The 72,089-nt window shown below is 37.4% G+C and overlaps 2 protein-coding genes, 1 long non-coding RNA gene and 1 other non-coding gene across 4 annotated transcripts in view; 3 read left to right on the top strand and 1 right to left on the bottom strand.

The window, feature by feature from the left end:
• The window catches only part of LOC110890100 (pectin acetylesterase 12), a 5,234-nt gene extending 3,020 nt beyond the window's left edge, over positions 1–2,214 (top strand). Inside the window, exons 10-12 of the mRNA XM_022137666.2 lie at positions 359–464; positions 917–1,062; positions 1,933–2,214. Of these exons, the coding sequence (XP_021993358.1) occupies positions 359–464; positions 917–1,062; positions 1,933–2,043 (363 nt within the window). The 3' untranslated portion in view covers positions 2,044–2,214. The remainder of the gene's footprint in view (positions 1–358; positions 465–916; positions 1,063–1,932) is intronic.
• Positions 2,215–34,156: 31,942 nt separating this feature from the next.
• LOC110891961 lies at positions 34,157–35,921 on the top strand. Its single transcript, XR_002565713.2, has 2 exons — positions 34,157–34,482; positions 35,680–35,921. It is a non-coding gene; the product is annotated as an uncharacterized LOC110891961 (long non-coding RNA).
• Positions 35,922–36,173: 252 nt separating this feature from the next.
• Positions 36,174–36,280, top strand: LOC118484493. The gene has a single exon (XR_004873604.1). It is a non-coding gene; the product is annotated as a small nucleolar RNA R71 (small nucleolar RNA).
• Positions 36,281–56,035: 19,755 nt separating this feature from the next.
• Positions 56,036–58,345, bottom strand: LOC110904474 (transcription factor MYB61). Its single transcript, XM_022150317.2, has 2 exons — positions 57,958–58,345; positions 56,036–57,304 (listed from the first exon to the last, which is right to left on the bottom strand). The coding sequence occupies exons 1-2, from the start codon at positions 58,218–58,220 to the stop codon at positions 56,593–56,595; spliced, it is 975 nt and encodes a 324-aa protein (XP_022006009.1). The 5' UTR covers positions 58,221–58,345; the 3' UTR covers positions 56,036–56,592.
• Between the last annotated feature and the right edge of the window lie 13,744 nt (positions 58,346–72,089).

The following is a 72,089-nucleotide window of genomic DNA, read 5'->3' as shown; positions in this document are numbered from 1 at the left end:
CTACAAAGGCTCCTAAAAATAAGAAGTATACAAAGACACAATGTCGAGCAAAATATAACACAATGCCGGAAAATATAACACAATGTCGAGGAAAAAAGACACAATGAGTCGCAAAAAAGACACAATGACACAAATATAAAAAAGACACAACGATAATAAATAAAAATTCTAAAATCTACAACCTACAAATCCAAAAGTGAAAACCTAAAATCTCCCATCTTAGAGTTCGATGAGACGGTTCCAATGACGCTTGAATGAGGTCAATCAGAGACCGTTTGACACCCTTTGTATGACTTCTTATTTTTAGGAGCCTTTGTATTTGATCCTAAACCTTTAGTTAACATCGTTTCTTTTTCAGGTTGTTTCCAGTTTATGCACTCCACCCGCGGATCCTACTGGTGCTTGGAAGGCATGCAAGCACAACACTGACAGTTGTTCACCATCTCAGATGAACTTCTTTCAAGGTATCAACATTTCAATCTTGCCATAATAAAGATAAATGAAAAGAAACTACGAGTGTACGGGTACTCATGTTCCAGTTCGGCTGGTTTTGACAAATTCTGGGCCGAACCAAATTGGCTGGGTTCGGTTTCTTGGGCGATTTGGCGGCTGGAACCAATTTTTTTCAGTTTTTTCAATTTATTAAAAATTTTAAGATGATAAAGATGGTTCATGAATACACACTAATTTTACCTAAGCGCATATTTCAAAATGAAAAATAAATAAATGGAAAGGGTTAATCGGCTGGTTCCGAGTTCCACTGTCAGTTGGACCATTAAACCACCAAAACCGAACTCTGAACCAGAATGTATATATCTCAAATCGGCTGAACCGGTTCCAAGTTCCAAAGCCGTTTTGTTTACATGGCCGGTAGTAGGATGTGATATGTTGGCTAATTAATGTATCTTATGATCAGATTTCAGAAACCAGATGCTGAATGCACTTAAAGGATTCTCTACGTCCAAACAAAACGGGCTGTTTATAAATTCTTGTTTCGCGCATTGCCAAACAGAGAGGCAGGATACATGGTTTGCAGATGATTCTCCGATTATTAACAACAAGGTATTTGCATGTCAATTCGGGTTACTTTATATCTCTATATGGTCAAATTCGTAAAAATTAAAGGAAACAGTTCAAGTGTTGTCCAAAGTTTTATTTGAACGTATGATTGTATAAAAACTCTAAATCATTAGTAAATACTGAACTATATTACTTTTATAATAACACCTTTTTTTCAAAAAATTTTTTGAATAAAATTTGTCTGCTTCTACCAACCATTTCATGACCCATAATTTTTATTGGGTGGATCACTGAGTGTACCATGGCCCAATAGTTATTGACCCATATAGTTACAACAAACAAGAAATACAATGTATAGTTTCATGAATTAAGTGAGAAATTGTGGTAGGGGACAGTTATATAATGTATGAACTATATATATATATAGTGGGGTGTGTGTGTGTGTGTGTATAGTGGTCGGTTTAAATGAGAACCGTTAAAATTTTAATAACTACTATAAATGGTTTAATTCATCGTGGTACATGTATTCATTAGTAAATACACTTCAATATTTTAATTGTTATACATAGTGTATTTGCTGGCGAATACATAATTCTCTAGTGAATACACTACAAATATCAATAATTTAACAAACAATGTATTCAACTGTGAATACATGGGTGAATAAAATGGTTCTCAAATACTTGGTGATTCTTATTTGAACCCAACCTGGAAAATACAAGTATTTGGTGAATGCACCATATGAATGCAGTGACATTTTCATAATTAACATGAAAACACTTATTAGCCACTTAATCAGTAAATGCTTTACACCATGTCTGTACCTTAATAACGAAAATGCACGGTGTGAAAAAATCCTTGTCAAGCAAATATGATCGTGATATGATGCTAATTGTGGCTTGTATATTGCAGCCGGTAGCGTTGGCGGTGGGAGACTGGTATTTCGATAGATCAAGCGTGAAAGAAACAGACTGCCCGTATCCATGTGACAAGAGTTGTCACAATCTGCAATTTAGATCATAAATTTATGTAACATCTTCGTATATTTTATTTGAATGAAATTAATAAACTGCATTTCCCATTGTTTGGTCAAGAACAAGTTGGGATATTATTATTATTAACAAAATTATTGTGATTCTGGCACTCTTTTCTTTGATGTAATAGTATTGCAAAAGTATGTTCTTTGAGTGGCTATTGCAGTTAGTATAAGAGGTGGTGATATTGTCTTATAAAATGGGTTGCTTTTATCATAGTAAAAACCTATGAAGTTTAGTGTTAATCAGATTGTGTTGGGTTGGGTCAAGTTAGTGAGGTCTTAAAATTTTCGTTAGATATGCAATGCAATGGATGTTTTTTTTTTTTTTTTTTTTTTTTTTTGGGGCGGGGGGGGGGGGGGGGGGGGGGGCATATGCAATGCAATGTTTTGGAGACGGGATTGGACCGGCCGGTTCGACCAAGGTTCGCCTATGTTTGCGGTCCGGTTGCATAGAATCGTTATCCGCCGGTTCTTGCGATTTCTTGGTTGGCCAGTCAGACCGGCAAGTACGTTAGATCACCTACTCTTTACTCATTTGTGAGCATTTGTGAGCTACTGAACTTTCAACCCCTCATCTATTGAACAAGATCTACAAATCGAGAAGGTTTTTCATCATAAAATCGAAGAAGATGACTAGGTGATTTGAGAAGAACAAATAGCCTTCTATTTGAAAGATGTAGATCTTCAAACATTTAAAAGAGAACCTCTTCAACTAATCAAGGAGGATAACTAGATAGAGAATATGAAGAAAATGAAGATACTGGAGTGTAGAACATCGAGTAAATAAAAAAGCCTATATGCGTATTTCAAACAAACCTATCCATATTTACCATTCAATATTATATATTCTATATTTCTATCTAAAAAATCTAGGTGTAATGCATAAGAAAGAGATATTTTAAGGGTATGTTTGGTAAAAGTAGCTGGTGGCTGGTAGCTGTTGGCTGTAAGTTTGTAGCTGTAGCTGGTAGCTAGTAGCTGTAGCTTTTTAGATATATTTGGTGTTTGATAGAGTAGCTGTAGCTTTTAATAAAATGTATAAAATGACAATAATGGACATAACTAAAAATTTAGAAAGTTGGTGCATTAAAAAGTTCCTTATTTTTAGTTAAAATAGTAATTTTTTCCCTAAAAGCTTGTAGCTCCTTCTAAACGCTACTAGTAGTAGCGTTCAACCAAAAGCTTCAAGCTTCTAACCTAAAAGCTTAAAACTCCTTCAACCAAACAAGACTTTTTATTGAGTAGGAGCTTTTTCTTAAAAGCTTAAAGCTAGAAGCTCCTAAAAGCTCCTAAAAGCTCTTAAAAGCTCCATGCCAAACATACCCTAAGATAATTTTTTGCCTTTTAATTTATAAATACACTTCTAATATGAGGGTAAATTCGTATTTTAAACAATAATTATATTTTAGCCCTCCGTTTTATTATATTTAAATCCCTGAGTTTTAACATACGTATGGGTAATTAATTACACTTTCCCCCTCCACAACGAACTTTTAAATCTTTTACGTATTTTCGTCATATCTTATGAACTATAAGGTTCAAAAAAAAAAAATCAAAAAGTACCGTGAGGACCTACTCATTTTTGTCGACATTTCGATAGTTGTCTTGGTCAGTATTGACGTGTGGATTAAAAGGTACAAGTAGATGATGCCTTAGTGTAAGTGCACCTGTTGATGATAAATGCTGGATTCTGCTTTATGAAGATTCTAGGTCTAAATTGTAATTGTTGAATAGTTTATGTTTACTTAGAATCCGAATTTGTGCATGATGTCTTGTCTGAATTTGTTATGATGTAAAGGGTCTGAATATGTTATAAATTCGGACCTTTTGTCTTCTTATGATGTCCGAATTTGTTAGCTTGTTATATAGTGTCCGAATTTGTACGTCAAATTCGGACTAAGCTTTGTTTTGTTTTGTCAGACTTATGTGCCTGACTTTATGTTCTTGTATTTATACTCAGTGAAAGAATACAAGATACGACTTTTTGGAGATTTATCATTATGTGAAGTTGTTTCTAGTGTGTGAAGCAAAACCCTAGCTACTGTGTGTTCTTGTGTGTGTTGGTAATCTATGAATACTTTGTGGATTCACAGATTGTCAATCATCATCTCTGTTTTTCTACACCTTCTACATCATGACCTTCGTAGCGATTTGCATCACGTGGTGGATTCCGCATACCGCGTGAGTTGGTGGTTCGTGTTATGATCCTGTTCGGGTGTTCGAGGTCTGTAGGTGGGCTTACAAGTGGTATCAGAGAAGGCTCTGTATAGAGAGTGCTCTTACCGCTGTAGGTTTCGTGTTGGAGGTTAGTTTTATAGATCGGTTTTGTTTGTTCGTCTTAGTGATATTCGACCTGCTGGTCCTCGATTGAAGAAACCTGTTGTATCTGCGTCTACTCCAAAGTCTTCGAAAAAGTTTCATCCGAAAGTTGCCTTTGGTTCTAGACCTCCTTACCCTATTTCTCGAAGGCCTACGGTTCCGACTTTGGCTCCACAGCCTCGGGGTACATCGGCAAGTGGTGATAAGTCTTCTTTCCAAGAGTTTATGCGGGATAAATTTGCTGAAGTTCATCACCCAATGCAAAGGCAAGTCATGGTAATCAATGGCATTCAGGATGTGAATAGAAAGCAGCAAAAGGAATTGGACGAGCTTAAAAGGAAAGATGCAGAAAACGAAGAAAAGGTTAAGGGTTTATCGTTTTAATCTAAACTTCAAGCTATCTAATTAGGTATTCTAATCAAGAGGGATATGTCTTATTCTTCTCACATGAAACTCTTTCTACTGCAACTGACCAGATTCGCATGATTGTTATTGAGCTTGTTGAGCTCTTTGCTGCTCAGGGGGAGAATACACCTCTTCAGGTCCAAGCTAGATGCAAACTGGATGAGCTGAAAAAGATTGAGGATGACTTGGATAAAGACAAGGATCCCAACACTTCACAGCAGAGAGAGCAACCAAGTAGCTCACAAGCTACGAAAGCTGCAACCGATGCGGCAGTTAAGGGGGAGTCAGGTAAGGACGTAGGTGGTAGTGGGGGTAAAGGTGTCACACCCCAACCGATGGCGGAAACTTCGGGGCATGGCACTGAGCGAAACAGATTGTCCATGAGTATCCATAACAACTATTAATTACCGAATATTAAACGTCATGTCCCATACCACAACATATTCAAATAAAACAGTTATTACAAATAATTGTCTCAAAAACAAGTACTGTTCCGACGACTCAGATTTAAGCGTGATATAACTAGACCCCTAACTTGATTCACCCAAAGCAAGCATCCTAGGCACCTGTCACATACGTTAAAATAAAGGTCAATACACATAGTGTAAAGGTGAGCATACAAGTTTGGGAATAGCATAATAGAGTTCGAAATCGTTTACGCATAACCAGCATGCACAACGTATAATGTGAAGCATGTATGTTATCGACAAAGATACTATCAATACCAATGACTGCGATTTGACTGCGAGTAAAGAGTGCGCAACACATGTTCACCACTGCGAACACGTGAAGTAATATCCTTAACAACCCCTGTCCACAACAGGTGCTGAGTCCAAACTATAGTACTATCATTGCTAAGGCAGGTAGACAACAATTAATGTGTTAGCATAACAAACAGACATTCATCAAGTCACGTATAACATGCAATAGCGGTTAGCGTATAAATAGTGTTTGCGTTGTGTGATAGTTGTGATTTAAATATAGATAACGTATGTAACACCCAAAAGTGCGTAAAGCAAAAAGGGATCAAGTATACTCACAAATTGTGTTTAACAAGTAAACACAGCCCGTGATTGAAGGGATCACTGAGAGACATTAGCCTAAACAGTTAACAATAGCATAAACGATAAGCGGCGCGTAAAATGGTGTGAAGTGTCAAAGGGTCGGACGGTAATCCGATTGGATGGCAACCCGTTCGGATGGCCGGTCGATCGGATGACAATCCGTTCGAATGGTCATTCGATCGGGTGACCATTCGATTGGGTTATCATCTGATGTGTTTGTGTATGATGGTTTGCCTTTTGAAGTTTTCACTGTAGCATTTTGAAAACACAGAAGTATCTCTACCCTTCAGGTCGATCGATCGGACGGCGGTTCGATCGGGTGACGATCCGATTGGTTGGACACTCAGTGAGAACAAGTTCACAGCAATTTGTCACTCGATCGGATAACAATCCGATCGGGTGGCAATCCGTTGATCACGGTTCGTGCATTGAATATGTTGAAAATTGTTTAAGTGTTGAAGTTCCAAACATCACATGATCAGGTGGTCGCTCGGTGGATGGCAATCCGATCGGGCGGCAATCCGTTTGACGTTCAGAACCCCAAAAGTTGAAAATATAAGTTAAGTGTGGGACCAAGGTGCAAGCCGATCGGGTGGCTGTCCGATCGAGTGGCAATCCGATCCGGTGGCAATCCGATCGGACGGCAGTCCGTCCCGGCGGCCTGATCGTCTTGTTACTTGGTTGTTTTGATAGTTTTGTGGTTTTCTCGAGACGGTACGATAACATGCCAAACAACAAAAACCTCGTCCCGACTTAGTGACCCGATCGGACAGGAACCACTCTAGTCTGACCTGTTAACTGTCCGAGACGGTGTTTCATGTTTAACCTGAGATTGGTAATCTCTTGGATAGAATCCAGATCTTGAACCAACACATCACTAAGAAGGAGTAGAAGATCAGAACAAGCTCCGATTCTATCGGTTTTAAGTGCATTGAGTGTAAAAGAGTTGAAAGAAAGTTAGAAAACCATCTCACAATCCCTTTCACCTTGAATATGTTCAGATCTATCAAAGATCTTGGTTTATTCATATGGAAATCGTTCAGATCTAAGTTGTTCTTGGTGGATTGAAGCCAAAACATGAAGTTCATAAGAACCCCATGATGACATCATCCTAGAAGACCTCAAATCTAGTGATTTCACGGTTAAAAGTTAAGATTCAAAAGATAGAAAGATGAATGAGTGCGTGCAGATCAAGAAAGTACAAGATTTAGGTTGAAAACTTACAAGAATCGCGAGAAATCGAGAGAAAAGGGCTTGAGAGCGGCTGGGTCGAGTGAGAGGAGCTGTCACATCAAATGATGTGATAGTTGGGGTATTTATAGGGTTTCCCAAAAAGGAAAGTGTGAAGGATAGGGTGGGTCACCGATCGGATGACTGTCCGATCGGGTGGCAATCCGATCAGGTGGCAATCCGATCGGGTGGCCATCCGATCGAGTTGTCACTCGATCGAGTGGCTCCGACGCTAGAGTTTCGGCGTTTCGTTTCGTGCGTTGAGTTTTGCGATGCGATAGAGTTTCCCATTAATCCTAACTACTATATCTAGCATACAATCATCCTAATTAACTTGCGTTTAGCGTTTGCGATTCGATTGCGATAGCGTTGCGATTACGTTTCGATTAATCACCACAACATAAACATAAATAAACATGCACAAGTAACACTTAAATAACACATACATGTAAAACAACTTCCAGAACGCATAATTCGAGCTGCGAATGCGATTGCGATGCGATAAGCGGTAAAACATACGACAAACAGTGATAAACCTCGATTATTAATAAGTACTCCACATAATACAACTAAAGCAAATAACTAAATAGATTATCTACAAGTCAAAGAAGTCAAAACATCAGTTGAGCAAGGAGTGACAGATTGCAATTAGCAATCTTTTCTTCCTTTGACTTCAATCTTGACTTTGAATTTGACTTTCGAAACACGGGGTGTTACAGCCTCCCCTACTTAAGGGAATTTCGTCCCGAAATTAGGCTTTAGCCGTAACAAACAACTGCGGGTACCTCGCCTTCATGTCGCTTTCGAGTTCCCAAGTGAATTTTGTGCCTCGTTTGCCTTCCCATCGAACCTTCACAATAGGAATGCGCGAGCGTCTGAGCTGCTTGGTTTGTCGGTCCATTATCTCGACAGGCTTCTCCACGAAGTATAGTGTTTCGTTTACTTGAAGATCTTCCAGAGGTACGTATAAATCATGCTCAGCCAGGCACTTTCGGAGGTTAGACACATGGAAAGTCGGGTGAACGTTGCTAAGTTCCTCCGGTAGTTCGAGTCTGTAGGCCATCTTTCCGATCCTTTCTAGAATCTTAAAGGGTCCAACATATCGAGGCGAGAGTTTCCCTCTCTTGCCGAATCCGACCACACCCTTCCAAGGTGATACCTTTAGGAGTACGTGATCGCCAACGTCAAATTCAAGGGGCTTGCATCATCTATCGGTGTAACTTTTCTGACGACTCCGAGCTTTCAGCAGATTGTCTTGAATTTGGAGGATTTTGTCAGTTGTTTCTTGCAATAGCTCAGGACCGGTTAATTGTGAGTGTCCGATCTCGTGCCACACAATGGGCGACCAACATCTTCTTCCGTATAATGCCTCAAATGGTGCCATTTGAATGCTGGAATGATAACTGTTATTGTAAGAGAATTCAACTAAAGGTAGGTAAGCGTCCCAATTACCACCGAAATCTATGACACACGAACGGAGCATGTCTTCAAGGGTACAAATCGTTCTTTCAGTCTGACCATCGGTTTGGGGATGGAATGCGGTACTTAGATTAAGCGTAGTACCGAGATCGGATTGAAACGTTTCCCAAAGATGCGAGGTAAACCGACCATCGCGGTCAGAGATGATGTCGCGAGGCATCCCATGTCGACAAATGATCTCATTGGTGTAGATTCGGGCTAATTTGTCTACCCTGTAGTCTTCTCGTATCGGCAGAAAATGAGCAGATTTGGTCAAACGATCAACGACAACCCAGATGCTGTCGGGACCTGATGGCGTGCGCGGAAGTTTCGTTATGAAGTCCATGGCAATGCTCTCCCATTTCCACATGGGAATCTCGGGCTGGACAAGCAAGCCAGAGGGTCTTTGATGCTCGGCCTTGACTTTCGAGCAAGTAAGGCACTTCGAAACATACAGAGCGATATCTCTCTTCATGCCCGGCCACCAGTACTTGTAGCGAAGGTCCTGGTACATTTTATCGGCACCGGGATGAATAGAAATACCGAGATTTGTGGGCTTCGTCCATCAAAATCTGTCGTAAATCGGTCCGCTTAGGGATCCAAATTCGGTCCAGATAATGGAATATCCCATTCGACTTATTCACAAGCTGGGCTCCATCGTTGAGAATCCTTTCCTTCTTCAAAGTTCGCTCGGTAAAACAAGCATGTTGAGCTTCGTGGATGAGAGTTTCGAGATGATGCTGGGCTTGAACATTATGAACGCTATGCAAATAGCTTCGTCTGCTGAGTGCGTCGGCAACGACATTTGCTTTGCCAGGATGGTAACGAATCTCACAGTCGTAATCATTGAGAAGTTCCACCCATCGGCGTTGACGCATATTAAGTTCCTTCTGGCTGAAGATGTGTTATAGGCTCCTATGGTCGGTGAAGACCGTACACTTTGTACCATAAAGGTAGTGTCGCCAAATCTTCAACGCAAAAACAACTGCGCCTAGCTCAAGGTCATGGGTGGTATAGTTCTTCTCGTGGATCTTGAGCTGACGAGATGCGTAAGCGATCACCTTGTCCCGTTGCATGAGAACACAACCAAGACCAAGGTTCGAGGCATCGCAATAGACAACAAAATCATCATTTCCGTCGGGTAAAGCAAGGACGGGAGCATTGCAGGACATATGCTTGAGGGTTTGGAAGGCAGACTCTTGTTTAGTTCCCTAAACAAAGGATCTGTCTTTATGCGTGAGGGAAGTAAGCGGCACAGCGATTTTAGATAATCCTTCGATAAATCGGCGATAATAGCCCGCTAGTCCGAGAAAAGAATGGACTTCAGACGGGTTCTTAGGCGTAACCCAACTCTTAACAGCTTCAATCTTAGCGGGATCGACATGAGTACCTTGACTATTGACAATGTGACCGAGGAATTGAACCTCCTCTAGCCAAAATTCACACTTGGAGAACTTGGCGTAGAGTCGATTCCCTTGGAGTAGCTCGAGAACCAAACGTAGATGTTGCACATGTTCAGCTTTCGACTTGGAATAGATCAGGATATCATCGACGATGTCACACCCTGGCTTTGCGGAAGCGTGGGTTTATTTGGTGTGACTTCTTAATACCATAGCTTAATCACAACAAAGCTATATGAAAGTAAAACCATGATGATCATCCATTGATTCATGTTTTAAAAATAAAAGTACCACGACATTGTTTTAAAGTTGACACATGCAACGAGTTTACAACATAACAAAATAAAATCCTTGTTCAAAAGACACAACCACAAACATGAAATAAACACAGCTTAGACTTGCGACTCGTCCAGGCAAAAGTCACAACCCCTAAACTTGGATGACCTCATATCCCTACGTAGCATGAAGGCATAGCATACCTCGCCAGATCCCTAATTCCCTAAACTACATGTAAGTTGAAAAATCAACAAAAATGTTGAGCGAGTTCATGTGAAAGTGAGTATGTAAAAACCTTTGTAATACATTTGTATGTATGAAAAATCCCTGGTATGTAGCAAATAAGGAAATACAGAGATCACCAATGGTTTGCAAGGCCATTGGTATGTGTGAAGTGCAGTAGGAAGACTCAAACCTAGCAGATTTTTGCGTCGGGCTCAAAGTCACCCCGAGGTCCGTTCTGTTGGGCCTGGAGTTGGGCTCGCTACACCCAGATAGATCTACCGCTAATGACCCTCGGTTCTACAATGAGGATTAATGGCCTCTAGTTTCCGCCTACCCACTCACATGAACTAAGTAGTAACCCTCCTTACGCTAACCATACCATGTAAAAAGTATTCATAATCATAGTAACATGTATTTCACCCCCGCAGTTTAAAAACTGAAAACAGTTAAGAGAAAAGGGGGACATGAACTCACTGAAGTGCGTCTCGAAATAGTAAATCCCAATCAACCTGCTGCGTGACGACCTACACGTACTAATTTCTATTAGACGGACGACCGTGTCTTGGCTTAAGGTTTAACGTCTTTGGGAAATAGTTAGGCAACTATTTCGTATTTACACTTCTTAATTGTTTACAAATATATTCCTTCCTAAGGATGGGGGTTTTAATACATGTGCGTTTTTATAATTCCAAAAATATATTTTAATGTCTCACTTAATAAAATATATTTTAATTCATTTGTCTAAAATATTCTATCTCCAAAATATACATATTTTTCCCAAAAATATTATATTTTATTCCATACAATTTCCAAAATAATACTTTTATCAAAATACGCATTTAAGAGTATTTTTCCGAAAATACATAAGTTACATTTTAAAGTTCGTGTGGTAATAACAATACCGGTGTAACTTAAATATTTATTTGTAAACGCGTTGGTATTATTTTGGAGTCGTATTTTCATGATATTTCAAGTAATATTATTTTTACTCTAAAAATAATATATATATATAGTTCACAAAATAATCATAAAATCACACAAGCGTTTTACTATGAAATATATATTCTAAATATATATTTAACAAGTTTTATTTACGAAAATCCACCTCCGACACTTGGTAATTTTGTAATAAAAATCATGGCGAATTTTATTTGGATAAACAAGTTAAAATATATTTTTAACCACTTGTCACAAAATATTTCTAAGTGTTATTTTCTGGAAAAATTTTGCCAGAGTTTCCTCTGTAACTGGAGGTGGCCACGCTTACTAGCGTATCATTTTCTTTTAAAAAAATTCAATCAAACAATTTATCAACCATCAACATACAACATATATGCATCAAACTTGTCAAAATATGTCCAAATCGCAAACTCATGAACTCGTAAGTCTTGTAAAAACATGTAGTAACTTCCTAACATATTTAGTAGATCTTGTTTTCTTTAAAAATAAAATTTGTTTCTTGAAAACATTATTCTTAAAGAATATGTAGTCTTACAACTTCTAATCGATATTTACGAAAATATTTCTTTGTTAAATCTTTTGTTACACAAGTGTTTACATACTTGCTTTTTCACTAAAAAGCTTGTAGTTTATGCAAGATCCGGTTTTTTAAACAAGACTTGTATATTTTACTTGGTTCTCCCGAAAAACCACTTGTAGATCTTTAGATCTACTAGTTTAGAACTCTATTTTACAAGAAAAATCACTTTTACACAAGTTCATGTTTTGTGAGTGGATGAGTTCATTATCTTACAACTTTTACACTTAACATATCACTAGTTCATGTTCCATGAACATGATCTAGTGTGGTTTGATGATGATCCGTCCCACTACTAGTAACTAACAACATAAAATAATCAAAACTAGACAAGTTTCATAAGATTTACACCACTAGTTACTCTTTATCCATCTAGTTCATCATTCTTTCAAGACTTTTAGTTGTGATCTTTTGGGTTCTTGCGTTTTAACCGTTAACTCTCTTATTAACCACTTTAAACAAGAACAAGAGAGTGTTTAGAAGCACTTACTACTAGCTCGTGGCTAGGGAAGAATCAAAGCGTAAACAAGGTGGATAAAAGCAATGTAGAGAGGTTCTTGAGTTTCCGAAAGCACCGAGTCTCCTCGTATGTCACCTTGCACCTTTGTATGTATGTGGAATAGCTAGATCAAATCTTGATGATGGGTGGATGATGGATGGTGGTCTCGGCCGAAGACAAGGCAAGAGGGAGAGAGAGAGCAAATTTGTGAAGTGTGGAAATGAATGAAAGTTCTTATCCCTTAAGCTTATTTATGGACCAACTTGTGTGTTTAACCAACATGTAAAGTGCCTCCAAGATATTAGACAAGGCTTATTAAAATAATCAACAAATGGGTGGTGTGTCACCACATGGGGAACCGATCGGATGGGGGGGGGGGGGTATATGGTTAGATTTTGATGATACAGTTAAGGATTAGTTAGGTTCTAAAGATCTTAGTTAGAGTATTATGTGTGTTATGTAATATAACGGGTGTTGGGGCGTTTGGGAACCCTAACTAGCTCAGAAAAGTATAAACAATGTTATTGACAATATTTTTATGTTCCGGGTAAAGTCCGGTTGTTCGATTGGATATTGATCCGTTAAAGTGTCAAGTAAAGCTTTAAAGTGCCTTTTATAGTGTTTTTAGTAACACAATCAATTCCCGACACTTTGGAAAGTGTCTAGTATTATTTTCCCATGTTTTTGCACTTTACTAGTTAAGTTAAATGCTGAATTTTGTAATAAAGTGCAGAATTTTATAGTTAAAGCATGTTTTAGGCACATCCGGTCACTATAACTAGCACCTAGTGACGCAGTTTTACAATCCTCATCTCCCTACACTCCCTATTGGTGTAGTAATCTATTCCCGGCTCATACTGGCCTCAGAGACAGTGTCTGTCTAGTGCTGGCTATGTCAGCATGTTTACTGGGTTATCCGTTCACTGTGCTAACTGTGCTTTTGTGCATCAAGTTTGTCACTATAGTTTGTGTGTAATAAATGGAGTGACAGTAATACAGTATGATGCATGAATATGTATGTATCAGAAATCAAGTAGCAGTTTAACCACAATTGTAAGCAAGCACAGTAATCAAGCATTAATTAAATATTAATTAATTTGTACGGATACCTGGGTTGGTGAGGGTTGTCACAGATGAACACGATGACGAAGCGGTCAAGAAATGGTTTACACACGCGATTCATCAGATCCATGAAAACCGCGGGTGCGTTGGTTAAACCAAAAGGCATAACAACGAACTCGTAGTGGCCGTATCGAGTGCGAAAAGCGGTTTTGGGTATATCCTCCTCTTGGATGCGTAATTGGTGATAGCCTGAGCGTAGATCGATCTTCGAGAAACATGAAGTACCTTGTAACTGATCAAACAAATCGTCCTTTTCGTCGAAAAGAAGGATGGGTCGTTTCGGATGTGCATCGACTACAGGGAATTGAATAAGCTAACCATCAAGGACCAGTATATGCACGCTTTGCAGGCGGTGCATAGGTAACTGGTGCAGCTTTGCGGTGTTGCGGCGGTTGCCGAGCTGGAACAACTTGAAGTGGGGCAGCAGTTGTGACAACACAGTTCTTGTTGCTGGAGTTGTTGTTCTTCCTCTTGTGACGAGAGGACTTTGACAATTGCGGAACGACGGCAGCGGTTTCAGCGGTTGCAGTGGTGGTAGCTTGATGCAGATTCTTCGAGGCTTTGTCCCAGACACCAGCCTTGACTCGCTTATCATTGATTTCAGCGGTGAGCAGATAAGTTTCTTCGATTGTTGCTGGTTTTGCAGCTTGCACAAAATCCGCAACACAATCCGGCAGAGCTCGGATATACTTCTTGATTATCACATTGGGAGTCTTGACCTGATCAGGACAGATTATGCTGAGCTGCTTGAAGCGAGCAGTCAGAGCAGCGTTGTTACCATCCTTCTGCTTGATATACCAGAATTCGTCCTCCAACTTTTGGCGCTCATGGGGAGGGCATAACTCTTCCAACATGACGTTCTTCAACTCATCCCATGTCAAACCATAAGCTGCATCATTTCCGCGTTTGTTTCTCTCGGTCGTCCACCAGTCTATAGCGCGGGACTGGAAGACGCCGTTGGCGTTCAGAGTGCGGAGATTATCAGGACAACCACTCTGGCGCAGGGTGACCTCGATCGAATCAAACCACTGGAACAGGGCCGTAGGGCCATCTTCGCCAGTAAATTCTTTCGGACCGCAAGCTTTGAACTGCTTGAAACTAAAAACAGACTTTGGCGAATCTGTCCTGGATTCTTCAGAAGACTTGCTGGTATTCTCTTGCAGGTCGCTAACGATTTGAGGAACAACTTTCGCTATCTATTTAGCGATGAGAGCAGCAAGGCGTTTTTCTTTCTAGTTTTGGCGAGCAGTTCGAGAGTAAAGGGATTCAGATGACGACATTGTCTGCAACAGACGTCGCCACAGGACTCAAACACAATATAATCGAATCTCACCTCACACACCTAATACTACTAAAGCTCAGGAACACCATCATGTAACGCATAAACACATAGGCACATAAACACATAATCATAAAACACATAAACATGTAAGGCACATAGAGCACATAGAAGCAGTCAGAATACATAAACCTATCATTCACAGTTCGCTCGCATTCGAGAGTAGCGATTGCGATTAGCGGACACACAATGAGCAACATAGCGTACAGTGATTCCCCAAATAGTAGCGATTTGTTAGCGTATTGAGATAGATGTGCAGTGCGATGTGTGCGTGTCGATCAAAGCGAGAACGAAAAGCGAATAAATCACCAAAAATCATGACACATAAACAGGCAAGGTCACATAAAACACATAAAATCCACATAAAAGCGACGAATTATCAGAGTCGGCAGTTGGGAGCTCAGAAACGAAACACATAAAATCGAGAATAGATTGTCTACGACTGATAAACGTCGACTACCCAAAGTGGTTCGACTATTCACAAGGACTTTTGGTACACACTTTGGTCTTCGGGACTGTACTCTCGCCTCGATTTTGGGCGAATGGCACGCATCCTTCCAGTTACGGTGTGACTTCAAGTCGTTGGAGTCCGTCGAGACTTTGGTAAGAGTTTTATAAAGCCAAAAATAGAGATCGGAACAAGTCGTCAAGATTCGGGTTTCACCCCTGACTTAACAACTTTGTTCCTGTTTTATAAAATAGAGAAGAAAATCTGCGTTAAAGTACGGATTTCACTCCTGATTCAACGCAAATTCTCGTGTTTGAAGATAAAAATGCGGGTCGAACAAGCAACTTAGTCGAGAGTTTGCGGTTCTCACACCTAATATCGACCTAATCACTTGTTCACTTTCGAAAATTAGAGTGCAGTGATAGTGTAGTGCAAGCGAGAATAGCGAGATATAGCAAGTAAGCTTGTACTAAACCCCTAAGGGTATGCACAAGTCGATCTGTTGGTACTTAGCTATAGACTAGGTCATTTCTAAGGCATTGACCTGGACTAGGTAGAGTCTTGCCTAATTCCCTATAGTTATGGCTCTGATATCAATCTGTCACACCCCAACCGATGGCGGAAACATCGGGGCATGGCACTAAGCGAAACAGATTGTCCATGAGTATCCATAACAACTATTAATTACCGAATATTAAACGTCATGTCCCACACCACAACATATTCAAATAAAACAGTTATTACAAATAATTGTCTAAAAAACAAGTACTGTTTCGACGACTCAGATTTAAGCGGGACATAATTAGACCCCTAACTTGATTCACCCAAAGCAAGCATCCTAGCAGATAGCGTCCTAGGCACCTGTCGCATACGTTAAAATAAAGGTCAATACACATAGTGTAAAGGTGAGCATACAAGTTTGGTAATAGCATAATAGAGTTCGAAATCGTTTACGCATAACAAGCATGCACAACGTATAATGTGAAGCATGTATGTTATCGACAAAGATACTATCAATACCAATGAATGCGAGTAAAGAGTGCGCAACACATGTTCACCACTGCGAATACGTGAAGTAATATCCTTAACAACCCCTGTCTACGACAGGTGCTGAGTCCAAACTATAGGACTATCATTGCTAAGGCAGGTAGACAACAATCAATGTGTTAACATAACAAACAGGCATTCATCGAGTCACGTATAACATGCAATAGCGGTTAGCGTATAAATTGTGTTTGCATTGTGTGATAGTTGTGATTTGAATATAGATAACATATGTAACACCCAAAAGTGCGTAAAGAAAAAAGGGATCGAGTATACTCACAGATTGTGTTTAACAAGTAAACACAACCTTGGATTGAAGGGAGCGCTGAGAGAGATTAGCCTGAACAGTTAACGATAGCATAAACGATAAGCGGCGCGTAAAATGGTGCGAAGTGTCAAAGGGTCGGACGGTAATCCGATCGGATGGTCGGTCGATCGGATGACAATCAGTTCGGATGGTCATCCGATCGGGTGACCATTCGATTGGGTTGTCATCTAATGTGTTTGTGTATGATGGTTTGCCTTTTGAAGTTTTCGTTGTAGCATTTTGAAAACACAGAAGTATCTCTACCCTTCAGGTCGATCGATCGAACGACGATTCGATCGGGATGACCCGATTGGTTAGACACTCAGTGAGAACAAGTTCACAGCAGTTTGTCACTCGATCGAATAGCACTCCGATCGGGTGGCAATCCGTTGATCATGGTTCGTGCATTGAACATGTTGATTGTTTAAGTGTTGAAGTTCCAAACATCACATGATCGGGTGGTCGCTCTGTTAGGATCAGAGGCTCTCATGATTGTGCTTGTTGGTATAAATTTGACAAATCAATGGATATAAATTAAGATTAAGTGCAGCGAAAATGAAAACCAACTTTGAAAACACAATAAATGAAGAAGGTAGTTTTGATAAACACATGATTTGCTTTAGTCGGAAGATTACAAATCAAAGCAAAAATTACAAAGCACGCTTACAAAACTAAGCTCCCCCTCAGCCTGATGCTCCAAGGTTGATTGCACAAGATGAAAGGATTAGACATGAGGAGAAGAACTCACTCAGTCAATCGAATATAACAGTACAGAGTACTGCTCCATTTATAGGCAAACCAAACCACTGAGGCATCTTAGCTGACGTCACCATGAAAGTGACATCTAACAAACTAACAAACTCTATCTACTATTCTATAACAACTGACCATACAGACACTGATTGCATTCTAAACACTGATGTATAAACACTGATTCTTCATTCCACTGATGTAGTCAACCACTGTTGTTTGAGCAACAGTGCTTTCTTCAAAGGATGATCAGACCTTGAATGAGCAGTGCTTTAATTCTTCAGCAATGCTTGGATTCCGTCAGTAGATTGAGCTTCAGCCTTTAAACTTCATTAGTGCTTTGGCTTAACAGTAGATTGAGGATCAGCAGTTGTTGATAAGGCAGTAATTGGAGCATATCAGATGTTGGAGTCACAGTCAAGGGAAAAGCTTAATGTAAACAGCTGCTTATTTTGAATCCACTGTTTTGATCCGGTTTTGGCATTCATTATCTGTTCATCTAGTAGGGTTCAATCCCAACAATCTCCCCCTGGAACAGATAATGCCAAAATCCTTCATTATTTTGGATTTTTATTTCTCATCAGAAGTTCCTTAACTTGTCTTTTAAATTCTTCTTCAAAGTCCTTGGAACTTGAGTCATCCTCATCCCTGCACAGTGTAAGTTCAAGGAGATCCTGCAAATCTTCAACACCAAGACCTAGTGCTTCTTTCCTTGATATGTACTTCACTTCACCATTGGATCTGACCAGGGTTAATACATGGGTCTTTTGATCAGACATCCACTTTAGTACTTTTGAATCCAATGGGTTTCTTGGGAGAGATTTATTCACTGATGAGTTTGAAGATATTGGTCTTGTGAAAAGTTGTAAGCTTTCAGACATTTGTTTGAAGGCCATTTCGATGACATCATTTGCTGCATCTATATCTTCTGCAGTCTCTTTTTCAATCTGCTCTTGCCTTTTCTTTTGATCTAGCTCAATGGCTGTCATGTCTGAAGTGTTTGGTGATGCAGGTTTGGTTAATACTTTTTTGGAAAGGTCTTGAAGCTTTGCTGATCTGTCTTCTTTTAGATCCATTTTCTTGATGGCTTCTGTGACTTCCTTTTCTTTTTCTTCTTCATTGGTCAGCAGTTTTCCTTTTTCTTGGTTTTCCACAAGGATAGGGTTATCTGCTGATGTGAACAGTGATTTAAGAGCACTAATCTGCTGTTCTAGCTTTTTGTAGTCAGGCTTCTTTGGAGTGTCTGAGACTGTTATCCTGCTTTTCTTAAGCCTTTCATAAGCTTCATCAGTGTACTGCTTTGTCCATTTTGCTATGGCTTCAGCAGTATCCACCTTAGCATCCACCAGCTCCTGCTTCTTTCTTTTGTACTCAGATATAAGGTCAGCAATGAGTTTTTTGTATTTGTTCCAATTTGGAGCTGTTTTCTTCTTTCTTGGATCATTCTTAATCCTTTCAGTTCTGTTTGCCTCATGCTTTAAAGCAACTATTGGCCATTCTTCAAATTGTTTTTCTTCAGCTGGATAGAATTTTTCTTTCATGATGTATGCAAGATATTCTTTTCTCATTTCTTTTCATAGATCTGCCTTTTCTTTGCTCAGATCTTGTGCATAGTCTTCCATCAGCTTGACTTTAGTGAGCAAGAATTTCAATTTCTCAGAAATGGCTTCGTCACTTAAACCTTCACATTCAATTTTGGCTCTTATCTTAACCTGCCTTGCTTTGAGCTCTAGATATTCATCCATATTTTCTGGGACTATGAAGCCTATGAGAGAAGGAAATCTTCTTGTTGAAGGATCATCCTCGGTGTAGAATTATCTAATCTCATTTTTTACAGCTTCCAGTTCCAGTGGATATTTTGCAGCAATAGGATCATATTTGTCCTCATTTGCCTGAGTAGTTTTTCTTTTTTTGGTGTAAAGCTTTGTTGGTTGTGATGTAGAAATGTTGAGAGTAGTGGTGGATGGTTGACTAACAGCTGTTGGAACAACTAGTGTTTCAACCTCTGTTGTCATTTCAACTACTGATGTGTCAGTAGGTGTCTTCTGCTTTTGAGCAGGTGTTTAGATGGCAGTGGTTTGAGTGGTGGAAAGTGTCTGACTAACAGGTGTTGAAACAACTGGTGTCTCAACCACTGTTGTCATTACAATAGATGTTGTAACATCTGTTGTCTTCTGCTTTTTGGCAGGAGGGGATGATGGGATGGCTGTTTTTGATGGTGAGTTTGGTTTTGGCAGTGGTGATGATGATGGTAGAGCAGTGGTTATGGTGGTGTGTGGTGATGTGGTGTGTGTTGATACATCAACTTTGGTTTGGCTATCTTTTTCAGGTTCAATATAGATACCATCTTCAATTCCCTTATTCTTCCACTTGATCTTCTCCCCCTTTTTGGCATTATCTGGAAAGGGTTCATTCATGAAAAGGGCAGTGGGAGGAACTTTTCCAGTGGTACTTTGGATGTGAGCCTTGATAGCTTTGATGTCTGACTGAGTATCTTTAAACCTTGACTCCACCATGTTTGTCAGCATTTGTACATGTGTTGCATGCTGCTGATCAGCCATTTGTTTTTGTTTTTCAAGCAGGGGTTTGAATACACTCCATAGCTCATTTGCAGCAGGTGCAGGTTGTGCAGGTGCTTGAGCTGGGACATCAGTGGATTGTGCTTTCTGAGCTTTTAACAGCTGTTGCACCATATCCTTTATTTCAGCAACTGAAGTTTCAAGATTTTCAACTCTGTCCGTCAATTCCTGATATTTTGGATCATCACCCAAGTTAATGGGATCATCTGATTCCCCACCACCAGTGATTGTACCATTGTGTGACTTAGGAACTAAATCCCAAAAGTCATTCATTGATGCCCCTTGTTCTTGGTACTGGGGACTTCTTCCTTCAGCACTTGATAACCTTTTGAAGGTACCAGTGGGCATAACAAAGTCACTGGTGGTTCTCAGAGGTGCTATCGAAGAAATTGCCTTCAAGGGAGTCTTATAAATGTAACCACTGTCCAAAAGTAAACCAGTGGGTTCAACATTTGTAGTGGCTGCTCCACTTGAACTACTGACAGGAGTTACTTGTAACTCCTGCAGTGTAACCTCCTCAGTTGTTGCTGGGATAGCAGAGGTGTGAGTGTCAGACCCAGTCACTTGTGGGAGTGTACTCTCAGTGATAGGTGATTGAGATGAACTAGTTTGTGTCTGAACTACATCATCTGCATGCAACAAGGGTAGTATTGCTTGTGGTAATGAAAGGGGTGAAGATATGGGTGTTGAAAGAGACATGTCCTTGGGATCAGGACTGAGGAAGATGGATCCGAGTGGGTCCAGAGCTTCATAATGTGGGGTCCCTGTGTTTACAACCTTATCCTTTTGTGAGGATGCAGGAGGAGTTTGAGGCAAGGGTGGAGATCTTTCTACCAACTGCTGTGAGGAAGTAGCAGTAGTGGTTATTGGTGACATTTGTGTTGTCACTGGAAGTGGCTCTGGGATCTCATCTTCCAGAGGTGCCTTTGTTTTGGGTTTGGGGGGCTTTCTGGATGTTTTCTTTTTGGTCCTTTTGGTAATGGCAGGTGTGGGCTTCAAAGCAGTGGTTGTGCTGCTATGATCACCTGGAGCAGTGGGCTCAACAGCAGATACCTGAGGAGCAGTTGTAACTGCTAAATTCTGCTCAGACACCTCTGCTTTTGTTTTCGAAGGTGTTAACATTCTTGAGAATGTCTCAGGTGTTAAACCATTTATTTGAAAATAGGTACCTTGTTTGAGTAAATTTTCATCTTCTTTTTCCAAATTTTTGTTCAAAATAGTAGCTTAAAAACCTTGGAAAAAGCAAGAATGATTTGCTATCAACATTTTTTACCAAGTCATTAAAGATCTCCTGGGAGTAATTATAATTTTCATTATTTAGAATAGCATATCCCAGACATTGGATCTTTAATGGTATTTCATTAAAAGCAATTGTTTTATTTGAAATACACATCAAAAGAGTGTGAAATAGAAACCTTGGTGCAGAAGGGAAATATCCTTTTTGTAAGGTATCTCTTTTTGGTTGTTCTGCATACCCCTTATTCAAGAAATCATTTTTCAACTCGGTTTTAGAAAAAGAAGTTTTACCTTTCAGATCATCGAGTTTAAAGACTTCCGAAATGGATTGTGGAGTAATTTGAATTGCTTTACCCTGTATAGAGGAGTTAATGGCTATGACGATGTCATCTTGTTTTTCAAGAATGGCATTTTTTCAGAACTCTCTCTGGGTTTGTTGGTAAATGGGAGCATTTGTTGTTAGCAAAGTTTTGTACTTTGATGCAGATAGGGTTTCGATGATAGAGTCGAAGGTGTTGGTGGTAGTGGGTTTTGTGAGTAGACCCAAGTAGTTGTGAGGGGCTTTGTATCGTATTTCGATGGGTTCAGCGGCCATTTGAGTGGCGTCTTTAGAAGCAGAGGAAGAAGATGATTTTGATTTCGATTTTGATTTCGTCATTTTGATGAAGAAGATCGAAGAATGATTTTGGAATGAAGAGGGGGAAACTGCTTTGAGAAGAGAATTTTTGGAATTTAATTCGACAGTGAAACCCTGTTTGGGGTTTTGGTCAGGGTTTTATTTGGGAAAAAGTGAATGCTGATGTGGCATCGGTTACAACGATCTGATGGCTAAAAACCGAACACGTGCCAACCCCTGATGAAAGATTAAATAATGGAGGACAGTTGTTTTGAGAGCCACTGATGGATCAAACATCAGTAGTTACAAGGGTAACAAATGAAACAGTGGGTGATTTTTACTATCAGTGGATAGCACATCAGTGGATAGAACACTGATTTTGTACAACAGTGCTTATCAAGGAATATGAGAACATGGGATGACTTTCAACAGTGGACAGACTTTAGAAAGCAGATGTTTGGGCACAACAGTAGTTAAGGGAAAGACAGTGGTAGAAAAACGAAAGACCATTAGCTCAGCAACTGTTAGTGCCATAGAGTTTGAACTTTTGACAATTAAAATTTGAGCATCTGCTTGTTTAGATGTGGAAATTGATTTTGTCTTGTGTAAACACAATATCATGTACAACACCTGTCAATCTGCTGAAATGCTATACTTAACAAATTACATTTTAGATGCAACTTATCAAGTTTAATTTGTCAGCAGTTTTTCAGGGATATATGTTCAAGGTTTTACCACATGTTTTCTACAAGATTTGAAACTTTTATAAACTCCTGACAGTGGTTTTGTATCCCAGATGATGAAAATCTTTTTACTAAGGCTACCCATTTTGTGTCTAATTATTTGAATTAGAACATGAGTATCTCAGTATTTTAAAATCTGTTAGCAATCAATTTTTAGTCTGTAACAAAACAAACTTGAGGTTGATATGACCTTGGCACTAGTACTTTTTCCTTTTGATCAGTTTTTAAGGAAAATATCACCAACAAAATTAGAGGTTCTATATCCTGACAGGAGATTGATATTTTTACAATAAAAAACAAGTAAAAATACAAAATATATTATTCTAAAAAATAATGAATAATATATCCTGTTTTATTGAGAAAAACCTTTTCAAAAAATAATTAAAGGTTATTCTGAAAACAAACATCAAAAGGAGTTCTGGTATATTTTCCAATTAAAACTCATAGTCATATCAGTCTCAAGTTTTAAGAAAAATGGTCAATGATTTGAAATGACTATTTTGTGTGACCATTTCCTTGTTAATTGATTGCAAGAAGAGGAAACATGTGAGGAAATTTGTCTAGTCCTCTTATCAGTTTCATCATTGGTGATACCATTGTTACCTGATCTTCCTTGAATCAATGAATGCACAAAATTGCTTGATGACCACTGTTTACCCAACTTTGAACTCTAAAGTGTTTTATATTTATGCTCCTTTCTTTTGACTTCAAAAGTTTTGAGATAAACACACTTTTGAGTTTTGTTAATTTTCTTCTTCCCTTTTACCCTTCCCATTCATAAGTACAAAAATACTTACTGGGAGGTTTTATTGAGGAGATATCCAGACCAGAATCATTTTATAGCAATGTTTGGAGAGACTTGGACATTTTTGCATAAACTTATGTCAAATCTCACATCACGTATGATTTTAGTCTGTTTTTCATCTGATTTTCTTGATGTGTTCTTAACAGAATTGACTTGATCCTTTTTAACAGGATTCTCAACCTGTTCTTCAACACATAAGATGTAATAACTAAAGTTTTAATTTCCCTCCTTTTATGTTAACAAAAACACTACTGTTTTAATGAAACTAGGTTTTTGTTGACAGGAGGTTCATACCTTAGTATTCAACATGATGGAAACATCACAAACTTCATATTAACACTTGAAATCAATTATGCAAAGGAATTATACCATAGTTATCAGACATATTTCTAGATCTGAGCACTATAGGTGTTTTATGCATGATATCACTTGTTATGTGAAATTTGTGTGTTTTATGACATCTTGGTTGTTTTACAGAGTTTTTGAGTAGTAACTTTGAACGTCCATACTCGTTACTCTGTTTTTCAACAAAATACAAACAACCTTAGTATCAATGAATTTTGAGCTGAACTGTTATGTCAAATTGATTGTTAGATCAAATTTGACTATCCGAGCTCTGATACCAATTGTTAGGATCGGAGGCTCTCATGATTGTGCTTGTTGGTATAAATTTGACAAATCAATGGATATAAATTAAGATTAAGTGCAACGAAATGAAAACCAACTTTGAAAACACAATCAATGAAGAAGGTAGTTTTGATAAACACATGATTTGCATTAGTCGGAAGATTACAAATCAAAGAAAAAATTACAAAGCATGCTTACAAACTAAGCTCCCACTCAGCCTGATGCTCCAAGGTTGATTGCACAAGATGAAAGGATTAGACATGAGGAGAAGAACTCACTCAGTCAATCAAATGTAACAGTACAGAGTACTGCTCCATTTATAGGCAAACCAAACCACTGAGGCATCTTAGCTGACGTCACCATGAAAGTGACATCTAACAAACTAACAAACTCTATCTACTGTTCTATAACAACTGACCATACAGACACTGATTGCATTCTAAACACTAATGTATAAACACCGATTCTTCATTCCACTGATGTAGTCAACCACTGTTGTTTGAGCAACAGTGCTTTCTTCAAAAGACCTTGAATGAGCAGTGCTTTAATTCTTCAGCAGTGCTTGGATTCCGTCAGTAGATTGAGCTTCAGCCTTTAAACTTCATCAGTGCTTTGGCTTAACAGTAGATTGAGGATCAGCAGTTGTTGATAAGGCAGTAATTGGAGCATATCAGATGTTGGAGTCAGAGTCAAGGGAAAAGCTTAATGTAAGTTGCTGCTTATTTTGGTAGGGTTCAATCCCAACATGCTCGATCGGATGGCAATCCGATCGGGCGGCAATCCGTTCGACGTTCAGAACCCCAAAAGTTGAAAATATAAGTTAAGTGTGGGACCAAGGTGAAATCCGATCGGGTGGCAATCCGTTCGGACGGAAATCCGTCCCGGCGGCCTGATCGTCTTGTTACTTGGTTGTTTTGATAGTATTGGGGTTTTCTTGAGACGGTACGATAACGTGCCAAACAACAGAAACCTCGTCCCGACTTAGTGACCCGATCAGACAGGAACCACCCTAGTCCGACCAGTTAACTGTCTGAGATGGTGTTTCATGTTTAACCCGAGATCGGTAATCTCTTGGATAGAATCCAGATCTTGAACCAACACATCACTAAGAAGGAGTAGAAGATCAGATCAAGCTCCGATTCTATCGGTTTTGAGTGCACTGAGTGTAAAAGAGTTGAAAGAAAGTTAGAAAACCGTCTCTCAATCCCTTTCACCTTGAATATGTTCAGATCTATGCAAGATCTTGGTTTATTCATATGGAAATCGTTCAGATCTAAGTTGTTCTTGGTGGATTGAAGCCAAAACATGAAGTTCATAAGAACCCCATGATGACATCATCCTAGAACACCTCAAATCTATTGATTTCACGGTTAAAAGTTAAGATTCAAAAGATAGAAAGATGAAGGAGTGCGTGCAGATCAAGAAAGTACAAGATTTAGGTGGAAAACTTACAAGAATCGCGAGAAATCGAGAGAAAATGGCTTGAGAGCGGCTGGGTCGAGTGAGAGGAGCTGTCACATCAAATGATGTGACAGTTGGGGTATTTATAGGGTTTCCCAAAAAGGAAAGTGTGAAGGATAGGCTGGGTCACCGATCGGATGACTGTCCGATCGAGTGCCAATCCGATCGGGTGGCAATCCGACCGGGTGGCCATCCGATCGAGTTGTCACTCGATCGAGTGGCTCCGACACTCGAGTTTCGGTGTTTCGTTTCGTGCGTTGAGTTTTGCGATGCGATAGAGTTTCCCATTAATCCCAACTACTGTATCTAACATACAATCATCCTAATTAACTTGCGTTTAGCGTTTGCGATTCGATTGCGATTGCGTTTCGATTAATCACCACAACATAAACATAAATAAACATGCACATGTAACACTTAAATAGCACACACACGTAAAACAACATCCAGAACTCATAATTCGAGCTACGAATGCGATTGCGATGCGATAAGCGGTAAAACATACGATAAACAGTGATAAACCTCGATTATTAATAAGTACTCCACATAATACAACTAAAGCAAATAACTAAATAGATTATCTACAAGTCAAAGAAGTCAAAACAGCAGTTGAGCAAGGAGTGACAGATCGAAATTAGCAATCTTTTCTTCCTTTGACTTCAATCTTGACTTTGACTTTGACTTTTGAAACACGGGGTGCTACAATAGGCCCAGTCGAGAGCGATCTTGGTGATTCATCTGATGACTCGGATCATGATGGTATAACTGGAGAGCACTTCATCTCTAACGATGATTTAGAGAAAGATGATGAAGTAGTTGGCATAGTTGAAGAAGTTAGATCGGATGAAGACGTCGATCATGGGGTAATGGGCAAAGGGGTAAATGTGTCTTATACTATGAATGTGCATACTGGAGTAGTGGAAGTGGATTTTGAAGACTTGCGGGGTATTGCTTATAATGACACGCCAGTTGAAGCAAATCCCAATCCTGAGCCGATTCCTGAAGAAGTTCAGAGGGTCTTATGGCTAAGAGCACCTCCGCCAGATCTAATTCAGAAAAAAGCATTTTGGGTGTATCAGTGGAGAATACTTGGGCCAGATCAGAAGCTGGGATTTCGATGAGCAACATAACTTGGTGTTGATCAAGCGAATAGATGGAGTTCAATACTTCAGGCCGCGCCTTCAAACTCCTCAGTTCCCTTCCAGCACATGATCTTCATCACATTGCTCAGCTCGAATTGAACAACCGACGTCTAACGTTATTATTGGAGCTTTGCAGGAGGCCCTAGAAGAAGAGAGTAGAGCTAAAAAGTGGAACTGATTCAAACCTGCTGTGGGTCATCGAGTTAAAACAAAAGATATATTCACCGGAGAAATCAAGTACAAGGTTGTGTACCAGCCTGCTTTGTGTTTAAGAGCAATTCTGATGAGACAGTTCAACCTAGATAGTTGGAAAGGGACCGGGTATTGGTATATTGATGGTAAGACGGGAGAATCCGTGATCACAAAGAACAAAGTTATTGAAGTGATTATTAAAGTGTTAGATCCAATGTGGCTAGTGAACTTCAAGCTTTCAGATATGAAGAAATTGAAACGTCTGTCTCTCCAGTACCTAAAAGAAGATCGAGAGCTTGCTCTTCCGTTTATTCAGGTAGTACAATTTTTTGTGAAGAATAAGGTTGGAGCAGGAAGGGACTTCTCAAAGACTTGATGAAGAGCTTCACAGGACTTGCAGATCCTACATGTATCAAGGGGGAGTCTGTAAGTGCACTTGATGACAAATGCTGGATTCTGCTTTATGAAGATTCTTCAAGGTCCAAATTGTAATTGTTGAATAGTTTATGTTTACTTAGAATCTGGATTTGTGCATGATGTCTTGTCCGAATTTGTTATGATGTAAAGGGTCTGAATATGTTATAAATTCGGACCTTTCTGTCTTCTTGTGATGTCCAAATTTGTTCGCTTGTTATATAGTGTCCGAATTTGTACGTCAAATTCGGACTAGGCTTTGTTTTGTCCGGACTTATGTGTCCGAATTTATGTTCTTGTATTTATACTCAGTGAATGAATGCAAGATACGACTTTTTGGAGATTTATCATTCTATGCAAGTTCTCTCTAGTGTGTGAAGCAACACCCTAGCTATTGTGTGTTCTTGTGTGTGTTGGTAATCTGTGAATACTTTGTGGATTCACAAATTGTCAATCATCATCTCTGTTCTTCTATACCTTCTACATCGTGACCTTCGCAGCAGTTTGCATCACGTGGTGGATTCCGCAGATCGCGTGAGTTGGTGGTTCATGTTGTGATTCTGTTCAGGTGTTCGAGGCCCGTAGGTGGGCTTACATGTGGTATCAGAGCAGGCTCTTTATAGAGAGTGCTCTTACCGTTGTAGGTTTCGTGTTGGAGGTTAGTTTTATAGATTGGTACTGTTTGTTCTAGAGGGTTTTTCTATTTTCTAGGGTTTCTCATCTTATTCTTATGATTTTCACGGATTCTTCATCTATTTCTTGATTTTTCATGATGGATGGTGATTAGGTTTTAGTGTTGAGTGTTTGTTTTTTATTGGATTGTTGAGATTGTGTTCAGAGAGTGTCAGATCTAAAAGTTTCTGCAAATTCTCTAGGTTTTTGCTGAAAAGGTGAAGAAGATTGCTGAGGTAAGCAATCATCAGATCTATTTTTGGTTTTTTACATTGTCTTGTTTTATGTGTCTGTATTAGTTACTTCTGTATTTATTGATGACCTAGTTTGAAGTCACGCTTGGGAAATAAATTCGGAAGCTGGTTACTTGGATATTGATCCGAATTTAGACACTTCGGAGTTTCAGTCCGAGCTTAAAGTGTCCGAATTTGGGGAAATTATCGAATCCGAATTTGAAAATAACCCTGTCCGAATTTGTGGGTTTTTATCCAAATTTGTGAGTCTTTTATCCGAATTTACTTTAAAACTATTGAGTCCGAATTTGTTTCAAGGTCCTTTGTCCGAATTTGTTTAATCTCAGTTCATCCGAATTTTTCAAGACCATGTCCGAATTTGCTAGTTTCTCCCTGTCCGAATTTGCTATCTGTCCGAATTTGTTGTCTCTTTCCTTGTCTGAGTTTAAGGTTTGTTAGGGTTTGCTGGTTTTATTTGATCCGAATTTGTTGAAGTCTGAATTTGTTGGTTTGTTGAGTGGTCAGAATTTTTTACTATCCGAATTTGTTCATCAGGTTATTGATCCGAGTTTTAGTAAGTCTTTGTTTCTTTCCGGACTTGAGAGATTCTTGGAAAGTGTTAACTGTTTCTGAAACCAAAAACTACTGTTATTAAAATCTTTAAACATGGCAAACAGTTTAACCATTGTGGTTCACAATATAAAACACAACAATGAAGTCAGAAGCAGCAATAAACCTTCAGTGCTGTTAAATGAACTAGACTATCCAGAATGGAAAGGTTGTTTTGAGAGGTACATCAAAGCTAAAGACTTAAAAATTTGGTTTTGCATGACATCGGGTCATGGTGAACAACCTGTCAGGAGTTTAACGATTGCAACTTACATGGCCTTAACCAACGAACAGAAAAAGTATTACGAATGTGAAGAAAAGGCTATGTCATTGATCACAATGTCTTTACCGCAATCAATACTTCACACGTTTAGCAATAAAAACTCATCAAAGGAAATGTGGGACAAGTTGAGTGATAGATATGAAGGAAATGATCTGTTTAAGAAAAGAAGACTCGATTGACTCAAGACACAGTTTGTAGTGTTGAGGGGCATAATTGGGAATTTTCTGTGAAACCTCTATTTCCATTGTGTTATGGTCAATGTTGGTGCTGGAATTGGTTCAAGTGGGGAATTTGTTGTGGAGGATAGACCGGTGGTTTGACAAGATGCATAATCAATGGTTTGCGGCTGACTTTGGCCAACAAGGATTCCAATTGTTGTGGACTGACTATTATTCTATCCAGACGAACTTTCTGAATCAGAGATGACTTCGTATTGAACTGGCATCTCAATGTTAAATCTGTAATCCTATTGTGCTGCATTTGGTTTACCTGCATCAACAACCACTTTTGTAGTCACTTCTTTAAATTTGCATTTATCAAGATCAAAAAGTTTTGCTGGATTTTTAAAGAAGAACTTTACATTCAATGTTTCTTCGATAGTCATAGTCCTTGTGTTAAACACTTTTTAGGCCTTGGCTGCAAAAAAATATCCCAAGAAATATCCACAATCAATTTTGACTTCAAATTTTGAGATTGAATCTTTGAGATAAAAAATGAAGCATGAACAACCAAAGATTTTGAAAAATGAGATTAGTGTTTTAATTTTGAATAAAATTTCATAGGCAGTTTTTTTAATGCCTAGGATTAATTAGGACTCTATTATGAACATAGCATGCAGTATTCACAGCCCCTGCCCAGAAAGACAATGGCATGCCAGAGTCTGCAAGCATAGTTCTAAAGGCTCAATTAGGGTTCTGTTTTTTCTTTCAACAACCCCATTTTGTTCAGGCGTTCTAGGAATACCGAATTGTCTCACTATTCCTTTTGAAATGCAGAATTCATCAATCTCTTGGTTTTTGAATTCTGTCTCATTGTCACTCCTGAGAATCATCACAAGCAAATCACATTGTTTTTCAATTTTTATGATAAATTCTTTTAGAATACCTGCAATCTCATCTTTGGAGTGTAAAAAGTAGGTCCATGTAAACCTAGAAAAATCATCAAGTATAACCAACCAATATCTCTTTTCCTTAAGCTTGTGATTTTTACTGGGCCAAACAAATCCATATGCACCATTTGTAAGCATTAGGTTGTTTTGGACTCCCGAATGGGTTTGTATGATGCTTTGTGTTGTTTACCTTTTACGCAAGAAACACAATGTTCATCACCCTAGAATTGTTTGATTGGTAGACCTCTAACAAGATTTTGTTTTGTCAGGGTGTTAATTGTTTTCAAATTAACATGTCCCATCCTTCTATGCCATAACTCTGTTTTTTTTTGTTGAAGCAACAAAGAGAATAGACATACATCTGCTTCGGGGTTATCTTTTTAAATTTCCACTACATAAACATTGCCACTTCTGTGAGAAACAACTTCTGAGGGAGATTGCATGTACCTGGGCGTTTGGGTTAGGTTCAGTGTTGCTTGGACGTGTGCCTTGAGGAAAAGAGATCACCAATGGTTTGCAAGGCCATTGATATGTGTGAAGTGCAAGTAGGAAGACTCAAACCTAGCGGATTTATGCGTCGGGCACTAAGTCACCCCGAGGTCCGTTATGCTGGACCTGGGGCTGGGCTCGCTACACCCAGATAGATCTACCGCTCCTGTCCCTCGGTCCTACCAAGAGGATTAATGGCCTCAAGTTTCCGCCTACCCATTCACATGATCTTAAGTAACAAACCTCCTTACGCTAACCATACCATGTATAAAGTATTCATAATCAATGTAACATGTATTTCACCCCCGCAGTTTAGAAAACTGGAAACAGTTAAGAGAAAAGGGGGACATGAACTCACAGTCAGTGCGTCGCTATACCAAGTACTCCGAATGTCAGGCAGCTGTGCAACGACCTACATGTGCTAATACTATTAGACGGATGGCCGTGCCTTAGCTTTATAGTTTAAGTTTTTGGGAAATAGTTAGACAACTATTTCGTGTTTATATTTTGCATGTACTTGGTAGTTAATCTCCTTCCCAAGGATGGGGGATTTAATACATGTGTATTTTTATTATATCATTAAGTCCCACTTAATATATTTTTACTTCTACTTCCAAAATATAAATATTTTTCTCAAAAATATTATATTTTCACTTCACATAATATTTCCAAAATAATGCGTCGACAAGATACGCGTTCATGAATATTTCCGTAATGCGTAAGTTACGTTTTAACGATTAAGTGGTAATAATAATTACCGGTGTAACTTATATGTTTGTCGTGTAAGCGTTTGTATTATTTTGGAGCTGTTATCGTTCGAAATATTATTTTTACTCAAAAAATAATATTTGTGTATTTTCACAAAATAATCATAAACAGTGTTGTGAAAAATTATATTTATCAAATATATAATTATCACGTTTGGTTTTGTGAAAATTCCACCTCCGAATATTTGTAAATAAAGTCGTGGCGAAATATATTTTGAAAACATATCAAAAATAATTCTAACACTTGTAAATAATTCTAAGTGTTAGGTTTTTAGAAAAATTTCGCCAGAGTTTCCCCTGTAACTGGAGGTGGCCACGCTTTCAAGCGTATCATTTTCTTTTACAAATTCATTTCAACACTTCTTTAAATCAACCAATCAATTTCCGACACATCAAACTAGTCGACAAGTATGTAAATCGTATAATCGCATGAACTTGTAGTTTTTCCGAAAACTATAGTGTAGATCCCGTTATATTTTGTGGATCTATGTGTAAAGTAACTAAATCTTGTAAAAACCTCGTTTTTAGAATAAATCATCCTTTACAACTTCCCGTCATCTTTCTCAAAGATTGTTATTTTGTCGAAACTTTTCATTTCACAAGTGTTTATACACTTGTGGTTTGTAAAAATCATACTTGTTAGTGTGTCATCCGACTTTTATAAAACATGATTTTCTCGACACTTGGTTCTACGAAAATACCACTTGTACATACGTAGATCCGCTAGTTTTAAATACTATTTTACAAGTAAAAATACTTTTACACAAGTTCATGTTTCTCGTGTGGTAGAGTTTCACCTTTTAACCCTTGTACCGATAGAAACAAGCTTATGTCAAGATCTATGATCTTAACAAAGTCGGGTTAAACGATGATCCGAGCTACCACAACGTAGATCGGGCCTAAATAATCACCACTTTCAAATACTACAACTTTTACACAAGTATTAAGCTTTTATCCAACAATATTCATGTTTTAGTAGACTTTAAAGATTCAAAATGCAAGTTTCCGAGTTTTAACCGTTACAAATCTTATTAACCACTTTAGAATGATCCGAGTATGAGTTTTAAGTGTTATACCTCTAGCTCGAGGCTAGGGAAGAATCTAGGCGAAAATGTGGTGGATAAAAGCAAGATAACGAGGTCCTTCCACTTCCGTTAGCTCCAAGACTCCTTATGCGTGACCCGAAAGGCTTGTGTATGCTTGGAATGGATGGATCAAAAGCCGAAAATGGGTGGATGTGTGGATATGGGTTCGGTCGAGAGCCAAGGGAGAGGGAGAGAGTGTTTGGTTGTGATGTGTGGTGAGTTATGATCTCTTGTGTTTAAGCAAGGTATTTATAGGCAAACTCTTGATCATCGTCCATTGGATTACATGTCATCTAGATACTAGACAACACACAAATAAAATAATCAAAGGTGTACTCTTGTGTTCCCCTCTAGTTGGCCGATCTTAATGGGGGGGGGGGGTCTTGGTTCGATTTCAAGTGGATAGTTAGAGTTTAGTTACTTTAAACCAAGTTAGATTTAGAGGTTAACTTAGTTAGTCACATGTTGTGCTTTAACGCGGGTGTTAGGGTATTCCGGGACCCTAACTGGCTCAGAAAAAGACCAATAATATTTTTGGCAATATTTTATGTTCCGGGTATAGTCCGGTTGTTCGGTTGGATAGTAATCCGTTAAAGTGCTTAATAAAGCTTTATGTGTCGTTAATAATACTTTTAGTGACACATCTTGTTTCCCAAAGTGTCAGGAATATTTTCCTCATGTTTTGGCACTTTATTAGTTAGCCAGAAGCTAGTATGTTAATAAAAGTGCTGTGGCTTGTGCTTAGAGTACGTTTTAGGCACATCCAGTCATTATATCTTATTCCTAGAGACGCAGTTTCTACAACCCTTGTATCCCTACACTCACTATGGGTATAGTAAAATATTTCTGGCTCATACAGGCCTTTAGAGGCAGTGTCTGCCTGATGCTGGCTTTATCAGCATGTTCAATAGGTTATCCGTTCTAATGCTACTGTGCTTTAGTGCATCATGTTTGTCACTAAGGTTCAACTTGTAAGTAATGTGGTGACGGCAATCAAAGTATGATGCAGGAATATACAAGTACTATAAATCAAGTAGCAGTTCGTCAGCAATTTCAGTTAAGCACAGTAATTAAGCAGCAATTATTTATTAATTAAATCGTACGGATACCTGGTTTAGTGAGGGTTGTCACATTAACCTTGATAAACTAAGTTAACTAATCATGAAGTCGAATAATAGCTTCGACATAGGAAATAAGTGAGGTGGAATAGTCGTGATTTTTAATGACTAACTTAACCGCCTTGTAAATGATGACAATAGTTTGACGCTTGACAAGCTAGGTGGGAGCTTGTGGATGAAGCGGGTCAAACGGATCGAGAACGGAAGGAAAAGCATGGCATGGATGCGAGGTAAGTAAAGCTTACACCCATTTGTAGTAAATGTATGTATTTTATAGATGATAAATGTGACAACCGATTACATTCGAAATTGAAGTTCCGACACTAAGCAATATGAGTCGGAACGAATAAAAATGATCAAAACCATGGTTAATGGTAAAATGGACAAAAGGGTAATTTATTCGTGAATCGACTAAGAATTTATAAGATTTCTTTAAGGTTACCTTATAGCGAAACTAGTAATGGGAAAAAGGGTAAATCAGTCACATGTTGACTATATGTAAGTTGGGATTAAAAGGATACCCATGGTGTAAGCCATAACGAGTTAAATACGTAAGAAGAATGATCTTGTAGTTAAAACTTGAAATGAGTCGGATGTGTGAATGGGATATTAAAAGCCATGTTTTGACATAAGTATAAATGTTTGGTCATAAATACCAAATGGGTCAAATGGTGGTGATGACACCATTTGACAATATCGACTAATGTTTGGTTGTTAAGTTAAATGTTCACAGGAGTGAACGGGAAGTGGATTATTGCGTCGCTATAAAGTAGCGGCTAATAAAAGAAAGGTACAAAACGGGTCTATATGTTGACTCGAGCCAGGTACGCATTAATTAGATTATAGTTAAACGTGCGATTTTGGTCAAATTCTTAGTGAAAGTCCTTCGTCGTAAAAGAAGGATTAAAAAAAATTGATCAAAAAGCCCTTGAGGGGTAAATTGGGCAAACAACCTTCAAGAGTTGTTTAGAGATAAGAGTTTTGTTAAATAGAGTCCTTTGGATACGTATAAAAATGGGGATAGGACATAAACTAATAGAAGCGTGATTTAAGCTTGCAAATATTGAATAGCCTTAACGGGTCAAAATAAGTATATATGCAAAAATATGTTAGGATTGCATAAGAAACCCGTGACTAGAACCTTATATAATAGGATATAACTCACTAGATAAAGAAACGAGTTAAAATATTGGTTGAAATAAGTTGGTATGTTGGTAAAATGGTGAATTTCATTAGAAAATCAAACGGGTCAAATAATGGTCGGAATGGTAGTGTTCGAAGTGACTTAAACATCCCTCTTCAAATTCGGGTTATAAAAGCGTAAACCATGTAATGGAAGTGATACGCTAAAGTTGACAGGCCCGGGATTGGGTAATTATGGTTAGAAATCAATGTTGATGAATTATGCTAGTATGTAACTTGACCCGTTACCTTAAGTAAAATTAGATCATGGCGATATGCGTAGTTGAATTTTAGAATATAAGTTACTATGAAATATAGCGATGATATCGCTACATTGAATATTTGGTCAAAAGATGGTTAGAACTCGTTAGTAGTCGTCAAAAAGGAAGGAATTCCGTAGACGAGCCAAACGGGTCGAATAATCAAGTAAGGCATGGTTATTGTTTCGGAATATGAGGGTTTGATGGTTGATTTTGAATATTTTATAACATATTAGAAATACGAGGTTTTAATGAATTAGTATCATAGAAAACTGAAAACCGAGAGTCGGGTCTTGGAGTAATGATCAAACAAAACAAAACCTGACATTCCAGGTACTACCGTAAATTACGGTAGAACCGTAATTTACGGTGGTTGTGATATGGTTTACGGAGCAGATCTCCTGGTTTACGGTGACCAGACATTTCCAGGTCTCACCGTAAATTACGGTGATACCGTAATTTACGGTGGATTCAGAATCACTTTTATATTTTTGTTGTTTCTAATGTGGCATTAAGCCTTGGGATTATATTATTATATAACAACGTCAAAACTAATGATTTTAACGGTTTTGATCATAGGTGAATGCCAAGAGTGCCCGGATGAAGATCAAGCTCGATGAGGAACCGAACACAATAAAATCTAACACTCGGGATTAAAGCTTCCGCACGGCGTTACGTCATATCTTTTAAACGACGAACTTATTTATATTACGTTGAAAACTTTTAAGTTGTAAAAGTTTTAGATTACTCGTATTTTCTAAGAATACTTAATCGTAATTTCATGTTTATTTTCGTTATTTATACGAAAACCTTTAAAATTATAACATGGGTGTTACATTAAAGCTTCGATTTGTGGTTAAAGCGAGGTGGTCTCTTCAACTTTGTATGCACTGGGGGATTTCATTTTGTCATTTCTAGGTGTTTGCGAGTTGGTTTGGGTTATTTCTTCAATCTTCGTGAATACTTCAGCAGGGCGCCTATTTCCTAGAATTCCCCCAGAGTTGGAATCTAGGATTTGGCGGGTTTGGGTTAATAGCCTATTCTAGAAGATGTAAACCTGTCGCCATACTTCTAGTCCATGGTGCGGACATTTTCTTAAATGTTCTTTAAACCGTTCCCATGTTTTGTATAAAGATTCCCCATTCTCTAGAAGAAAAGAATTAATTCCAGTCATTAATTTAGCAGTTTTAACCGGTAGGAAATATTTACAAAGAAATTTTTGAACAAAGGATTCCCAAGTGGTTATAGAACCATTGGGAAGGCTATTTAGCAATGCTATGCTCGGACCTTAATAAAAATGGGAACACGCGGAGTTTAATGGTGTCGTTTGAAACACCATTAATGTTAAAAGTTTCACATATTTCCAAAACGTTGGAAATATGGCGGGTCTTCGTCTGGTAGGCCATAGAAAGTAGACGAGTTCTAAAGCATATGGATAAGAAGCAGTTTTAGTTTAAAGTTGTTTGCGTTCACCTTAGGGACGGCAATTGCTGCCCGAAAATTATCCAAGGTTGTACTTAGAAAGTCCATAAGGGTTCTTTCCTCTGCCATTGGTTATATAGTTACGTCATCCACGAGTCCATTTCTTTGAAGAATTCTACTAGAAAAATATCGTTTTGGCTCGTTGATGAATGGGTATGGCTCTCAATCTCTCGAAGGGGTGGAGGTCATGCACTACCTGCAACAAGAGACCAAAAAAGAACATGTAAAATGTTCCAAAAAGAATTAAGGGGGGGGGTGTAGAACAAAGTAGGGTTTTAACGGTTATTAAGACTAAGTCATTAGCTTGGACTTTTACCAAGATCTATGTATCCCCCGCAACGGCGCCAAAAACTTGACGTGGTGTAGTGTGCACATAAAAAGTGGTATATTTTTAGTCTTTTTATGCACTGATTCAATTTTAATATTTATAAAATCCTGATAAGATACTATCATACTACACTTCACATTGGGCAAGTGCACCCATCGTTGGCGTAATATAGTGATGGTAAGATACCGAGGTCGTCCCATGATACAACGAGTTTTAGTACATAGTCTTCGTTAGCGTTTAATCAAACAAAAAAAGGTTAAAAACGACTGAATATAAAAATGAACAGGTAAATAAAAAGATAATAATCAATGAATAGAAAAAAAGGGTGTTTAGGATCAACTTACCTCTTGATGCTTTGTTAACTAAATCTCACCGTGGGTTAACAAGGGCTCGATTATCAGACAAGGAGCTAGGTGTCTTAATGCATAAAGTTGTGTAGTACCTAGGTCGGGATCCTAGCACACTTAACCAGATTGCTTTGAATTAGCTGGAAACACCACTTAACGTTGGATAAAACCATAATGATTTGCTCAATCAGCAAGGAAAGTATATACAACTATGATTTAGTACTAGTTAATTAAATAGTTTAAGGGGTTTAAACTACGTGTCACTATGATTCCCTCGGTGAGTTGTCAATTCCCGTAAGGTAGTTACTTTTATAAAAACCAAGTCCTTTATGCTTTGGTACTAGCGCCACACAAAGGTAAGAGCTTGCCAACCCATAGTCCCATTCTAAACCTTTAACCTCCTTTCAGACCACCAATATGTTTTGACTCTACATAGACATAGAAAACATGAACGACCCAAGTTATTAACGATACAAGAGTATTAGTAGATTTTAAGGGTTAAGTAGACAGAATAATGACCAAAGTTAATGACGATACTAATATTTCACTCTCTTTCAATAAACTATTAATTAACCAAAGTCAGTAACACACATACACACACACACACCCCTTATTCACCCATGGTTTGCCTTCATTAACTCTCGTATCAAGGGGGTAAGTTCCCCTAAACACCCTCAAGAAAGTTAGCCAAGCATGGTCATGGAACTAGTTTTCATTAAACTTGAAAAGATTATATTAATCATCAGAAGCTTGATTATACTAATGATACTTGTGTTTTCCGTAGTGAATACAATGATTAGAGATAGTGGGTAGAAGAGAAATGTGTTGTAGAGAAGAGAGGAGAGAATGAGCAAGCAAGAATGGTGAAAATGTGTTAGTACATTTATGTCTATCGCCTCCGTCAATCTAAACCGTAACTGAAACTGAAGAAATCTAGGCTTATAGTGTTATATTTTAATAGAAAAGGCAAGGTGGCATTCTATAAATAAGGAAACCTTCCTTATATCCTTGGCCTATAAACAGGGAGCTATAGTGTTAGACATAAGACTTTTTGCTCATTTGAGATCTAGGAGCTTAGTGCTTAGTGAGAGAAAGTCTAGAGAGAGAAAGTCCTCAAACGTGATTCTCGGTGCATTTGTACTCGTCATAGTCAATAAGAATCACGGTTATTGTACATTCTCGTGTGTTCGGTCACGTTCGTGTACGGATTCCGCACGTTACACGTTCGTTACGCAATCGTTCGGTGTCAAAACCGGTCCTACAAGTGGAATCAGAGCAGGAGCTCGATTGCACTGATCAAACACGTAGATTCGTACAGGATTTCATCGATTTCAGATCCGAATTGCATCATTTTTTCATCTTCTACTCATTCTTTCACGTTTTTTACTGAATTTTTCAAAATTGAACGGGTTTTTACGGTCCAAATTAGCTGATTTTTTGATATGTTGTGCGAAAATACCTGATTTATAACCCTACAAAGTTTCAGATCCTAATTCCTAGCCGTTTGAGAGAAATCTGAGATTTTGTGTCCAATACCGCGTGACGTCAGCTTAATTCCGTACGAAATAAGCTAATTTCGTTTGAAAGTTCACCTAATTTCGCTTGAAAACACCTAATTTCGCTTGAAAACACCTAATTTCGCTTGAAAACACCTAATTTCGTTTGAAAGTTCACCTATTTTCGCTTGAAAACACCTAATTTCGTTTGAAAACGCCTAATTTCGCTCGAAATTGCCTTATCATTTCACACGGAATTAGTTTTTGGGGTTAATTTCGTTTGAAACTGCTGTTGTTTCACACGAAATTACTAAGTTCGTTTGAAGTTGCCTTTGATTTCACACGAAATCACTAATTCCGTTTGAAAGTGTTGCTGATTTCACACGAAATTAGATTCCGTTTGGTAATTTCGCTCGAAATATTTCGTGTGAATACATAATTTCGTGTGAAGTGTTTCGTGTGAAAGTTAGTTGATTTCGGCGTGAGTCATATCGTTTGAAAGAATAAACCAACAGTGTCTGGCCCAATTAAATGTCATGCTTTGATACAAGTTTTAAGATCTATCACGTGAACATAACAGTTGTCGGCCCAATGAAAATTGTGTCGTGAATTGATGTTGTCGCCATTTGAATTGAGATTACCTTTAATGATGTCGGTCCACTTAAAATTCATTGAATTGATATTGCATGTGAACTGCTTAAATCTTGTCGGTCCATTTGATACAAGTTTTAAGGACCATCAAGTGAATTCATATTATAGCGGCCCAATCAGATTTTAAGTATATCAGATCATTTGAATCGACACATTAATTGCTTCTGTACAGATTTTAAATCGAGAAGTGAGCAGCCCATGTGAATCATTATTAATTGCTTGTGTTTCTTGGTCCAATTAGAGTATGAGGTGATTAATGGTTGTCGGCCACTTTTCATTTCATTCAACTAAATTGTTTAGTTTAGTGGGAAAGGTTGTGACCCATGTGTTGAAAGATTGAAGTTCAAGATTATCGGTCTTAACAAGTGAAAGTTTTGTCAACCCATTAACTAATCGGCCCAATCAGACTTTTAAAAGAAATAAAGTCCACGTGAATTTGTTGTAATCAATATCTCGGCCCATGTGATTAGAATAAAAAAGGCCCAATACAAGTTAAGGTTCAATCAGCGTGTGATAAGGGAGGCCCAAATCATTCTAAGCCCAAATGTGTATCACATTAGTCCATTCTAAACCCATATTTCTAGGCACATCCGATCAAGCCCATTCATTCAGTGATTTCACCCGAACAACATTGGAACGAATCCGCAAATCTTCGACACGAGTCTTAGATTGATTTCATCAACACACACTATTACGTATTCAGTCCGTTTAAACTGATCGTTTGTTTGTTTGTTTGCAGGTGATTCGAGGTGAATTACAAGGTGCAAATATCAAAAAGTTGAAATTTTGTGGACTTTGAGATAAAAACAAATTTTTGAATCAAGTCATTTAACAAAGAAATTGTGGTTAATGATGTGTGTAAAATGCAACATATAAAACACATCAATTAAGGCATAAAACTAACCCTTTTTAAGTACTAATGTTGGAAAAAGAGTGTTTTTGTCTTCCTTTTGTATTTTCAGGATGAAATGAGCTCAAAATCACAAAAGAAGCAAAAAGACCACTAATTCTACCATAAATACAAGAAAAGGAACAAAAGTAAACTGCCCGGACCCTCAACGGCACCTCCCAAGACAAAGAGAAGAGAACAGAAGTCTGAACACGCCCCGTGTCCAGTAAACACGGGGGCGTGCCCAGGAAGCAGCAGAAAAGACAAACCAGTAGAAGCTTCCATTGCTCACCACGGGGCCGTGCCCAGCGGACACGGGGGCGTGTTGAAAGTACAGCAGGCGCATTAATTGTAATTCGCAATTACAATTAATGAAGAGAGAGAATGTCAGACGGGCACGGGGCCGTGTCCAGCGGACACGGGGCCGTGTCCAGCGTTCTGTTCAGCCTATAAATAGAGGAGCTTGGTTTCATTCTCTCTCATCCCTTGGCACACCACCTCTCTCACACTTCATCCACCACCCATCACCACCATAACACCATCATCCACCACCATCATCCATTGTCCATCATAGAGTGTGTGAGTCGTCTCGGGATCCAAGATTGATCGTAAGAGTTCTTGACAATCAAGGCCATGTTTGCCTAAGTCTCTTACATCACTTGGTGAAGACAAGTGTTTAGTATAATACTTTTTATTTTTAATCTTTTGCACTTTTTATTTGGTTTTGTATTAATGACTTTAATAACTAGTTACTTATGTTGAAGGTGATCTTTCCTTATCGTTTGTCCGTGGTGTCTTGGCATTATTTTACTGTCTATATAAAATAAAAGATTTTCACCATTCATATCTCCACGGTCTATATGGAGGTATGTTGGCTACCTGGTCGGGGGTTAAGGGAACGGTTTGGTAAAGGTCTTGCCCTTGTTCAGCGTTTAGAGGTCCTGCTTGGGACCTGGGTCAAATTTAGTAGGATCTCCTTCAATGCCCATAGGTATTGGATGGCGGGGATCCAAACTCTTTGACCCCCTCATAAGCTAACTACTATTAATACTATAACCCGGCTATTTAGGACTGTATCCCTGCTGACTCAGACTACTTAGCCGAGGGTAACGTCACCGCCGAAAGCGGGGCCTACCATAATTTGCATTAATAACTTAATTCATTATCTTTCAATAATCCGACCCTTTAGGATTGTATCCTTGCTGACTCAAACTACTGGGTTGAGGGTAACGTCGCCTTCGAAAAAGGGGCCTACTACAATAACTAAGATAATCTCTTAAACAAGTGCAAAAGTGCGAAAATAATCAAAGGTTATACTAATACACGTGTCGGATCCAAGTGATTCATCTTGTCTATCTGTTTTTATTTTATTTTTATTTTTCAGCATTTAGTTAGTTTTTATTTTTCTTAGTTTAAAACATTTTTCTAACTTTTTGATTTGATTAGACGTTGAGGATAAACCGGTATTAAAAGCTCTTGTGTCCTTGGACGACCTCGGTATCTTACCAACACTATACTACGTTCACGATGGGTGCACTTGCCCATATGTGTGCTTAGTGTTAGTAAATATCGTGTTTTATAAATTTAAAACTTGGCTAAAAGTGTAAAAAGGGCTTAAATAAACATCTAAAAACATATATACACTAACACGCATCAAGTTTTTGGCGCCGCTGCCGGGGACACAAGGATTTTAAGAAAGTTAGGAATCAACGGCCTAATCATCTTTTTATTTTTCTTTAATTTTTAGGATTTTTTTTTAGATTTTTCAGCTTCTGCAGAGCTCAACACGGGGCCGTGCCCGCTGAACACGCCCCCGTGCCCAATCATTGGAACTGGCAATCCTGTTTTATATCAGACAGTAGGCTGAACACGGGGCCGTGTCCACTCAACACGCCCCCGTGCCCAAGATTCAGTTACTGAAAACAGAACCGTTTGATCCCGGCGGTTGGTAACTTCTGATACAAACATGAGTGATAGTGATTCTTTTTACTTTCGGCACTCTTATGGTTTGTGGTGTCAATTATGTGGGGGCGAACACGAGGAATTAAAATGTTTCTTCCTCACTTATAGGCCACACTATATAGACCCACCAATTCCTTGTAGCCTTAAGAGGGGCGAAAGTAAAAATAAACACTATTTCTCCCTCGAATGCGCCCAACCGGATATTCTAGGAGATATGCTCCTTGACGAGCTATTTCAACTAGAAGAACTACTTCTAAATTGGTCAAAAGAACTTAGGAAGGATTTCTTAGATCCATCCCAAGATGATGACCATGAGGAAATGTTGGAACCGCATTCTGACAACCTCGTTGCTCCCGAAAATACCTTTCTTCCTAGACAAGACGTGGACGATAGTCGTCCCTGTGCCGATTGTGCCGTGAAGGACTCCCCATCGACCTCGTTCGGTGCATACATAGACCTGAGCGATTCGGCATACACCTTCTTTAACGAGAGCCCGGGAAAGGGTTGGACTTGTCCACCTAGAATGAAAATAGGAATTACCCTCACCGACAACCTCTTGCGTTCTCGCCTTAGTATAAGACAATTAAGGTATCTTAGGCACTATGGGGTTGTTCCAACAAGTCAGGAGCCACCCGATAAGAATTAGCTCCTTAATAAAGACAAAACTTCATAAATCAGCTTTCCAACACGGGGCCGTGCTCGGCCAACACGCCCCCGTGTCCATCAAAAGATTCCCTTCTGATCATGACGTCAGAATACGGACAAACTGTGTCAGAATTTTCTCTGCACACGGGGCCGTGTCCAGCGGACACGGGGCCGTGTCCAGCAGGCTGTCGTTTTCTATAAATGCAGCCAAAAATCCTGCACATTTGGACCAACTTGGGGACAGAGATTTGAAGGAATCTTCTCTCAAACAATCCTAGGTAAGTCTAAAAGAAGTTTCCAACAAACCATATTGTCCTTTCCTCTTCTAGACATTTCCTTCTTCTTCATCTTTCTTCAAGAACTACCATGAAAAGTTTGAATTTTCAATCTTTGTGGTAGGGAACAATGAGTTTTGATCATAGAATCTTGGTAAAAACATGTTATGTAACATTGTTTAAAGTTATTTGCTGACAAAAAGCTTGCATAAACCCAGAAAATAACTTAAAAACCCAAGATTCCTTGCTCCAAAATTCTGCAGAAAGATGAACACGGGGCCGTGCTCAATGAGCACGGGGCCGTGTCCAGAAATTGTTTAGTCTTATAAACTATTTTTGGTTTATTTTTCGTAGAATGGCGAGTGAAAACAGCGAAACATCATCCGTTCATTCCTCAAACAGCCGAAGGGGAAGGAGGCCCTCCGTTGAAGCCACACTTGTGCACTACGTGATAGCACTAAGAGAGGCTCTCGACGAAATGACGTCCGTAGAGGAGGTCCTCATTGACCGTATCAACGATCTTACGATGGGATTGGAAAGCAGCTTCCAAGAGATTAACCTTTTGCACCAAAGGTTAAACATTTTGGTGGCACCTCCCATGGAACCAGTCCTTCCACAACAAGACTGGAACTTAGCACTCGGTATTAACAACCCTACCGGGTGGGGAGACATCCCCGCGGAACCTCCTATGGAAATCCCACAAGAAGTCCCGGCGGAAGTTGAAACTCCTCAAACAAATGCAAACGAGCCTTCCTTCCTCCTTCCAAGGGAGGTAGAGGAGTGGCTTGCCGACATATGAGGAGAAACGTGTCCGAAAGATGGAGCTCTACAAAGCCTTATCTAACCAAGATCAGTAGATTCTTGGAAATTTTGCTAACATTAAAATAAAACATAGGGCTAGAACTCCATAAGCTTACTATCTATGTAACTTTTTTATGTATTATCTCTCTATTAGCAATGTTATGATGGTTTTTATGATTTATGGACTCGTGGTGGTAATGGATGAAAAAGGGAACGAGAAAAAAATGGAACCATGCAGAAGAACAGAACAAACCGACAAAAATCTCCATAACAGAAGGCTCCACACGGGCCGTGCCCAACCAACACGGCCCCGTGCTGAGCCCCCTGCAGGAAATCACCCAGTTCAGGTAACTGGACACGGGCCGTGTTCAGCGAACACGCCCCCGTGTCCAGGCTTCTGTTTCACTTCTATAATTTTTGTTACTGGCACTTGACCACGGGGCCGTGCCCGGTCAACACGGGGCCGTGTCCAGAGCGCCAGTAACACAAATCTTTGTTTTTAAACACACTTTTACATATTCTAATCAACCAAAAACTTTATTTTTGGACACATTGAGGACAATGTGTAATTTAAGTGTGGGGGGGATGCTTAAACCTTGGAATTTTGCAAAATCCTAAAACAAGCCTTACACAAAACTCTATTGGAACCGCTAAACACCCCAAATTTTTTTCAAAAACTTTTTCATTTTTTTTTATTTACTTGTCTTAGTTTAAGTTGGGAATAACAAGTTATAAAAGGGTTATATTTTTACAAACTTACAACCGATAGCGTCGTGATAAAAAGAACTAACATAAGAAAATTATGAACCGGTATAACAAGTGTAGCTAAAATTCGATTATATATGCTTGGTCACATTAAAAACCCATTCCCACAAAAAGTGAGTTTTGAGCCTTTATTGAGCATAAAAATACACATATTTAGATTAAATGCTCATTTTTCGTTTCTTGTGTGAATAGCCGCTCGGTCTTTACAAATCTAGAACTTGCCACAACGATACATTCCCGGTCCTTACCAACTTAAACCCAAGTAAGTAAATGATGGAGGCATTAGGACTAACTATTTTTCTTTCAAAACCATTATTTTTCATTTTTTTTACCTACCCAAAATCCCCCTAGAAAACCCCTTTGAGCCTAAACCTTTCATTTCATTACCCCCAAAAAAAATTTTTTTTTTACCCACCAAAAACCTTTTTCATTTTTTTCACCTTTATTTTAGTAACAAACTCGGTTTTTCATAAACATACCCTTTACGTGACAAAAAAAAAAAAAAAAAAAAATGAATGAAGTCAAAAACAAACATAAGCTACAAAAAGCTTGTTTGGAGAAATACTTCAAAAATAAATGTCACCAAAAATAAGGTATTTCACGAAAACCGACACTTGTTACGATTTTCGCCCTTTTTACTAACCACTAACCAACCACCCACCTTTAAACCCAAGCCTTCACCCCAAAAGACCTCTTGATATTTACAAAGGTAAAAAGTTAAAAAGGAGGAGGATTGATCGCTTGGCAAGCATATGGAGAATGTAAATCCGTGCCGCTCTCGAGCGATTCACTTAAATATACACCTTCGGCCGAGTGATTGAGTGATCTCCCGTGAGGTATGTGAACTTGTATATAAATGGAATTTTAATAAGGCATGCTATGCCCAAATAAGTAATTTATCTTATGAAAAGTTCAAAATAAGCCATGACGAATAAGATTGTAAATAAAATAAAAATAGAACCTATACAAACCTTGGATTCCCGACACTCTAGGACAAGTTAAAACTTCTCTTCTACCTATTCCATTTGGGAGTGTAAGCCACATTAAAAGAGTTTTGCTTGAGGACAAGCAAAAGTTCAAGTGTGGGGGTATTTGATGTGTGTAAAATGCAACATATAAAACACATCAATTAAGGCATAAAACTAACCCTTTTTAAGTACTAATGTTGGAAAAAGAGTGTTTTTGTCTTCCTTTTGTATTTTCAGGATGAAATGAGCTCAAAATCACAAAAGAAGCAAAAAGACCACTAATTCTACCATAAATACAAGAAAAGGAACAAAAGTAAACTGCCCGGACCCTCAACGGCACCTCCCAAGACAAAGAGAAGAGAACAGAAGTCTGAACACGCCCCGTGTCCAGTAAACACGGGGGCGTGCCCAGGAAGCAGCAGAAAAGACAAACCAGTAGAAGCTTCCATTGCTCACCACGGGGCCGTGCCCAGCGGACACGGGGGCGTGTTGAAAGTACAGCAGGCGCATTAATTGTAATTCGCAATTACAATTAATGAAGAGAGAGAATGTCAGACGGGCACGGGGCCATGTCCAGCGGACACGGGGCCGTGTCCAGCGTTCTGTTCAGCCTATAAATAGAGGAGCTTGGTTTCATTCTCTCTCATCCCTTGGCACACCACCTCTCTCACACTTCATCCACCACCCATCACCACCATAACACCATCATCCACCACCATCATCCATTGTCCATCATAGAGTGTGTGAGTCGTCTCGGGATCCAAGATTGATCGTAAGAGTTCTTGACAATCAAGGCCATGTTTGCCTAAGTCTCTTACATCACTTGGTGAAGACAAGTGTTTAGTATAATACTTTTTATTTTTAATCTTTTGCACTTTTTATTTGGTTTTGTATTAATGACTTTAATAACTAGTTACTTATGTTGAAGGTGATCTTTCCTTATCGTTTGTCCGTGGTGTCTTGGCATTATTTTACTGTCTATATAAAATAAAAGATTTTCACCATTCATATCTCCACGGTCTATATGGAGGTATGTTGGCTACCTGGTCGGGGGTTAAGGGAACGGTTTGGTAAAGGTCTTGCCCTTGTTCAGCGTTTAGAGGTCCTGCTTGGGACCTGGGTCAAATTTAGTAGGATCTCCTTCAATGCCCATAGGTATTGGATGGCGGGGATCCAAACTCTTTGACCCCCTCATAAGCTAACTACTATTAATACTATAACCCGGCTATTTAGGACTGTATCCCTGCTGACTCAGACTACTTAGCCGAGGGTAACGTCACCGCCGAAAGCGGGGCCTACCATAATTTGCATTAATAACTTAATTCATTATCTTTCAATAATCCGACCCTTTAGGATTGTATCCTTGCTGACTCAAACTACTGGGTTGAGGGTAACGTCGCCTTCGAAAAAGGGGCCTACTACAATAACTAAGATAATCTCTTAAACAAGTGCAAAAGTGCGAAAATAATCAAAGGTTATACTAATACACGTGTCGGATCCAAGTGATTCATCTTGTCTATCTGTTTTTATTTTATTTTTATTTTTCAGCATTTAGTTAGTTTTTATTTTTCTTAGTTTAAAACATTTTTCTAACTTTTTGATTTGATTAGACGTTGAGGATAAACCGGTATTAAAAGCTCTTGTGTCCTTGGACGACCTCGGTATCTTACCAACACTATACTACGTTCACGATGGGTGCACTTGCCCATATGTGTGCTTAGTGTTAGTAAATATCGTGTTTTATAAATTTAAAACTTGGCTAAAAGTGTAAAAAGGGCTTAAATAAACATTTAAAAACATATATACACTAACACGCATCAGTTAAAATGTTTGACGAAAAGGAAAACGATAAACTTGGAAGAATAAATGATTGGTTTGATATGTATTGTGAATACAGGAAAGAAGATGACAAAAAGGATGCTTGGGTTAAAAGATTTGAATATTTTTTGTGTAAGAAATATGAACGGTTTAATGAGTTGGAAAAGCAGTATAATGAATTACTTGATAATTTGAAAAGGTATGGGATAAAAATGTCAGATGCTGAAAAGATATCTAAATTTGCAGATGCATTACTTTTGGAATGGGATGAATTTTTGAGTAAACTAAAGAAGGATTCTAGGTTCTCAAAATTTAGTTCAGATGATTTCATAAGAGAGCTTAGAACGCACAATTGTGAAACTGAAAAGAAAAAGAAAGAGTTGATGAAAGAATTAGAAAATAATTCAGAATTTATAAGTTTGAATTTGATTCTTGAAATAATCAAAAGAATCAGAATATGGTTTAGTGCAAGATCTGTTATCAAATATGATTTCAAAAGAGGTTGTTTTTTAGATGAAGATTTGAATCCTGCTGATATTGTTAAAATTTTTCTTGCAGGAACATACGAGAAGGAGACAGAGGAAATGTCAAAGAATGAAGAATCCAAGAAGGATGAAACTTCAAAATGTGAAGTTGTGTGCTCAATGTGTGAAAAATCTGAAGCAAACAATGTCAAATTCTTGAAAGATGTGGAGAATCTGACATTGGAAAACAAAAAATTAAAAGAAAATGAAAAAGAATTTCAAAATAAAATAGAAATTTTAGAAAATGAAAAATTGAAAATTGAAAAAGATTTTGAGAATAAAATAAATACTTTAGCACATGAAAAAGTATTTTGGACAAAATTAGAAAACAAAGTTTTAATAGAAAAAGAAACAGTTTTTGAAAATAGAATAAAAGTTTTAGAAAATGAAAAATCTGTTTTACATGAAAATAAAATTGAAAATGAAAAGGCAATAAATTCTCATCTTGAGAAAATCACTCAACTTGAAAATGAAGTTGAGTGTGCTAAAAATAAAATTGATGATTTAGAAAAGAAATTGAAAGGTTTTGTGACTTCGTCGTCAATACTAGATCATATCTGTCCAAAACCGATCAATGAAATCCCAATAAGTGATAATGTCACAGATTATGACGATGTCATAATTGAAGATTGTGATGATAAATCTGATGATGAAAATGAGAAAAATGAGAAAAGAAAAATATTTTTAGAATTAAAAGAAAAATTTAAAGATACTGTTTTACATTCTACTGAAATAGGTGAATGTTCAAAGCAAAAACCTGTTAAGAAGAATATAGAACAAAAACAAAATGTTAAAAATTCAAAAAAATTTCAAAAAGAGAATAAAAGATCATCAGTTCAACCATCCAATCATTATGATAAACCACAAAAATTTAAAAATCAAAACTCACAAAAAGTTGGTAATAAGTGGTGCAGATTTGACAACAGTGCTCAAATGCCAAATCAAGGATACAAGAAGAGACATGATTACCACAAAGCAAATCAATGTTATGATCAAAGTGTGTGGTATGAAAGTGGGGAAAGGTACGATAACAGATTGTGTTACAAATGTGGTTTTCAAGGACACATTGCTGTAAACTGGCAGAATCAGAGTTTTGAGACAAGAAGATGCTATGACTGTCAATTCAAAGGTCATATTGCCAGAGATTGCCCAATGAGATCAAAGAGAAGATCGAGGGCTGAATCTCATGGAGAAATGAATAAATCAGTCAAGGTCGAAGAAAAGCCCAAAGAAAAGAAACAGAAAAAACAGAAAGTGAAACTTTCACAAGGGCAGAAAGACAAATTGAGAAAGAAAAGAAAGAAAGTAAGGGAGTATCTCGAAAAGATATTGTCCTCGGATACAACCGGAAAATCAAATAACAGTTCTGATAAATCGTTTTGCTTTCCAAAGAATGATCAGTCAAGTAAAAAGAATTCATTAGATACAAATCTGAGGACAAAAGGGAAGATAAAGAAAGAAAAATTAACTAATCAATCTGATGAACAATCAAAGAACGTTAATTTTTCAGAAAAAGTCTTTATCAAAGTTTTTAAGTATAAAAATGACAATGAAAAATTGTGCATGCCAGAGGTTGATAAATTTGGTAAACCTAAATTTTGTAAATTTTGGGTTCCAATAAAAGATGACGATGAATTTGTTTCTGCGAAAACAAAAGAGTCATCTTCTGGCAATGAATTTGTTTCTTCGAAAGCAAAAGAGCCACGTTTTGGCAATGAATCTGATTCATTAAAGTCAGATGAGCCATTTGTTGAGCTAAAAAGTGAGAACTCTGTTCTAACAATGGATGATGAAAATTGTTCACCATTGTTAAACGGAAACTCAAAAGCACCCAAGGACCGTCAGGCTTGGGTGGATATCTTTAAATAAAAACCTGACTTGCTGGAGCTTCCAGGTTGGTAAGCGTGGAGCAGGTATCGGGATCTTTCTTGCGAAATTCACGATTGTGATATTTCGATCTTTCAAGAGGTTAATCAAGGACATTAAGTTGTACTTGAGTTAACTTTCTTACAAAGTGATTTTGTTGATAGAACCTAAAAATGTTAAATTTTTCAGGAAGTGATAAAAGAACAATGTGATGAAAAGAACCCCGAGTTTGTGAAAAGACAAACAAAACGAATTTTCCGGAAAAACCATTTTTGATTAAAACAAACTTAAGTGTTTTGAAATCATAATTGAAAAATAGTTTGTTGTCAGTGGGAGTTCTGATTGTTTATGCCAAGTGAATGGCGAATTGAAGCGATTTGATATCAGTTTGTCACTTTCCTTGTATAGTTTGTTTTCAAATTTTCCCAGAAAATGAAAATTGAAATATATTTTGATTTTAGGGGGAGAAAAAATTTTAAAAAAATTAGAAAATTTGAAAATGCCAAAAACATTGAAAAAGCAAAAATGAGTTTTGTTGTGAATAAGAGGAAATGATAGTAAATCAGTGGACTATCACAGCATGCTAAAGAAATGAAATGTCAAATGTGATAAACGGTTTCACTAAGGATGTGACGATAGGCTCAGCTAGACTAGTAGATTTGCGATAATGATACAAACTTAAATAAAAAGCCTAGTTCTAGTGGGAAACATGGTTGAAAGCATAGTACTTAGTTTTGTCCTTCGTAATTGTGTACCTACTCAGTAATCACTGAATGCTAAAAGAGCATACAAACCGGTAAGTTTGTGAATTTTCACAACTTGCTGAAAAAGTCATTGTGATTGTGCATTTTATTTTGCAAAGATTTAAACTTGTTTTATTTCTTTATTTTGTTTAAGCATTGGACATCCTCTGCGTATACGTGAGTATCGACCTGGATGTTATTGCCTAAACGTTCTGCTTTATTTTCTTTGGTGTTTCGTTTAAGCTTTGGATCACCTCTCCGTATACGGGAGTATCAACCTGGTGGTTAAAGCCTAAACAATTTCTTATTTATTTTCTTTGGACTTTCTCTACGTATCGAAAGATCGACCTGATTGTTAATGTTTAAACATTCTGCTTTGTTTTTGCACATATCACAGTTGATGAAAGTTTAAAGGCATTACTTGAGTCAGTGTATTGCATGATGAGGGGATATGCTGAGATCGTGGGGTCCATAAGAATTTAGTGCAAAATTAATATACCTTAACGTATCGGTAAGCATTTCGAAAGTTTTTAGATTGAGTTTAAGAGGACAACTATATCGTCAATTTATGTGAATCGTTTAGAACTTAAAATGTTTAAAGCTTAATGGTGCTAGTGATTTGTCTCATGAACTGATATGATCCTCTTACACAAACTCACAAAAAATATTGTCTGTACATATTTCTTTACTGCATTTCTCTAAAAACAAAAACCCAAAAAGATTGTGTTTTAGTATAAATTTTTGAAAATTCAAAAAGATTTTATTTCATCTTGTTTTCGACAACTGATGTTGGAGAGCTGTTTTTCAAAATTCCAAGTGCTAAACTTGATGAACTAGAGGATTGGGAGAATATGTTTGAGATAAGAAATAATTTTGGAATATTAATTGGTTCATTAATTTGAATCGAAATTTTGAAAAACTACAAATTCAAGTAGCTTATCAATGTCAAAATTGTTTATCTTAAAGAGGTAGAGAGTTGTGCAGGTTAAAGACAGATTTCTGATCCTGTAGCTACAGAAAGCCAGGAGATGTTTCAGATTCTGTGAAAGCAGCAGAGCAAGATTCCCATACCTTAGCATGAATAAAGTTTGAGCCAGAATTCTATTCAAGACTGCGATCCCAGCTTGTTGAAAGGGGGAGTCTGAAGACGTAAAAGTCAGAAATGGGTTCTGAATCAACAATCAAGGGGAAATTTGCTTGAAATGGGGAGTTTAATTGTGAAAAGATCAGTTTCTGGACTTGAAACTGCGTTCAAGATAAAAGCTGCTGTTGTTGATGATCAAGAGAATTGAAAGACAAGACGCTACGAGATTGACTGTGGCAATATCCATGGGGGAGTCTGTTAGTACATTTATGTCTATCGCCCCCGTCAATCTAAACCGTAGCTGAAACTGAAGAAATGTAGGCTTATAGTGTTATATTTTAATAGAAAAGACAAGGTGGCATTTCTGTAAATAAGGAAACCTTCCTTATATCCTTGGCCTATAAATAGGGAGCTATAGTGTTAGACATAAGACTTTTGCTCATTTGAGATCTAGGAGCTTAGTGCTTAGTGAGAGAAAGTCTAGAGAGAGAAAGTCCTCAAACGTGAGTCTCGGTGCATTGTACTCGTCATAATCAATAAGAATCACGGTTATTGTACATTCTCGTGTGTTCGGTCACGTTCGTGTACGGATTTCGCACGTTACACGTTCGTTACGCAATCGTTCGGTGTCAAAACCGGTCCTACAAAATGGCCTTATATATATAGGCATCTTGACGCCCCGACACAAGGCGTACCTGGAAGGCACAGGTCGTGTCTGACCATATGACTTATTGAAACCAGTTAGCGAGGCACGAATTGTGTCTACCAGACAGGGGTTTGTCAGCCAGACACGGGCCGCGCTCAACTCTTGTGGGTCGCTCGGATCTCCCAATCTTCCTGAAGTCACTTTTGTCGTTTTGTGCCGAGACACCAAGCGTGCCTTCTGGGCACGCGGCGTGTCTTGACTTTTCTTTTCTGGGCTTTGTTCTGTGATCTTCTGGAGGCGCTGGTAGTTTCTGGATCTGAGACATGGTGCGTGTCTTGACATCTTTTCTTTATTTCTTTAGATTTTCACCCGTTTTTGTTTCCTTTGTTCAACTTGGATTAGTTTTGTCCTCAAAATAAGAATAAACCAAAATAAGTGTACTTTAAATATTTTTTTAACAAAACTTAATAAAAACTATGTGTAAATTAATATTAAAACATATGCACTTTTACTTATATCAGTGTGCTCTAGGGGTTTATGATACGTTGGTCCTAGTAACCTTAATGAAGGAAGATAAGATGTCAGGACAAGATAATACATGTATAGGATTTATATGTACGTATGTATTTTAACGTTGTTAACCGTATTGTTTTGAGATTGGAAATGAAAGTGCAAATATGTTAAGAATGAATGCATGGGAGTCGAAAGTTGGAATTCGGAGATCGGATCCAAGATTGTTACTAGACGGGATTCGAACTTGTGGAGACATTTTGACGTGATAATTGAGTTTCATTAGCTGTTATTTCCACGATATTCAAGAATTACATGAAGGCACTTACTTAATAATGATGTGGTTATGTGGTGAATGAAGGTTATTCAGGTCAATTAATATCGAGTTAGGGCGTGGTTGGTATGGAAGCATGGTCACGTAGTCATTTGACGGCATGTTTCAATGCAAGTAATAAGAAGGAATGGAAGGTGTAACACCCAAAATATTTGTAAAATGGTTTTAACGAAATAAATTTTATAGTTGACATTTCTGATGCATGTTTTCATTAAATTGATTTTAGGGTGTAACATGTAATGCGTGTCCGTCGTGTTTGACTTTATATTTTGGTGTAAATTTTGTTCGAATAATTTGTTTCGTCGTTACGAGATTTTTTTTTATCATCATGTATAGTACGTGATTTGTTTATGTTTATTTACATTTCAAATCCGCCGTGGAGTGGATAGTAACCCACTAGTTAATTATATGTCATAATTTTTTTGTAGCCTAATTAATTATCTAACATGTGATAATACTGTAAGAAAGGTTTGCGATAATAACACTTGTGGTTAAGAAATTACAGGAGATTTTGAAATGAGAATCATACAAAGTTTTGTGTACGTGTGAATATTTGTTATCCCCATTACATTTCCCTTCCAATAAAGGAAAAGGATAAAAAAGAAAACTAAAAAACTTATAAATAAGAGTTTCATTGTTAGCTTAGTTGTGTTTCGATTGTTTTAGCAACATAAGTATGTATGAACTATTCCATATAATTTATTTTAACTAGTGACACTCCCCCTGCTTTGCGTACGGGAATTTGGTCAGTATCTTTTCGGTTCGTTTTGGTACCAACACTCGCTATAGTAATCGAAATAAAAAATCTTACATCGATCGAAAACAATAAAGACAAATACCGATACCGATACTAATGTTGTTTTGAAAACGGCTATTGTGCCGTAAACTTAGTTCAGTTGGTTTTCGTATAAACTTTTTTTGAAAACGGCTATTGTGCCAAATCGAACCGAAACCGACTGCACAACATGTGTATCGGTACCAATATTTAGTTTTATTGTTGTTGCTTTCGATAAGCTAAGATCGTGTCGCTACCATGTCATACCGGAACAAACAACATCGGTACCGTTATGTATTAATTTTTATGATTTTTGGTTTGATAATAGATATCGTGTCGCTACCGTAGTTAATTGAACGAAAACCGAGCGAATAACATCGGTTTGGTACCGGTATTTATTTTTGTTGTTTTTTTTTCAATAATCTGACAACGTATCACTAGCATACTGTACCAAACAACATCGGTACTGATCAATACCGTTCAAAGAACATCGGTGTTGGTATTGGTGTTCAATTTGATCGTTTTCGGTTGATGTAAAACACGTGCTGATTTCTATGTCGAATATTAATCATACCGATATTGTAACAAACCGATATTGATCCAATGCCCGTGGTAACATACCATCACATGGCGCATGCAAATAACTTAGAATGTTAAAAATATAAATAAACATAGATGCATATTTCGATTTTTTTTTAAAAGTATGTAAGTGATTACTAAAAAATCAAAATGGACGCTAAATAAAATACCATTAAAAATAAAAAAAAATACATAAAGAATTATCAATTATATAAAAAAAATCAATTTGAATGCAATAAAATACCATTAATAAAAAATGCATAAGAATTGTCAATTACTATTTATTATTAAAAAAAATCAAATGGATACTAAATAAAATATTATTAAAAAAATAGAGGACAAAACTTAAAAATTTTAATTTACTATTCATGACAACTATCTATTCATATGTATGCTTTCAGATGGTCAACAAACTGACGTTCTGTATATTTTATTCACGAATTGATGTATGTTCAAATTTAAACATGTTATCGGATAAATTCAATAGTTTTAAGAAATTAATATAGTTGGTCGATTATTATGTATGACAAATCCTTTAGCGACTAAGTGTCGTCGCTAAAGGGTGACCTTTCATCACGAGATCTTTACCAACATGTCGTCGGTAAAGGCTATACTAACGAGATATCGTCGGTAAAGGCTGTTGTATCAGACTGGTATTTTTTTTGAAGTGAGCATAACTAAGTTTTGCCGAGGCCAAGTATAATTAGGCTAGAGCTCGTCTAGATTAGAGAGAGATATCGGCTGGCCTCTTTATCTTTTAGTCTTTATAGCTTTGGCTTGCTCATGAATAATGTTCCAACCTTGGCCTTGAAATCAATTCACTTATTATTTATCTATCGTCAATTAATATTTATAAAAATTTGGCAATATTACTATTTAGACTTACTAATAAAATAAAACTTGATCATGCTCGGGCTCAATCAATATAGATATATAAATTTGGGCCCGAACTCAATTATTAAATAAGTATTAGTTTAAACTTAAATTTATAAAGTTTAGCTTGATTCAAACTTTTAACAAATTAATCTTGAATAACTCATGAATAACTCAACTTAGTTACTAACCTTTTTATGTGATGATTTATTAAATAAATGCGGTTCTAAAAACTAATGTAATAAATTAACTATATAAACTACAGTACAAACAAACGTTATAATATTATAATTAATTTACAAAATTAATAAAAAAGCTCCGTAGATAAATTAATATACATCCAAATTATAATGAAGTATGTAGCTAACGAAAGTTATTATCAATCTAATCATTTTTGTCATTATCAATCAAATCATTTTTTTTAATAAATTACTTCTACAAAATTATTAATTTGGTCAACAAAAACTGCCAATAAATTAATAATTCGATATAAGAAAGCTTATAATCCCAACAATTATTAACTATTTCTTATATGATTAGAACCGAATAAAATGATATTATTTAAATAATGATGTTGATTATCAATAAATAATAATGCGAATAACAACTGTAATAAAAATTGTCCTTTGTTTGAAAATCAATTAAAAACAAAATAAAATAAATGACAAATCCTTGGAACCCTATTTACACAACTTTAAAATAAAAAAAAGAGTTAAATGTCATTTTAATCCCTGTGTTTTGGGTTATTTTAACAATTTAGTCCAAATGTTTTATTTTTTACCTGTGAGTCCAAAAAGGTTTCACTGTTACCATTTTAGTCCACTAAGTTAACTTCATCCATTTTTTGTTAACGAGAAGGGCAATTTGGTCCTTTTATATGTAATTCTGTTAACTAGAAGGGCAATTCGGCCATATAAAATAACCGAATTGCCATTCTCGTTAACAGAATAAAAGATGAAGTTAACCCAGTGGCTAAAATATTGGACCCACAAGCAAAAAATAAAACACTTGGACTAAACTGCCAAAATGGCCCAAACTACAGGGACTAAAATAACATTTAACTCTAAAAAAGGAAAAAAATAACCTCTAGAATGCTCACACACCAGTATGATCCTGAAGTTGTGCAAAAATCTATGAAAAATGTCCATAGCTTGTTGAAATCCTCTGATAAACTTCATGGTTTACCTCGAAATTGACATCTGGTTTACTCTCAATCGATGACTTCCCCATCAAAAATGGAAGATATTGATCATTCCATTTGATGTAATCTTGCTCACCTTCAACGTCATGAATTTGAGTTTGACTTTTCATGCCATCAGTCAACCCAAATGGTTGATACCCATTGGCAGCCTGAAAGAAACCATTATTACCACTTAACCAATTATTTTGGGTAAGATTGTCGGTGGTGCTACGAGGTGGACCTGAGAGTATAGGGTTTGTGAAAAAAAGGTCAGCAGATTCTGTCTGTAGTTGTTGTGGTTGATGTTTTTGTTGGGTATAGTCGAAAGGAAGGAATTCGGGGACTTGGTGGGAATCGGGTGGTTTGATCGCGGTGTTGTGGTTTACAAATCGGTTGAGAAAGAATTCGTGAGTTGCGGGTGGAGGATCGTCAATGAGAGGGTATGAGGTTGATGGTGGTGGTTTGTCTTCGAGAGTATACGAGCTTTGGGAGGTCTTGTCGATGCTCCCGGATGGCGCTTTATGATCATCGATCTCGGATAATGGTTTATGAGTGTTGGGATCAATCCCTCGTTGCTTTAGCTTCTTCTTGATCGATGAGTTCCATAAGTTTTTTATTTCGTTATCTGTTCTTCCTGGCAACTGAGCCGCAATTTGTGACCACCTGGAACAATAACAAAACTTTTTGGTCGGAGGTCATCATAAGCATGGTTGTAAAACAAGGTTTCCAAGGCCGAGTACTCTCCGAGTAGTCGCTACAAGGTAGGCTGCCGAGGCGACTTTCTTCGACTCCGCCTAATTACTTGGAGTTGGTCAAACGCGATCAACCTCGGCCAGAATTGGATCTAGTAGGTCAACTCGGGCCTAGTTTGACTTAAATAATAATAAATCATAATTTCTATGACTATCCTATTAAAGAATGAATATCATTTTCACGCATTTTATTATAAATATTAGTAAATTTATTTTATTTGACATATATTTAATCTCTAAAAAGTAATTTCTTTGTAATTTTACATGTCCGAGTACTCCCCGAGTACTCTCCGCCTAGACCGAATACTCTCAACTCCCCAGTCTACCGACTAGGGAGCGCCTAGCGACTTTTGCAACCATGATCATAAGGTTTTCTTGCTTATAGGGTACCGGTCCATTTAACTTAAATTTTTTTTTTTAAAGAAATTTATATATAAAAATCCAACAAATTCCGGTTAACACAGAGTCAGTAGACCGACAGAGCCTATTGACACCCTTGGTTTCACTTGTCAAATCAAAACAAGAATATATGAATCATGTGATCAAAATTAAAGAACTACTTACTTGTTTCCAAGAACTGCATGTAATTCGATGATGAGTTTCTCTTCTTGTTGAGAGAATGTGCCTCTTTTTAAATCTGGCCTCAAGTAGTTAATCCATCTGAGCCTGCAACTCTTGCCGCATCTTTCAAGACCAGCGAGTTTAGGGACCGAGCTCCAGCAGCCATGGCCGAATTTGGTGATGTGTCTTATGAGTTTTTCATCTTCTTCAGGGGACCATAGACCCTTTCTTAGCTTTTGTTTGTAGCAACAAGAATGTCTTCCCATGTGGATGATGCTGTTCAAACCTTTGTAAAGGGTTTTGTATTTTAAGAATACTTTTATGAGAATTGCCAACCAGATAGAGAGAGAGAGAGAGTTGCAGCAGGTTTTGGAAATGGAAGCTGAGGGTTCAAATTAATAGGGGGGGGGGGGGGGGGAGCCCTCAAGAAACTAAATTAATCACATTTTGGCATCTTTAGTTTGGCTTTGGGGTTAGTCTAAATGGTTAATGCTTTTGGTGACTTTAATCTAGTAATTTAATTGTTTAGAAGTGTTACATGCTTGATAAAAAATTGATTTTTGTAAATTTTTGGTTCAACCCACTAGACTGTTATAAATGTGTAACATATTCTCTATTTGGCTACATCTTTAGATAACTTGCTAAACTTTCATATTTGAGAAAAATACTATGTGAACCACGTTGAAGAGAGAGGGGGCCGGATTTGGTTAATATGATTGGTGTATGCTATGTTTTGCATTCCATATATAATGTAATGAAATATGCCCAAGACGTATGATAAATGAGTAAACGTTTATGTATACTTTGATAAAAGACTTGACGGGGAGAAAAAGAGATGGTTGCCTAAGTCATACCCTTTGTAAACGACACTGATGGACAATTAATCTATCATGTTCTTAAAAGTTAACGCCACGATTCAAAGTTTACTCATCTTGAGGAGTCAGCGTCATAATTTATGAGTTAACAAGACAAGATAGTGATATTAGACACTCTAGAGAAAGAAAATAGAAAAAAACAAGACGATAACGTTATGTTCTTGAAAAACTTCTTTACAGCCATTTATGTCTTCGTGGGGGACTTTTTATCAGTGTTCTCTTTCAAGTTACCAATTAAGAGAAACAAGTGTACGAACAAAAACACTATCGGCTGCTATGACACGTCTTATCTATTTTTAATGGGTCAAAGCTATCCAAATTTTGCTATAAATACACCATGGTAATTGTCATGGAACATGTAGGAGGACTTAAACCGTTTAGATCCAATATTGAAGGGTTAAGAGTGAAAATTGTAAGAAGCGGTCAATGTCTTGGGTGAAATATATAGGAATCAATGAGTTGTGACTTGTGACTTGTGACTTGTGACAGCAGTGGTGGGGTGGGGTTCAAAACAAGGACAGATATTTTTCTGGTAAAATACAAACAGGAACTGGAGGAACAAATCCTTTTCCCATACAGTCCATGTCAATAAAAGCTTCACATGAATACATTTTTTTAACAAAATTAAAATGAAAGGATAACAATTAATGTATAGGATTAAATTATGTACCTTTTTAGATTAAGTTGGTACATTGTACATGTGTTCTTTTAATTAAGTTGTCTTTATATATGTGTATGTGTATCCTGAATACAAAATTTATTGTAGATAAGATAGGAATATACAATAAAACATTTAGTTTTGTTATTTAAGAAGAGGTAGTGACTTTCGGAGTACTCTGTTTGTTCAGTGGGTGCCCCGAGAGTGCTCGGGATTGAGTTTGTTGGCCGTTCAAAAAAAAAAAAAAAAAAAAAAAAGATAGTGACGCAGTTTGTTGCTCGTTTACCAACTATCTCAATTTAAATTCATAATACAAAAAATAATTGATATACTAGGAGGAAAATTTTGTTATGGTGTATATTGTAGAAGTACTTACGATACTTTATGGTCATATAAAAAATTTGTAACTGCCACTCATAAGAGAAAATGTAAAAGTTTATTCAATCTTTCTCAAATATCTATTAAATATAAAAATTAGAAGTAAAAGACTATACATATATAAAAGCCAACATTGTGCCAAAACTCTGTCACTGCTGCATCAACACTTGTTGATTAAACCTTTGGCACTTCATCAAGTCCAACCTCTGTTAACAAAAGTCTATCATCTGTAGATAAAAGCCAACATTGTGCCACACTTATTCCTCTTATTCCTCTACCTCCGTCTCCAATAGATGTTGGCTCTTCAAAATTGCCAAAAATGTTAGCTTAGATAATTCACATCTGCAGCCTTCACCTCTCAATGCCATTGTTCCATACAAGGGAGATCTAATTTTCCTTAAATCTCATCCACCAGACCAAGTTATTAGCAACATCAGTGAAGGGATTCTCACAAGAAGTCAATCTCAAAACATCTGTCTTTTTGTTGGCTTTCTATCACTCATCCAACCAGTCAAGTACCAAGAGGCACTGAAAAACAACAGTTGGGTAGAAGCTATGCAAGGGGAGCTCCAATAGTTTAAAAGACAACAAGTGTCACGACTCCCGACCCCACCCTTGATGGAATCGGGAGCCGCGAACAGCCAAGTGGTACCGGTGGTTATTTTGAAAAGTAGTGCAACGGAAATTTCATCAGGACCGTGAGTTAGGAAAAAAATATCAGAGTTTAGAAACACCGGATCTAATTTATTTATTTGAACAGATGGGGGTAAACCGTCATTTCATAAAGGTAGCTTTTAATATGGGATAAACCCGATTACATAAAACAATTTTTCTTAATTTAATTTAATTGATAAATCAAGCCACTTCTGTAAGCCTTTTTGGTGCCGTATCCAACTCTTATTCCGATCTACTGTAATTACCTGAAACGCGTTTTAAAAAGGTTTTGTCAGCAGGAAATACTGAGTGAGTTCATTCTTTTTGTTTAAAACGATGCATTGTTATAATTTACAGTATTAAGAGCGATTACAATGTTTCTGTTTATCAACCATATACCCACGGTATTTGTCACTCGACCACCCATTGGCTATCTCGTTGTCCAATTGGTGTCTGTGACTATGGTCATATCACCCCTTGGCTAATCCGTTGTCCAATGGTGACGGTTATCAAGTAATGTATACAAAACCCCACACACCGGCTGTAACTTGGTGATTACAAAGACTTAATCCCTGTAATTATAACTTTGAAATATAGAGTTTTGGAAATAATTTGATAAAAAGAGAATGACTCACAGTATAAGCATGATTTAGCAAGCTTCTTGATTCTATTCCTTCTGATAATTAAGCGTATACTTTATTGTTCTGAATTTTCTGATGATTTAACAGCTTGTTTGATTGTAAGTGTGTAGTTGGGAGTATTCTGGTGGTTAAACATATAGTTTAACAGAATGGAATACGTATTTGTGTAAAACCCAAATCAAACCTTAACGGTAGTCACGAGATTCGAACCTTAACAAAATTCACAAAGTATAGCACTTTGGATTCCGTTTACCGAAATTCACAAAGTACAGCACTTTGGCATTTATTAGATGGTTCCTGAATCGATCGGACAGAACATCGCATCGGTGATTATTGGTTAGAACACTAACGTATAGAGAGAAGAATAGAAGAAATGAACAAAGGAAATGAATTCCTAAGCTTCCTATTTATAGGTAAGAAGTATGAAACTTCTAGGAAGTTTCCTGTAGCTTTTCTAGGAAGCTAGCTATACATTTTCTAGGAAGCTTCCTACCCACATATATCTATCCTCTTACACATTCCTAGCACCTTCCTTTGATATTATCTATTTTATATTTATATTTATTGTTCATGTATATCTATTTAGGTGTTTAATAAATCTTACTTAACGGCTTAATTAATCTTGCTTAACCTTAATTAATCGCACTTAGCTTAATTAATCTCGCTTAACTAATTAATTAATCATACTTAACTTAATTAACAGATTAATTAATCTACTCAGCTAACTTAACTGCTATGTTTATCTAACTATTAAGTATTCTAGCAGTTCCCTGATTACGAGTTCTAATTTCTAGACACAATGGAACTCGTATTAGTGTATTAACTCAATTCAACTTTAACGACAACTCACGAGACTAAAACCCTCACAACGAATGACAAAGGCATAGCCCAATTACGGGCAGCACTTAAACATCCATCGGGTAGTTTCAATCGATCGGACATTGAATCGTACTAGTGACTAAAGTTATCACCCTAATACGGGCAGAGTTTCAGGATTTAGAATATAATACCCGAGCTATTACTTTGCTATAATAGAAGCTAAAAGAAGAAAAGAATTGAGCGACTTTGAATTGATACTATCGACTGCTATATATAGGCTGGAAACAGGGCGCCTCGCGGTCCGCGTAACTTTAAAGGAATACTTACGCGGCCCGCGTGTGTGTATGGATCAGATCAGAGTATGCTGAGTCACCGGTGGTCGCGACGCGTGGATAACACGTGTCTCTTAAGTTTATCCGGAGATCTGCCTTGCTGTCGCGGCCCGCGTAGACTACCATTATGTCTTACGCGGCCCGTGTGGACTCCAATTTCTTGATTTCTTGGTTTTTCACAAGGATTAGGGTTTCAGGGGTCCGGGTTTCCACTTACGGAGCGTTTTAGGATATTTTTGTGCGAGTCGTTACAACAAGTATGGGAACTTATACCACTGCCAAAGGATGTATGTCCAATTGGCGCAAAGTGGGTCTTCAAAAACAAAACTGGTGAAAGGGGCATGGTTGTAAAAAAAAAACAAAGCCAGGTTAGTGGTTCAAGGCTTTAGACAAGAAGAGGGCATAGATTATGATGAAACCTTTGCTCCTGTGGCAAGACTTGAGGCTATCAGATTGTTCTTAGCCTTTGCTGTCAACCACAACATCAAGTTGCATTCTTATATGGAAAGATCCAGGAAGAGGTATATGTTTGTCAACCTCCTAGTTTTGAAGATGCCATTTATCCTGACCATGTCTACAAGCTCAACAAAGCTATGTATGGCTATAACAAGCAACTAGTGCCTCGTATGAAACTCTTTCCACTTTTCTTATTTCCACAGGCTTTACAAGAGGTAAAATTGACAAAAAAAAACTGTTTTTAAAATGGAATGGAAAAGATTTGATGATTGCCCAAATTTATATTTATGACATCATCTTTGGATCCACATGTACCTCCATGTGTGAAGAGTTCAGAAAATACATGACAACAGAGTTTGAGATGAGTGCCATGGGTGAACTCCAATGCTTTCTTGGTCTCCAAGTTAAGCAATTGCAAAATGGAACATTCATCCATCAAAGCAAATATGTAAAGGAATTTTTAACAAAATTTGAGATGAATGATTGTAAACCATGTAGTATACCCAAGATAACCACAAAGCTTGTTACTACTGATGAAAAAGATGACTTAGTTGATCAAACATTGTATAGAAGCATGAATGGGTCTTTATTGTACCTAACTGCATCTAGGCCAAACATCATGTTTGCAACATGTGTGTGTGCAAGATCACACTCAGCACCTAGGAAGTCTAATCTCATTGCTGTAAAAAGAATATTCAGATACATAAAATGTGCTCCCACACTTGGTATCTGGTATCATGCAAATGGGAATATCCAACTTTCAGGTTATTCAGATAGTGATTTTGCTGGTAGTAACACCACAAGGAAGTCCACATCAGGAGGGTGTCAAATTCTAGGCAATTACTTAATTTCTTGGAAAAGAAAAAAGCAAGCAGCTGTTTCCACATCCACGGCTTCAACTGAATACATTGCTGCTGCAAGCTGTACAACCCAACTTTTGTGGCTTCAAAATCAATTGCTGGATTTTCGTGTAACTGTTTTAAAGACTCCTCTCATGTTGGACAATCAAGCAGTTGAAAACATCATTAAAAATCAAGTCTCCCATTCAATCACGAAACACATTGACATCAGACATCACTTTGTGAAGGATAGCTATGAAAAAGGTTTGATTTCTCTGCATCATGTTTCAACTAAGGATCAGCTGGCAGATGTGTTGACAAAAGCTTTAGACAACACGTACCTTTGAAAGCTTGATCTCTAGGATTGGAATGCTAAACATGGATTAAAGGAAAAACTTTGTTTTTCGTGAATAAAAATCATTAAAATGTTTTCAGAAAATCAAAAAACCATCCTTAAAAATAGCTTAAAATGAAATTTTTTCATAAATCCTTAAAAGTCTGTCCATAACCACTATTTCAAACCTCTGATTGGCTAAAAATTCATCCACTACTGAAAGGTATATTATTTTTTCCTTTTATCCATTGTTTATGGACCACTGTTGATCAAACAACTGTCGGTCTTAACCACTGATGTCTATCCACTGATAGACTAAAATCAGCCACTGTTCATTTCACTGTTCCCCAACCACTGTTATTGCCTAACAGTGGTTTCCAAACAATTGTCCTCCATTATCCCAACAAAGGTTGCCACATGGACAGATGTTAGCCATCAGATCTTTGTAACTGTTGCCACATCAGCATTCACCTTTTCAGTTTATAAAACCCTGTTTCATCCCCAAACAGAGCTTTACTGCCGTCTCAAATTCAAAATTCACAAACGCGGTTCCCATCTTCTTCTCCAAACCTTCTTCTTCAACCTTACGCTAATTTCTTTTCCGACCATGGCTCTGACAATAAAAAATCCCCACAACTATCTTCCTATCTTTGAGAAAACAGACAAAAATACTACCTATCACTTAATAATTGATGTTCTCACATCATCAAAATACAAAGCAATTCTTACTACCAATGCTCCAATCTATCAAGATACACTCCGTGATTTTTGGGCAAATGCTGAAATCCAATCACAAAAGAATGTGCCCTATGCTATCACTTCCAAAGTCGGAGGAACACTTTTTGCAATTTCTCCATCTTCCATATCAACAACATTTGGGTTGAATGTCCTGGCAGGTAAGACCTCATTTGAAAAACAAGAACTTCATGCAGAATTCATTGAAAGAGGGTATGAATGTCTATTAAAGGTGCTAATCCAGGAACCGACGAGTTTGACGGAGCCTCGATCCCGAAACGACATGTTCGGTGCGTTTATTACGACTAAGAAAGGAGTAGAAGATAGATACGACACCGAGCAGTCACTTACAATCTGGTCTCTATTGATTATTCAACGTTACAGCACCACGAGACCAGTTGGACAGCATGTCCCCTCAGGGACCAAAAGCTTGTCCAAATGGGAACCCCAAGTCCCTATTTATAGACAACCACCTACACTATGTCCATCCGTCCGGATGGACTTTGACATTAATAAAACTGTGTCCAACTTCTGACTATTCTATACAATATTCAATACACTCTATCTAGCTATTCGCACAGTGGCAGACGTACGAAATATGCACCAACAGATTCCCCCTCGTCTGTCACTGTCGAATCATCTCTAACACTTTGAGAACCTTGAGCCATGTTTGAATATTCTGTAATCTTCAAGTTTTCTGCAACTTCAATCAGGCATCTTGAAATCTGAAACCAGATTCCCCTCGATTGATGATTCGGGTTTGCTTTTGTCAGTATAGAGCATTAATTCCCCCTGAAATGAATCTTCAGGTCTTTTGCACAGTTCACGACTCTCCTTTGATTTGCTAAACTGCAACCTTCACGAACAATCATCAACTTGAAACTAGTCAATGCAGCATCCTCTGTTTCAACTTTAACCGCATCCGAGCTTAGTTTTTGATATATCATTTCAGCACCACGATCTCGCATTCCGCTTGCTCGATCTAAGAAGGTACAAAAACTTAACCGGCAATAGATAGAAACTTCAAATACCCCCTGACAATCTGAAGTCGAAACCACCCGAATACTGTTGCAGTGTCACGAATTTCAAAAATGCCGGAATTTCAACATATGGCATTGAAATTTTTATTCCCCCTCATTTTTTCAAATTCTGACGTCTCTATCACTGAATTCCCCCTCAAACTGAGCAATCTAGTCTTCTTTTATCTGTGAAAAACTCGACTATGCCGAAAATATGACAATTTTCCTCAAAACGTCAGTTTTTCATCATTGCGGATTTTACAATTTGGCCCATAAATAGTTAGATAATGTTGGTCCCAGTTTAGACTTAAAAACTTCTTTTCACGTAATATGGCAAGTGATTTCAACAAATATGAAAATAGTGCGCGGAAATAGAAATCAGACCTTCAAGAAACAAGACCTGCAAAATTTTCAAGTTTATATCACTTTGAAACAAAATGGTTTACAAGGTGATTGTAAGATTATTATCTATTACAAATGAATACTTGTGAATTCTGAGGTGAAAGGACAATGGAGTTTTTGTTGTATGTGTTGAATGCTTGGGTTAACTTATTGTTCTTTGCTTGATGAGCCTTCTATTTATAGAGGGCTTGGATAGATGAATAAACATTTGTTTATTCATGTATATGTCCTGCAAAAAGTAGCTTCTTAACATATTCATTGAATCCAATAATCAAGTTGCCTTTGTCATCATGATATCCAATAATGTCAAGTTACTTCGGTTATTTATGGTAAGGTAGAACTGATTTTAAGACAAGTTGGGTTTTATCAGAATTTCTGATAACCACTTCATCAGAAATTCTGGTGAACAAATCATCAGAAAGTCTGATGATCAGAATTGCCGGAAACTGATGATATTTCTTCAGAAATATCATCAGATCCATCAGAATGGCCTTTTCTGATAATCTTCTTTAGTTCTTTGATCAGCTTCTAACTCTTTGAAGTAGATGTTGTTCTTTTCAGTTGTTCTATCCGGTTTTCTTCTTGTTGTTTGATCTTCAGGACTTTATCTTCTTCATAGATCAGGCTGAATTTGATTTTCTTCAATACTTACAAATACAGTTTCCAAACAGGTTCCCCCTAAGTATTATAAGAAAAACAACTATCTATATCAAACAAAAAAAAATTCAACCAATCCTTAAAAAGAGAATTCAACCAACTAAATTCAGAGACAGGAAACAAAATCAAACCAACCAAGTTCAAAACAAACAGAATTAAAGTATTTGTTTTTCAAAACAGAATGTAAGCTCATAAAAGCATCAATTGATCTTCACCCCACTTCTGAACTTGTCTCTTGGCTTCAACCTTTTCTTGTAATCAATTGTCTTATGAGTAGTTTCGTAGATTTCTTTGTACCAACCTCTTGCTTCCTTCCATTTTTCAATGTTTTCCTCAATTGTCTTCCTTAGCTGTTCATTGTTCTTCCCATTCTTCTTAAGCTGCTATTGTTTCTCATTCATGCAGTTCTTTATATAGTTTAGAGTTTGATTTGAATACCGGTTTATTTCACTTAAACTAAACAATGCTTTCTCATCATGAGCATCTTTGAAAACCACACACATTTATGGTTTGTCAAAGATAGCTCCAGTTCTTACTTTGGAGAGAGGAATTTCAGCTGGAATGGTTTTGTCAGGAGGAGGTGTTTGTACTTTGTTGTTATACTCAAAGTTGATGCACAAGTCAAAGTTTGTCAGTGCAGCCCTTTGATATATCTTCTCTCTTGCATTCTTGATGCTGTCAAGAGCTCTTCTGATCACAACTGAGCTGCTTTTTTCTTTATCAATGAGCTGCTTCAACTTTACTAAGCCCAGTGGGTGAATATCATCAGCCAGATCTCCATTAGTAACAATTGTTGGAGTTCTATCTTCCCTGATCAAGGTGTATTTGTTCTGTCCATATGTACCTAAGACACCTCCTTGAATATTCATAGTGCCAATTCTCTCAATGGAAACTATTGGATTTGTAATAGGTTTGTGCAAAATTTCCCAGTTTCCTTCATTTCTGAGTTGAAGAATATTTCTACTTACTGGAGAGAGTGGCCTTTGTAGTTTATCTTTTTGATTATTCTAGTAGTAATGCTTCAAGTGTTCTTTAGGGTATATAATTTTATGTAGATCACCTTTCAGCATTGTGAATTCCTTGAGTTTTCCATCTGGATCTTCTCCAATCACTGTTCTTGGTCTTTCTGAGGATGTTACTTCATCTTCCCTTCTTCTCTTCTCTTTTGCATTACGCTCTTTGCTGAATTCTGTTTCACCTGTGAGAGCCATAGAAGATGATTCAACTAGAACTGCTCCTTACATTGGTACCTTTGATGTATCTGGTTTTGGTATATTTGTTGGAGGACCCATGAGTAATTTTGGTATACTAGGAGGAGGCCCCATGGGTTGCTTCTGTTTTTGTGGTGCTGATGCTTCTGATTGACTGAGTGGTTTCTGTTGAGTGACTTCTGGTTGCTTGAATTGTTGTTGAGGAGTTTCTGATTCTCTTGCTGGTTCATCTTGTGGGATTGGAGTTTTCAGTTTATGTAAATCAACATTTTCCAGTTTGGCAACATTGTACTACAACCTCTTTACTAATATTTGAACATTAGCAAGACTTCGAGCATTTGTTTCTTCTTGTTTCTTCATTTTCTGAAACTCCAGGTTATCTTGATTCTTTTGTGGAGACAATTCCACCATCAGTTTCTCAAAAGCCTCAGCCATGCTGCTGTTGTTGGCTCTAAGGAACTGAATTTCTTCAAGGATTCTTCCAGAACTTGAGCTTTCCTTTACACTTGCAACTTCTGCCATCTTTGTCTTGATTTCTTGCAATTCTTTGAGAGCTTTCTCAAATTCTGATGAGTTTTCTTTGGTTTCTGATGGCTGCTGTAGTTTGTTGAGAGCTGCAGCGTTCTTTTCTGTTTGTTTCTTTACAGCTTCAACAGATTCTGATAACGCTTTAATGTCTGACTTTTGATTTCTGATCTCTTCCAGTATCAGATCAAGCTTTTCTTCTGTTGCTGTCTTGCCAGTACAAACATCTATTATATCATCAAGTTCCTTGTGTAGGTGCTCTGTTGACATAGTTTGATGTTCTTGGGTGACAGGGGGAACAACAGATGTTGTGAGTACATTTATGTCTATCGCCTCCGTCAATCCAGTTCGTAGCAGAATATTAGAATGAAACAAGTCTTATATTGTAATATTTAGATAGAAAAGGCAAGGTGGCATTATGGTAATTAATGAGAACTCTCATTAATTCCCTTAGCCTCTAAATAGGAGGCTTATGCCTTTAGTTTAGAACTTTTGCCATTTTAGACTTTGGAGAGCATTGGAGCTTGAGAGAGAGTCTAGAGAGAGAAAGTGCAAGAGGTGATTCACAGTTCATTGTACGATTTCATACGATCAATAGAATTACAGTTGATAGTACGTTCTTGTGTTCGGTCCACGTACGTGTACAAATTCCGCACGTCACCCGTATCGGTTCGCAATCATTCGGGTGTCAAAACCGATCCTACAAGTGGTATTAGAGCGACAATATTGGCATACCATATCACCAAAGAATCATATGAAGACGTGAAGAGTCAAATTAAACTTGTTCAATCAAGATTGAAATATTGTTCTGAAACATCTGATACGCTTAAGCGACAATATTCAATAAAGCAACAAGTTGTAAATTCTTACATTGAAGATGTTGCTAAGCTAAAGCGTAAGAGATCTGATTTAGAACAAGATAACAACAAGTTACATAGTTGTCACGCTTCATCATATGTTCTTGAACGTATTTTCAATCTAAAACCGGATGGTGATGAGTCTGAGAAAAACGAGAAAGGTATTGGCTCAGAGTTTCATCAAGTTCCACCACTGGAAAAATTCGCATTTTATGATGACGAGAAAGTTGAAAAACTTTCAACATGGTCGATCAGTTTCCAGAAAACATTGATATAACCTATTCCAAATCTGATAATTCAAGTGATTCAGAGGTGGTAGGTAAGGTCATTGAAAGTGTCTTGAAAGAAGAGTCCGTTGAAACAAGTAAATCTGAATCACAGGATGAAAATGAAGGAAGTGTTCATGAAGGTTATCTGAAAAACTCAAAATCTGAGAAAAATATGAATGATGATTCAAAAGGATTGGTGTATACCATGATTGGATCAGACAAATTATTCTCAGATCTTGAAGTCCCGATTCAGAATGTGATTTCAGAAAAGATTGACAAAGTTTTCAAAATGGTTGAAATTGAAAAATCTTAGATTTCAAAGTTTGCTGGAAAGAGTCACAAAACTTTTTATAACAAACCTGGTTACAAAAAGAAAAACATGAAGGTTGGTTTGGGTTATAAAAAGAAACAGAATTGGAAAAGAAATGAAACGCCAAATTGTCAGAAAAGACGAATTTTGTTCATGGAACAAGTTCCGAGGAAGAGAAGGAACTCCAATTTAGACGACAGTCTAATGAAGAGTTCTATGCTCAGAAAAAGCAACAACAACAGGTCAAAGATGTGTCCAAGAGAACATGTTTTAAATGTGATCAAACTGGACATTTTGCTCGCAAGTGTCCAAATCCGAAACCTGTTGATGTTGAGAAAAAGAAGTCTGATGTTAAAAAACAGAAATCTGAGGATGTGAAACAAAGGTCAACCAGATTTGATTCAAAACAAACTTGGAGGTACAATACAAACAAGTTTGCTTCGAATCAAACTTGGAAATCAAACCCGAATAGGTTCGATTCAAGACAAACCTGGAATTCTCACATACCCAGATTTAGAACAACTCAAAGTTGGAAAACAACTGTCGATGCAACAAAACCAAATCAGTTTTGGAAAACAAAAGTTGTTGAAAATCAAAACACTCAAAATGATTCACATTTTTACAAAAGAAGTGCTTCAAAAGGACAAACTTGGGTAGAAAAGAAACAAAAGGTTTCTGTGAGTGATAATCAGAATGAAAATACATTTGTGAAAAATGATAAAGATTTTCCAAAGTTGAATGAATCATATGGTGTTGAAATGCCTATGGTCAAACAGACCTGGGCTAACTTATTCAAGTAATTGAATACATTGAATGTGCAGGTGCTCAAGAAATCTAAATGTCATCAAAAGGATGTCGGAGCAGTCTGGCACGAGAGGAGGAGGCAGCTGGTCCCTGCGATTGTTAAACAGGGAGTTTGTTCATTTCTGTACATAAATAAACCATATTTCAAAAACCCTAAAAATTGAAAAATTTAAAAAAAAAATCAAAAATATGTTTTTATTTTGTCAAAAATTGAAAAAATAAAAATATGTTTGTTTTTAAATTTTGTAAAAAAAATTGAAAAATCCAAAAATATGTTGAGTGAATACGCCGAAACCCTCACGACTGAACAAACATGATTAATTTCACAAGATAGAATAACGGTTTTCAAACTATAAATATCAATGTGTTGTAAATCATGGGGGTATATATTTTCTGCAAAACAGAGCATGAGAAGCAGAAAATTGATGGCAAGACAAAGCTATCAGTATCAGGTTGTCAAATTTTCTTTAAATATTTTGAATTTTAGGGGGAGTATAGCATTGTCAGAAAATCCAAAAACATTAGAAAATTTGAAAAAGCCAAAAACATGATAAAATTCAAAAATGAGTTGTGTGTAAAAAGACGAAATGATAGTACATTAGTAGACAATCACAGTACGCTAAAGAAATGGAAAGTCAAATGTGATAAACGATCTCACTGATGATATGCCAGTAGGTTTTTAGATGCTCAGTACATTGATTTCGAGATATAAACCTAAATATCAAATACTTACTTATCTTGTGGGGAACATCTTTCGGACATATGGGTAACCCCCGAAATCTTGTTTGAGAGATTGCCTGATTCTGAGATACTAGGTCTTTATACTATTTGATATCTGGGGTATTATACCTGGTCTTCTGATATTGCGAAAGCAATGGCCTAGACTTCGTATAATACTTTACGCGCTTTAAAAGCTTACCCTCTGCATAAAAATTGAAAATATCGAAAGATATGAATCAATTGCAGTTGAAGAAAAGATTCTCTAATGGGAACACACCTAAAGTCGAGCCTTCATCTCTTTTACTGAACGGAAGTTCATACCTAAGCTCTCAAGGTCTCGCACTAACCCAGAATACAAATATCAAATTGGTATACTCACCTGTAAGACTGAATCTAGGGAATTTTGATACGGGAGTATATTCTGAGGTGGGACACACGAATAATTTTAAGTCCCTAAAACACTAATCTAGTATCTCGAATCGATTGAACTTTGTGTGAAAATTTTCTAAGTGAATCTTTTAGAACTTAAAGTGTTTAAAAGCTCAACGGTGCTAGTGATTTGTCATAAACTGATATGATCCTCTAACATGAACTCAAACAAAAATATTGTCTATAAATATGTTTGTAAATATTTGTTTAC

This window comes from Helianthus annuus, chromosome 11, assembly GCF_002127325.2.
Source record: "Helianthus annuus cultivar XRQ/B chromosome 11, HanXRQr2.0-SUNRISE, whole genome shotgun sequence".
Taxonomy (NCBI): Eukaryota; Viridiplantae; Streptophyta; class Magnoliopsida; order Asterales; family Asteraceae; genus Helianthus; species Helianthus annuus.
The sequence above is the reverse complement of the archived record's forward strand: the minus strand, read 5'-3'. Positions and strand labels throughout refer to the sequence as shown.

What these genes read in the sequence shown, in the direction of transcription:
- LOC110904474 (XM_022150317.2), bottom strand. Translation starts at nt 58,220, where the DNA reads ATGGGAAGACATTCTTGTTGCTACAAACAAAAGCTAAGAAAGGGTCTA. An exon ending in CATGCAGTTCTTGGAAACAA is followed by an intron (nt 57,305 to 57,957) that starts GTAAGTAGTTCT and finishes TTATTGTTCCAG; the next exon opens with GTGGTCACAAATTGCGGCTC.